We start from the raw sequence: 71,207 nt of genomic DNA, 5'->3' as shown, positions 1-71,207 counted from the left end.
CAAGTAATGTGTGGACAAGGAGAGGACTTGTACACGAGATGCGCGTAAAACAAGGCTCTAGCAGAACTTTACAACTGATTTTACTGATGCTAGCAGTCTGTGGATGGAAGAAGAATGGCCAATAAATGAACATTTTAGAGGTAAAGAAAAGTTAGAAGCACCCTTCAACCATGTTAAAAAGCGATCTAAGTATTTTTGGTTTGAAACAGCTGGAAAATTGGCAGGCTAAAGTGGTACAGTTAATCTAACTGACCATCATGTTTTTGCTGTCCAGGGTGCTGCACAGGTCATGTGACTGAAAACTATTAATAGACAGGAAAAAAACTGGAAGACTAAAGACAGAGCTTCTGTTAAAATGGATAGGGACCCATCTGGTGAAACATGGTCTGGAAAGAGCACAAGCAATCAAGACCTTGTTCTCAGCTGTTTTGGCAGGATGGATGCATACATGGACAAAGATCAGTCCGCCTGCCTGACGGTTGCGCATTAAGACTTGAAGTGACAAGAAGGAAACTGACACAGAAAGCAGATGCCAACACAAACGGCAAGACAAGCAGCGGGAGAAGATCAATTGTGTCATCTTGGCTTTCATCAAAGTTTGTCGGGGAAGAAAATGTGCCTCTGCTTTCTCACAGTCCCCAGAGATTTATTTGTAAATGTCACACTTGTCAAATCGTCAGCAGCTGTGTCTCCTGTGGATGCCAAATCGCACACACGAGCAGATGCAAATTACAAAATAACCCGCTGCTATGTATTTTAGCTTCATTTTGGAGGATTTTCTTGGTCATCTGCAGGCAAAAGAATCCTAAAATTAAAATATCCACTGCAATTTTTGTTGTAAATTGAGATACTAGCCTGGCAATCACCACAGATACTTCCACATGCAGACACGCACACGCACACACACACACAGAGATGTTAAAAGAGTTTGTATGGTACACATCAGCAGACAGACAGTACTCAGTCACTTCTCAACCACATCTTGGTTTGTCTCTCATTAAAAATGTTTGCCTGGATGATACCATTCTGTCTCTAACCAGCTGTGACCGTGTCATCTGTCTCAGGAATTACTTTGTTCTTAGCCGTTTTAGACATCGAGAAAAAAAACTCTAATTATTTGCTAGAATACCAGAGAAATTACATCGTTGTAATCGTTTTGCATCTATTTTGTCAGTCAAATATGGATCAGATTTGCATCGAAATGACAACAAGACACTTAAGAGTACAAAAAAGTAGATGAAATAACACTAAATTAAGATTTTTAATGTGAAATATAAATTGAGGTTTTATCAGAACAGTTGTGAAATTTAACATAGTTTCACAAATATGCTAATTTTATGTAATAGATTACGTTATGATACGTTCTAGGGCACTGCTGTCAAACTCCACTCCTCGAGGGCCGGTGTCCTGAAATGTTTTCATGTTTTCCTGCTGCAGCACACCTGAATAAGAGGTCGCAAATCAGCCCTTTTCTTGATGTTACAGCAGCTCATGACTGCATGGTGCAATAAAAGTACTTTTACAAGTACATTTTTCCAGACACTTACATTTACTTAAATTTACCTGAGTAGGGTTACCTACCACCTTCGCATGCAGTCAAGTTCTACAGAGTCTTGCTAATAACCTACAGGACACCAACTGGAATTTGGCAGCCCTGTTTATAGGGTAATACTGTAAACGCATAGCGAAAATGTGATGCAGTGATTAAAAATCACTGGGAGGAAGGAAACAGGATCATTCACAGTGGGAGTGGTGGGCAAAATGGTACGTGTTGCACCTGCAAGCCAGGTATACCAATTTCAAGCTCTCTCAACATTGATTCTTTTAATACCTCATGATGCTGAGGGGAGTGTGGGTTTGCTAAGGATTTGTTTTTAAATTTTTATCATTTTTACTCCCTAATTGTAATTTGTTTAGCAGTATCCTTAGCCAGTACAAAAAAATGGAGTCAATGATCTGGGGCTTGCGTCCTAAACTGTCAGCTAACACTAAACTGTACAGGCACAGTGCATGGAAAAATGTCAGCTAATAAACCACTAGAATTTCACTCAACGATACTGAAGAACGAACTACTTGGATTGTCTGTGTCACACAATAAGCCATAATATCTGTAAAACAATCCATTAAAAAGGCTCCAAAAGGCACTGAGTGCACATAGACAGATGGGTGAGTTTAAAAAATTGAAAATTCGCTCAGAGTGGTTACAAAAAGAAAAACTCCCCATAGAGGTCAAAACTGTATTTTGTATCATACTGTAAATCTGCCTTCCAAACGTGTAAGAACTCTTTGATGAACCCAGGGGAAAATTTGTTTGTTTGTTTGTTTTAACATCGTCTAGTAATAATCAATTATATCAATGCCATAGTTCCAGTTAAATGCACAAACGTCATATCATCAGAATCACTGACTTAATATTATGCTGTAAACTCACATCATGTTCTCCTACCAGGCTAACACAAATCCAGACAAATTCTGTTTAGTAACGCAACATAAAGTCAGCTGTAATGTCTGTAAGCATGGCACGAATGAGAGAAGCCCATTAGCCACAGATCCACACAGACAGACTGGATGGGGTCACCATATCAAAGAAGTACACTCTTACTGGCCAATCGTTTCTTATGGACCAGATACATCACACACACACATATATTACAGTATGAATGCATGTGTTCACTATATAAGTGGTATCAATGTTTCATTCTTGTATAAAAACACAAAGACAAACTGCTCGCCCAGTAGGACTTCAACTTTCAGGGCAAACACTGACAACACTGCTCTCCTCTCACCATCCTCTTTTGAGCACCACGTTTTCTGTTTTGACTTGTGAAACATAATTTACAACACCGCTGCACCAACAAATTCCTCCATACAATACTCCATCCATCCATCTTCTTCTGCTTATCCGGGGCCCGGTCGCAGATGCAGCAGCCCAAGCAGAGAAGCCCAGACCTCCCTCTTCCCAGCCACCTCCTCCAGCATGTCTGGAGGAACACCAAGGGGTTCCCAGGCCAGCCGAGAGATATAATCTCTCCAGCGTGTCCTGGCTCTGCCCTGGGGTCTCCTCCCGATGGGACACCTCCTCCTCACCCAGGAGGCGCCCAGAAGGCATCCTTGGCAGATACCCGAACCATCTCACCTGGCTCCTTTTGATGTGGAGGAGCAGCGGCTCTACTCTGAGCCCCTCCCGGATAGCTGAACTCCTCCCCTTATCTCTAAGGGAGAGGCCAGCCACCCTTTGGAGAAAGCTCATTCCTGCCGCTCTTATCTTCGATCTTGTTCTTTCAGTCACTACCCAAAGTTCGTGACCATAGGTGAGGGTGGGGATGTAGATTGACTGGTAAATCGAGAGCTTCACTTTTTTGCTCAGTTCTCTCTTTACCACAATGGACAGGTACAGTGTTCTCATCACTGCAGCCACAGCACCAATCCATCTGTCGATTTCCTCGTCCCCTCTCCCCTCACTCGTGAACAAGACCCCGAGATATTTAAACTCTTCCGCTTGGGGCAAGAACTCATCCTGAGCTGCAGTGGGCACTCCACCCTTTTCGGCTGAGGACAACTGCCTCAGATTTGGAGGTGCTGATTCTCATTCTCACCGCTATACGATACCATGTGGAAATTAAACTGTTACACATTAAACAACCCACGTGTCATCCACAAATGACAGAGAGAAAGTCCAGGACATGCCAGTAAAATATTTCCCAGCATGCTACCCCCCATGGGCATTTTTCTTAAAGGCGTCTATTTTAATTAGTGTAGTCTAAAATAATTGAGCAAATATTTGCAAAGCTACAAACAAGGTAAAACCATGAAATTAACACTTGTGCACTTTAGCAGTGTGTTTGATCTTTTAACACTATAAAAATGGACATTTTAATATGAAATTCTTTGGGCACAATATCTCTTGTACAGTCTGCCACAAGTTTTACCTGGAGCGACTGCAGTTTTGCCACTTTTGGCTTCATTTTTCAGTTCTGCCCCTTGGTAGGTCCACGATAAAGTTTTTCATTATGTCAAAATGAGGGATTCTATATGACTTCAGAGGACCTTTAAACATTTTTTGCTAAAAATTAGTGAAGCATCTGCCAAGTAAATATGCACTAGTAGCAGTGGTAATACATCCAGCAGCTGGTTGGCTGGCCTTAGTACAAATACTGGAAACTTGGAGACAGACTGTGGAGTCTGTGCAAGGTAATACAAGGTAATAACAATCCTCTGCTTACTGGCAGGTAAGAATGTGGTTTAAAATGGGGATTATGCCTGGGCTATTGCTTGCACAGAAGTGTTCAGTGGCTGCTTGGCATCTTAAAAACTTTCGCCTCACTGTTCTGGCAGAAGGGTTTTTTTATTAGCTTTGGACAAGGCCAGCCTGGCTGTTTCCTTGCTTTTCCCGTCGTTATGCTAAGAAGCAAACTGGCTTCCAGCAGAAAGATTAATATTCACTTAGTGATATCAGTCATCATCATCTGTCAAAGAGAAGGTTAATGAGCACATTTCCCAAACTGCTCAAATATTCCTTTAAAAGTGTTGACTGCATGTACTGTGAAAGAAATCGCGTATGTAAGAGTCTGCACAGAGATGGAGACATTTTTTTTAACAAAAGAGAGATGCAAATTTTCTGTCAAGCCTTCATAATGTTCAGCATTGCGCTCTCTGCACCCCGCAACTCCTAACGTATGGCGTGATCCATCAAACCATTCATTTTACATTCACAGCTTTGTGGATCTGTTCAAGCAGCGATGTCATGATATAGGTCACTTTGACATTATTCTCCCCCACAGCTTCTTTCAGACATTTTCCATGACGAGTTACTGTGATGGCATAGTACAGCAAGTGATATGTAAAGCATGTCAGCTCATATTCTTACCATAGCTGCTGTATTTTGAAAGTTACATTGATAATTAATGAAGTTGCGTTCCTGTATATAATAATCTGACCATGCACACGCTTTCGTGAACTGATCAGAGAATTATTAAACTCTAGCTTATGCTCATTTGCACTCCAGCACCACTCCAGGAGTGAAGCTTGTTTACTCTTATGATCTGATTGAGCCTGCCTGGATACATTTGTTCAGATATTAAAGTTAGTGCTGTTCATAAAGATGTGCAGATATAATTGGTATATCTTGGCAATGTCACATGTCAACCTCTGTGTCCATTACAACACTTTACTATAAGGTTAAAATTTACAGATATTTCGTTCTTTAATAGATGTGAAAATGCGAATGAGGGGAAACTCAACATTCATGAAAGGTTTTATGCACTCGGGGTGCCCCTCTGGTAACTGCCACACAAACTGTGTATTTCGCGCTCTCTCTGATCTTCACGGGGAAGGAATTTTCCGGCGCTTTAGATGTGGAAATAGTTTGAGGGTTGCACTTTGTCGTGCAGTGCAGGAATAGTTTGGCAATACAAGACTGAGACCCTTCATTCCTGAAAACACTCGTGTTTTTTTTAGTGAGTGAAATAATTCAAGATGCAGAAGACAGGGTCACAATCAGACTTGGTGCTTTGCGAAAAATGACATGTAAAGATTACTTGGTCCACAGTAGCAAAGATTGTTGTTGTGATTTTTGTGGTAAAGTGTATTCAGACATTAAGGAGAAACTTTCAGATGCCGTCAGAATATCTGAAGCAGGGCTTGTTTAAAGGGGGCTTTTGGTACGTAGCGCAGTGCCAGACGGCCAGACTCGGCACACGAAGGCGTTAAAGTTCAGCCTTCATTCCTGCTTTGACAGGCGACACTTTTAACAGGCCCATAACTTGTCTGCACTGGTACCGGCAGAACAAGTGCATAAATCATAAATCAAACGGTTCGCTGCGGCTGGGACGTTACTGCTTTTAACACAGATGACTCAGACAGAATGAAAGAAGGAGAGCCAAAAAGATTTTTTACTGCTGCGATCCATCCATCATAGGGTGTTTGTAGTGAATAATCAGCTGCACACCGGTTCAGCAGGTGTAAATGGCCTTTGATCGTTACAGAAGGCGATCCGTTAGAGCATCTTTGTCCATTCTGGCCATCTGTTCGGCATAAAACATCTGGGATGCTGCCATAATTTGCTCAAACACTGAGAAATTATGCATTTCGCAATTGCATTCTGACTTGATAAAATTACAGTGGTAGGACTAGTTTAGTTGGCAAAAACTTTCCGCGTGTCAAACCCTATATTTAAAAAACACTGCAAATGAGATTTGGAGGGAACGTTTGGAAACGATCTAGCATTATTATGTCTGTGTCATAAAACTGTCTGCATTATATTACCAATAATTTTACATTTAATTGCACGAAAAACGGTGAACTCTCACATTTAACTTTGGTTTACTAGCCAAAACCTGCTAAAGTGCAATTTTGCAGCCCGTGCTGCAGATTTCATTGCCCGAGCAACTGATGGATATCAGTGTCAAACTGTTAAATTAACACAATGAGTAATGAGAGTTCTGCCCTTCAACTTCACAGTGCATTTGTCATTTATGCGTGGCTTTACCTGCCACCATGTCAGCATGTCCACATGCTGTAACAACGTGGAGTGTCATTGAGGAAACATGGCCCGAGACCTTGTTTTTTGTCCACATCCATCCATCACAGCTCCTTCAGCGCTAATCAAGTCAGCAGTGCACCTCCTATACAGATTACTGGTTTCTCATAGAAAAAAGGCCTGCCCTTCACCTCATTTGACCAAAAGCAAGCCCTCCGTAGTAAAAATGATCCTAACACACACACACACACATTTCCCTTCGCCGTCTACAAACTGATATGCAAGTTGGATTCCAATTTCCGGTTTCTGTTTGGCAAAAAAATGGCAACACGAGGCAATTGATGAATGAAGGGTTTATATGGGCAGTGGCCTACTTGAATGTTAGTGTGTGACTGATAGCTGCATCCATCACTCGAAAGTCATTATTCAAAACACATCAACTAACTATTGAGAAAAGTGGGTCAAAAGAAGGAGAACTTGGTGAGTGGACTGATACGACATAAGGGAGGACTGCATCGGGGCATTTGAAGTTTAGCTCTGGCTCTCCACCCCGTGACAAATCACAGCAGCACCAGAGTTAATGTCAACGCAGCAACTAAATTAACATTATACGGGCGAAACCTGGGAGCAGAGACAGCAAAGGTGGAATTTACCTCAGGGTCCGGGGAAGTTAACACATAATCCTCCATCAGAGGAATACCTGATGAGGACATGTTTATATGTATGAGCGTCGCTGACACTTTTTATATTCCCATGAAGTGGTGTAGCAGATGGTAATAAAATTCACACGCCTACATGTTAATGTTTCGTGCTGGGTTATATGTGTTTGTATTCATGCATGTGAGGGAGCGACGAAGGAGGAGGAAAATTCTAGTAATGCTGTTTTCCTCGATAATACCAAAAACAGTAAATATAGTTATGACATGAGAAAATCTTTTTGTGGGCATTTACGATATATAGGCACAGTATATGGGCATATACTACAAACTTATACTACAAACTTATAATAAAAACATCTAAAATGTGCAAGCTCCCACTTGAATTTATGAGCACCTTCGCATGGAGAAATCGGGTGATGGCAAGAAATCAGAAAAGGCATTTACATGCGCAGCAATAACTCGGTCAATTCCCCAACCCCAGAACTATATTTTTAACCAAGATTTAAATATTTTGAGGGAATTAATGAAATATGAGTCTGCAACCTGAAGATATTTGGTCAGACCCTTTTCCACTGAGAACAGCAGTGTTTGTAGAGAGCAAACAGAGTTTTTTCTTTTTCCTTTTTCCAAATGTGTCTGAAAAAATCTTGTTGATTTCAACTTTATAATTGTTTGAACACAGGAATACAAAGTCTCTGCTTTTCTTTTCAGCCTCGCTGCCACTGCTGTTAACACTATGACAGAAGTCAATGTCAGTCACATGCATTCTCATAGAAGCTTTGTTACGAATCTGGAGTGGATTTTTCTGCATTTACACAAAGAGGAAAGTTCACATTTTTGTGAATCAAAAGCTTTAAGGGTTCTGTGTTTTTCAGACTGAATGCACAGATGGATGGGAATAAAATACAGAGGAGAATTTGTGCTAACAAGCAAAAGCTTGTAGATTACCCAATTAATTGAAAGTGAAAGTATATTAATTCAGAATGAAAATATTTAATTGCTTGCCTAGCCTGCCTTTCCTTGATCTGACAGCAATTACCAAACCAATCCTTCATGCCGTATCCCTCACTGAACAAAATAAAAAATGGTTTACATCCACACAGTAATATTACGGAAAAATATCCACATGCGTTTATCATTTTACCTGCATCAGTGGATGTGCTTAACACAGAAAGTGAAAAGAAAAATAACAATAAGTGTGCTCTGATGCATTTTTACATTACTGAGGGATTGAGCCACCCCTCATTTCTTTACATTTTACAGTTCAGTGACTTAAAAAAAAACCCCATGTGCAAACATGTACAGTACATAAGACAAAAACAGAGTTTACAATTCTAATGAGTTTGAAAGTCAATATTTGATATGACTACCTTTATTTTTCAACACAACCTGAACTCTGTTAGGCAGATTTGTTGAATTTCTTTAAGAAATCTTCAGGAATAGTTCTCCATGGTTCTTGAAGGATGGTAAGGTATGTTGAAAAATGAAGCCATTTGTCAAAAAACCCATGGTGGATCAAAATCTCACCTTAGCTTGCTGCATTCTTTTTTTCATAAATTTTGACAAGCACCAAATCATGACAGAGCATCCACCATAATTCACAAATAGCTGTAGACGCTCACTGTTGTACCTCTTGCATGACCTCCTCTATGTATATATATTAAAGGCAATTTGAGCCAAATATTTCAAATTCGGATTCATCACTCCATCAGACCTGTGGTCACCGATCTTTAGTCAACTTCTTGTTTAATCTGGCATACCTCAGCCTTTTCTCCCTTTTTCCACTTCCTTAAGTATGGCTTCTTGACAGCCACCCTTCCACTGAGACCATTTCTGATGAGGCTTCAGTGAACAGGCTTCAACTGATGGGTCAGATGTTTCTCTCAGGTCCTGTGTCAGGTCTTTGCTAGATTTCTAGAAGGACATGACTTTCACACATTGTTCATCTGCTTTAGATATGTTTTAGGCCTGTGATGTTTTCTTTTGTCCTCCACTTGTCTGGTTTCCTCAAATTTTTTAAGCACATACTGCACACCATACGAAGATATGCCCAGAATGTAAAGATACAATTTAAAGTTGGATCTTTGCTAAGCTGTCTGTTATGACAGCTCAGATACAACTCTGGTTCATCCCTTGAGTTAAATGCCTTTTTTATGCTTGAATGATTCATAGGTCAGTGTTAAATGGTTTAAAGGAAAACATGAAAAGGACTGGCATGAAAATGGAAAAAAAAATGTTGAAAGAACTTCAGGAAGCCTGCAGAAAACAACTATACATTTTTTGTTTTGTTTTCAGTAGTCCTAGTTGCTACAAAGTCAAATCTGTAATCATAAATTAAACAAGATATTTTTTACCTAGAATGTCAATAATTATCCTAAAGTCAATTTGCACTTGCATTAAAACTTCACAGTGATGTGCTGACTGGTTTACACTTGGAACTAAGGTAACAGCTCCTGATATGCACCTTTCCATGTGCTACTAACAAGTATCATTTGGCAAAGTGCAGTGAAGTAAAGTTAAATTCAAGGCAGGAGAAAGCCAGATATTACCACTGATGAGAAGGTAGGAAAAGCCATGCATACACGGGCAAAACATGCAACAATAAAACAGAAAGAACATTGTGGCCTTGATGTCTGTGTTGCAGAAAGAGGGCAATTTCAAAAGTTGCTGCAGTACTATCAAAAGTTTAACAGCAGTGAAAAGAAAATCATTTCAGAGGTCTCGAGCAGAGAGGGGAAGCGAGAGTGAGAGATTTCTTTATTCAGCTGAAGCATAATGATTTTACGGGGCAGTGAGGAAGGGAACAGAGTGAACGGAGTGGTCTCATAAGTGGAAAAAAAAAAGACCCTTCTAAAAATATACTGAATACACTGTGATAATACACAGTTCAGTGTGTTAGGGCTTAATGTGATGTTGGGACACACAGTAAATCTGTTTACATGCTCACGCATGGGAAGCCCATAATTTAAATCAGTGAATTTTAGGGTGAAGACTCGGTTTAAGGTTAGGCTAAGATTAGATTAGGGGTCGACTTTAGCAAATAATAAGGCGCTACAGTACTGTAGATCTCTGGGAAATGAGTGTAAGTCAGTGCGTGGGTTTGTGCATACAGTCATAGCACAGAAGACATTTCCTTTTCAGTCTGCTGCTTCAGAGGTCTCCAAGTGAACGCAGTGAATTTACTGGCTCAGTTAAAGCTTCTGTAAAGCAGGTTTGGGGCAGACTTTGGTCAAGAAAAAATTGCTGAAGGAGAGCAGCTCAGGGGATAACAGTAACACAAACCCAAGAGGGAGGGAGGAAAGGAGTGACACCATAAATCTCCCTGTACAGATTATTCTCAAATGATCCCCAACCTTTTAGGCGCTTCCACATCATGTGTGATGGACTTCACAAATACTATCTGCAGGAATAAAATATTGCTCATATAAAAAACGGGCACACTTGAGAGGATTGACGATTTTGGTTTCCGCTGACCATTGTTTATTTTCAAGGGGCAATACATGCACACAGTTTTTATTGTTTTACTGCAGTGTATTTCTAACAGATTATTATATTATCTCCCCGTGCACGGACATCACTTTTACCAATAAGCACAATTACATGTTAATGGCGTTAACAGAGACTTAATAGACTCACCTGAACACTTGCCGTGTGTCTTCTGCTGCATTTAGCTGCAACATCATCCCAGGATTTTCTTTGTTTTGCCTGCGCTGATCATTTTCTGTCCGCTCGTCTCTGTCATTCTCACTCCAAGTGCTTGTTGATCGCGTGACTAATCAAGTGTGATGGCAGGCAGAGATCATGGTGTGGCAAAGGTCTGCAGTTTTGAGTGAATGTCAGCTGCCCCGTGTCATTTTGCATTTTTAACGCCGGCTCTGAAACTCTTGGGCAACAACCCAAGAAAAGTCTTCTGACGCAGCACTTTCTGCAGCTCTGTAACAAAAATGTTTTAATACGACTGGACTGTCAATGTGCGCGGCTTGATCAAGTTGGTATTTCGACTTTCGACTATTACCTCATTTATTTTAATGTTTTCATTCACATTCGTAGCTGTTTAGCTGGTTTTCTCCCATTCTCCCAAATCAGAATTTGTGCTGATTTAGCACTATCCCCACCAACGACAAAATAATGGCACTCAAAAAACAATTGACAAATAAGCAATCAGTCTTTTTACTTCATGTTTCATTTCATTGCTTTACACACAGAGCAGGCATCTTCTGTATTTCTACATATATGCACAGGTGCAAAAGAGGGAAGCTGCACAAAAAAAGCCTTTCCAACTGTAGTACCTAGTCTCTACAGAAGTGCAGCCTTTTCTAATGGAGTACAGGTGCTGCACCTTAAATATAATACATTAAAAGAAGAAATTCTGGACTTCACTAATTTCTAAATCCTGATTGCGTCCACATTTGGTTCATTTGGCCACACTTATTCACAGCTACTAAAATCTGTGGTTTTCATTATATTTAATAAATGAGTCTGGAGAGACACAGATGCAAACTGTAACTATTTGGCAGCAATCCTGTGTATTTGTTTCTTTAATTTGTAACTTTCATAGATGTTTTTCTTTTTCACCAAAGAGGGAGCAAAGTACATTTATTTTATGATGAATAATTCCAATACTGATGGCATCTAGTTTAAAAGAAACATTTTCTTTATAGTTGCTCTTAAAGTATAGTGGAACAGCACAGAACATCATCGTGATGAATTCACTGTTTGTACCTCGATCGCATCCAAAACTTAAAAAGAGAAAGAAAAGAAAAAAGAGAGAAAGTAGCAATATACAAACAATAATGTCCTTCAGTAACGGTGAAGGATACAAAGACACCAGTGTGGTTAACTTTCAGTGCTTTCCCAATTATATATTGTGAGCTATTACTTAAAAGGACTTACTTTTACTTTTGTAAATACATAAGATTTAGTGATATCACCACAGAAATGTTTAAAAAGAACAACAATTAAGGGAACCGTGCAAAAGCTACGGGACGCATAAGCCGCTAATAATATAAAGTAGATGCAAATATGTCAGCACCTGCTGTGATATTAAAATGTATGAAGAATGATATTATTACTTTTCTTACTACAGCGTGCAACAATTATCAATTATTATAGTGCACACATCAATGGTGTGGGATGATGTACAGTCCAAAAGTGGTATTTTGTTTGACGCAATGGACGAGAGGCTTGCCTTTGTGTTTTTAAGCTAAAAGAAAATCATTCAGACCTCCAACTGTTTATCATGAATTTAACATTTAGTTACTGCATTAAATCAATACTGGACTTATTTCTGCAATGTAGAAGAGACTTGCAATGTTTTTGGCTCAACTCCAACCCCAACAAACTTGCACTTTCAAGATGTGAGGGGGAAAAAAACAAGAGTGATTTCTTTTTCAAGTTATCTCAGCAATAAAAAGTCCAGACTGTGGAGAAAAACAGCCGTCTGATCTCGGCGCATTTTTGAAGGCATCAGAGAATAGACTCTAATATGTACTGCTTTTTCTATGCAGAGGTCAGTGAAAATATTTTTCCATTGTGTGTCAGCAGGATTATGCTAAAACCAGATTTCATGCAACTTGAAAGATGGAGCATGTGATTATACAAAACTCATTTCCATTTGGGTGCAGATCACTTCTTTTGACACAGGGCACTGGCCTTATGCTACTAAACAGTGGTTTAGTGCACAACGAACAACAGTGAACTTCGTAGAGAGCAAATAGTTTTTGATAATGCAACAATTAATAATAAATCGCCAACAATTGCAAATCTGTTGCCATCTACATTCACTGAAATTCACATTAAACAGCAATTAGCTACTTACATTCAGAATCCAGCCAGACCCTCATGGTTATGAAACAGAAGTTCAGTTCTTCCACATGCAGTTGTGTGGTTGCTGCAGGACAGCAATTTCACTGCAAAATGACACAAGTACTCAACAGCCTTGCTTTTAAACAGGAATACAACCAGCTGGCAATCAGTTTGGCCTACTGAAAAGAGATAACTGTAAATAAGTTGACTCAGCATGTTGCAAATCTGTCTGTGTTGATAGAATAGACAGAATGATTCTGTCTCAGAATGATTGAACTTAGTCCGAGTTGGACCTCGATTGTTTGGAGACAGGTTGCCTCCCACCAGGTGAGCTGTGCGTTCAGGCAACTATTTGCAATCGGTCAATGAAAGCAAAAAATTTCAGTTTTGTTCTGTTTCTAACTTTAGCATTACTGAGTCATTAGCAGAGGTGTCCACTCCCGAGAGCCTTTCTGGCTTGTTATGTATATCAGAATCAGAAATCCTTTATTTATCCTAAAGACAATTATGAGTTACAGCAGGCAGCATGTTGGTAACACCATTATATTCCATAAACCTGAAACAAGCATAAACAATCTTAAGGTCTTAAACTCCCTTTGACTATCAGTTGTACACTTTGTGGATTTTCCATTCTTAAAACAGGACTGAAGCGTGGACGTCTGCATTGAAAGTGCTACAAATCCCATACTGTGGATTTACTAAAGTGTTATTCCTTTTTTTGACTCTTTGGTTGTTTTTACGTGTGATCGCCTAGCTATAGATGAAATGCACTTAATTAAGATGCAATGGTTGTTTGATTTTGACAAAGGCATAGCCAGATATTAAATGTATAGTAAAAGATCACCTCATACATCAAACATCATGTTATGGTTTGTAAAGCAGGCTACAATAAAATGTATCAACCATGTGATTTGTGGGAAATGTTTAAAAAAATGCCTTGCCCATCATTTTTCGATGCTTCTTTTTGACATAATGATCCATCTCCATAAACGCGAAGACCAAAATCGTTGCTATGAATTCATCATTCTAATACGCTGTACTGCAGGTGTGTTTGCTTTTAATCAACAACAGCCACAGTATGAACTGGAAGCCTAATCATCTCTGAAACAAATATCATCTTAGACATTTACATTTCACACATCAATTTCTTCTTCATTAAATAAAACATTTGCACAAGCCATGCATTCCACACTGATTGCCAGGAAATGCAAACAATGTAGACACTAGTAAATGAGCTATAACTCTTACAGGGAATCCATTTCACTCAGAGGAATATTTACCCAACAGCTACTGGCAACATTTAGATTAAACAGACAAATAGAAATCTTGCATTCAATATTTTCATTTTAATAATGAATCACATGACTAATTATATATGAACAGTGACCCTCAGAGACAAGCCTGCAGAGAATTATCACATGGATTCTCAGTTTATCGCAGCTGTAATAATCCTTTTACTGTTTGTCTAATTTTACAGCCTGAAACCTCACTGTTTCGCTTCACCTACATCACTGTCATGGCATTATCTGCCACAGCAGGCAGCTGTTTCCAATGAACAGGTTATAAAAACAACTGAACACTACTCACTGGCACCATTTTTGCATGTTGCTGTTATAGAGTCAGATATATTTCCCTCGAGAGGAGAGAAGAAAAAGATTAAAAAAAGAGTGAGAATTGGACTTAAATTCATCAGTTGGACACAAATGTTGCTCCAAATGAATTCTAATCTCTACTAAACCCATTAAAAAGGTCGCTGTATCATTTTAAAAGGTGATATGATGATGAGACTAAAAGCTGGCACTAGTTTTAAAATACGAGGATTCCACCGATACTGAAATTAATACTGAGACTGCTTATTGATACTTGTGAATAATCTCACTGTTAACACTCTTGTTTTTCATCTCCATTTTATATCCAGCAGGTATAAGTGTTTTTACCACTGTGTTTCTAGGATCAAGCCTCCCTAGAGTTAAAAAAACAAAACAAAGAAGCAATATAAAATAGGTTTTCTCTAGTTATCAGGAGAGTCAACACAAAGTTCATACTTTGTGTTAACTAAGGCCCCAATCACACAGACCAGTTATGCTCGGCAAAAGTCATGAGTCACCCTTCATTCCTTTATATTTTGTAGGAACATGGAATATAGGTGCAACAATTTGCTGAAATGTGCAAGCATACATGGAAACAGAGCATATAAGGGAAAAAACGGTCTGTACAATTCTAACAAGCCAATATTTAGTATGACCACATTTATTCTTCAGCACAGGCTGAACTCTCTTAAGCAGCTTTCTTTTAACTTCAGGGATAGTTCACAAGGCTTCTTAAAAGACATTTACAGCTCTTCTTTGGATGTTGCCTGCCTTTTGTTCTGTTCTCTGCAACGATGATCTCACACTGCTTCAATCACGTTGAGGTTCAGGTTATGCGAAGGCCAATCCATGACTGATAGCGTTCTAATGTGTGTTTTTCCATCCATGTATGTTTTTACTGCATTGGCAGTGTGTTTGGGATCATTGCCATGCAGGAAAAATGAAGTCATTGCCAATTAGATGCTTTTCAGAAATTACATAATGCATAAAATCTGATCATAGATTTCTGGGTTCATAGTTCCAACAATTTTTACATAATGTTTACAAGACTACCAACATTACAAATACAGCAGCAAACCATGACAGACTCACCACTAGTCACCACCTCCGTACACACTGACAACACTTTGAACAGATACTCTTGTTTTTACGGACAGACAAAACACGCTTCACAAGTTTGCAGCTAAAAGCTCTTTGGGAATCACCTTGATGGTCCAAAATATTATGTTACGCCTGTCAAACTGTGCTATCTTTGGCATGTTTCATAGATTCAGAAATTGGAATAAATTATGTGTTTTTGTGAGAGGCTGCTAGTAACAAAGAACTGAACGATACAATTTAAAGTTGGTTCTTTGTTAGGTTGTCTGTTATGTGTAGACACAACACTGGTTCATCTCTTGAGTTAGGTACCTCTTTATAGCTGAATTATCAGTAGGTCAGTGTTACATGGCTTAACAAACATTAATTATTAAAAATGTTCCTCTAAAAATGACTGGAAAAAAAAGCAAGCAGTCAATGTCGAAAGAAAAAACTGTGAAAGACCCTGAGACAGCCTGGAGAACTAAAATATAACTGGAGAGCACTTAAAAATACAAGAAAGACTGGCTCCTTTGAAGGAAATTATAAAGAAATAAGAGGTGGCTCAAGAATTTTGCACAGTAATACGAGAACCCTTGAGTAAGTCAGAGTTGTGTCAGCGGAGATTCAAAATTCAGGTTGTCACATGATACACAAAGACTTCAGATAGTTCTGGTAGTCCTTACAGGCAAATTTAAATTAAGAGACAGATCATCAATCTTTGATAATTAATGTATAGATGCACTGACTTACAATATTTACATACCATATACAATTGTCTATGTGTTTACATTAATATATATGCATTTCAACAGTAAATATGTGAGAATTTGTTTGAACAGTTACTGTTCCCTAGAGCTGTTGAATGGAATGTATCGAATTGAATGTATTTATCCAATTTTAACTTCAACTCCACTGCAAAAATACAAATGAAACTTTTATTCTCTAATGTTGTAATATTGGGTATAACAGCATTAAAATAACAGAATATACAAACAACAGACTATGACTATAGTTATGTCCCGCTAACAGTCTCTTAATCTTTTATAAATTTACAGCACCTAAATCTTCAAGCTTATTGGTAGATAATCTACCCATGCAATAGACATGCACAAATTAATTGTATCTGGCTGTACTTATTTGTATTTTTTAAATATCTTACCTTCTCCTCTGTGAATCACTACCTTTCCGTGGTGGAGGGGTTTGTGTGTCCCAGGGATCCCAGGGGCTATGTTTTTTTGGGGGATTTGCTCCCTCGTAGGGTCTCCCATGGCAAATTGGTCCTGGGGGAGGGACCAGACAAAGCACGATTCAAAAGCCCCCTATGAGATGAAGATGCAGAGAACAGTTCACCCTCCCCATCCTGGAGCCAGGCCCGGGGAGGGTGCCTGAGGGCAAGTGCCTAGTAGCCAGGCCCTCACCTATGGTCATGAGCTTTAGGTAGTGACTGAAAGAGCAAGATCGAGGATAAGAGCGGTGGGAATGAGCTTTCTCCAAAGGGTGGCTGGCCTCTCCCTTGGAGATAAGGGGAGGAGTTCAGCCATCTAGGAGGGTCTCAGAGTAGAGCTGCTACTCCTCCACATCAAAAGGAGCCAGTCGAGATGGTTCAGGTATCTGCCAAGGATGCCTCCTGGGCGCCTCCTGGGTGAGGTGTTCCGGGGATGTCCGATCGGGAGGAGGCCCCTGGGGCAGACCTGGGAACGTGCTGTTGTTCCCCTGGACAAGCTGTAGGAGGTAGCCAGGGAGAGGGAGGTCTAGGCTTCTCTGAGCTTCAGCCCCAGATAAGTGGAAGAAGATGGATGGAATATGGGTATCTTACCTTTATCTGTGCTACTATGGCTACGTTCACACTGCAGTTAATGCTCAATTCCGATTTTTTGATCAAATCCGATTTTTTTGTCTGCTTGTTCACACTACAAATAAAATGCGACAGCAAACACTCTCTAGTGTGAACCCTAAAAGCGGCCCGCATGCGCAAAAGAAGACGTCACACACAACGCGCTCTGTTTAGACCCAGAGCAAACAATATTGTTTGACTGATGGCCCTTAATATAAAGACTTCGGACTTTACGTTTCCCAATTTTTGCTTTAAGTTATTTTGTTATTTACATAATAATGTAAATAACCTAATAATTATCCTTATTGCTGTTTTAGAGGAGCGGTGCTTCAAAGGATAGTTGCAGATTTCTGTCAGAATCTGCAGATTATACAGTACAAATAAAATGTTCACGTTTCTCCAACGTTGTCTTCCAAACAGTTTCACTGACATCTACACTGGATGGCCAGAAAGCGTTCGCGATGTCTTCTCCGGCGCTGATAATTAGCGTCTGTCTTGTGTCAGTGACGTAAAAGACGGATTTAATGCGACATGACCATTCAAACAGCAGTCGCTTTCTAAAACATCGGATATGTATCGGATTCAGTACCACATACGAAAGTGACCCAGATCGGATTTGAAAATATCGGATTTGTGCCGTTCACACTGTCATACCATGATCGGATATGGGTCGCATAGGGTCAAAAAAATCGGATTTGATGCGCTTTCGCCTGCAGTGTGAACGTAGCCTTAGTCTATCTGCAGCTAGCGTATGTTGCTAACTTCTGGAACTAGAGCAAGGATCAATGATACACAGTTGCTGTAAAAAAAAAAAAAAAGAAGAAGAAGAAGCTGGCCCATTGGAATGAATAGAAATGAAACGGCCCTTCCATTCAATGGATCAGAGACCAGCTGGCAACTGTCTAGCAAACCACTGGTTGCTAGGGGGGGAAAGTGATTGCAGGAGGTTATTTGCTGTCGCTAGGTGAAATTGGTTGCAGTGAGGTACAGTACACAGTGCTGTGCTGAAAATTTCCCTGTGGCTGTATTGGTTAGTAGCCAACTGCTGCGGTTGCTTATACAGTAGTTTGTATGGAACTTCTCACTAGGAGGTTGTGAAACTGTGCTGTTCTTCAAAGTAAAAGATGCACCTTTCGAAACTTGTTAGTTTCAGCGTTTTTTGGTTCACCCTTTTTATAACAGCAGTTTCTAGCAACCACTTAACAACTGATTAGGGAATTTTCCCCTCGCAACCTGAGGTTGCAATTAGTGGTTATTGCTATGCTAGCTATTACCTTTTCAGCATACAGTACATACATCAGCTTCACATCACTGTACACAATGCACAACACAATCAATACACTGTGTTTTTGTCAGGGTCCTGGGTCTCTTGACCCAGCGTGTTTAGTTCTTTGAGGTTTTTTGTATTATTCTACTTGTGAGTTATTCTATGGTTTCTAGTTTTGATCCCTCGCCCTTCATGTTTCTGCGTCCCCTCAGTTCTGTGTAAGTCTGTGTCTTTGCATGTTTGAGTTTCTTGTTTTCTGTCACTCTGTATTGTGAATTATGTTCTCATGGTTGGTCTTTTGTTACTCCCTCGAGTCTAGTTTCTGGTGTTCCAAGTTTAGTATTTCCCTCTGTGTATTTTGGTTCTTAGACCTCGGCCTTATGGTTTATGTCTCTGTGTTTCTTAGTTGCTGTCTCCACTGTGCCAAGTTCGCGTCTCTGTGTCATACTTCCTGTTTTACTTTGAAGGTCCGTGTCTTATGTGAATGTGTCCTGCTTTGCTTCCTTGTCTCGTCAGCCCTGATTTCTCCCAGCTGTGCCCTCCTTCTGTGTCTCATTCCCCTCGTTACTTCCCAGTGTATTTATACCCTGTGTTTCTCTGAGTCAGTGTTGCGTCGTCCCTCTTGCTGTGTGGATCTCCCTGTGAGTTTTAGTTCATTGTTTCCCAGTTTAGCTTAGTTTACTTTGTATGCTCGTTTTTCTGTGACCAGCGAATAAAGCTGTGGTTTTGAGTTCATCCCCTGAGTCTGTGAGTCTGCACTTTGAGTCCTCATCTCCTGCCTGCCACACAGCGTTTCATGACAGTTTTTGAAGTATTTAAACTGATACTGTGTCTTTAGTGAAAAAGTACAAACTGTATTTTAAAAAATAATCACTGGTGCTTTGGCTTGAGGTCAAGAGGCTCACATTATTAGCACTGGTGGCTACACTGGTTAGGTTTGCTACACTCTTTCAATTTTTCAAGACTAACATAAGTGTTTCCTGAAGTTGCTAATGTCGCCCCGTTTAAGCAGCCACATTATCAAACTGCATTTAGCTGCATTTTAAATTCAATGTAGTGAAACAATCCCACACTTTTAAACATTTTGCCCAGTAGCCATGACTGGAGCGCTGAAAATGTAAACACACAGTTACTCAAACATAATAACGCCGCTTTGTCATCATTAGCAGCCTGTTAAAATGTTGAAATGAATTAATGTTGCATAAATACTGATAGCAGCACTGTTTGTCTAGTTATTTATCAGGAACTAATATGAATGCTTTCATTAGCCGTCCCTATAGACATTGGATTGACTAGTCTCACCACATAGCAGTGACCTTTAAAACTTTGACGCGGTCGTGGATTTTTGAGATTCATCTTCAGTGACTTTGTGACCTCCGAGTGATCATTCAAAAAGAACACCACATCATTAAGATACATTTTCTAGTGATGGTCTGACTCTGACAAACCCACGAAGCAAACCGGTGACACAGGGGGGCTGTACTATATATTTCCAAAGCACTTCAGCCATTACCACCATAATAATCATTCCGCGTTATTGCGCACTCAGAGGCATAAAGTCATCGTGAGATTTCAGTGCTGAACATATGGTGCTACCAACCAAGCAACTGAAGCTATAAAATCACAATACATTAATTATAGGGAAATTTTGACATCAATCACAGTAAAAGCGGGCTCTTCCCTTCCCACAGAGCACAAGTCACATAAAGAGCTGACTTCTGCAGTCATTATAATTGTACGGTAGCTGCATTTATGATTTGTTTATACATAACAAATGCAAATTGCAAGACTCAAACATAATTGTATGCTTTAGTATTCTTTATCCTAACAGTCACTTTTAAATAAAATGCACTTTGCATCCTATTGATAAGACAACAAAAGGGTATATTAAAAAGCATGGTGCACTATTCTGTGAAGGGTTCTAATGGTCAAGTTTATTTTATTCATAAAAATGTCATAAAAATTGTTTGACATTGATCTGAGGAGAAGATTCGGCATTATTTTTCTGGTCTGTGCTAACACTGAGCCTTTGTCTTGTCTTTTACTGCACATGGTTTATAATCACTGCCATCAGGTTGTTATCTCCGCCTTTGCTGCCAGCAGTGAACCAGAACAGAGAGGGGATTTTCTTTTAGTTTAAATGAATTATTTGGAGCTATTTATTTCTTATCCCCGCAGGCTATTGTTTCATAATGAATTGTAAAGGACAGGCTAGATGTCTATTTGCCTGGCAAATAAACATTCATTCAAGGCACAAAAAAGAAAAAAAAACTTGTTCAAAGTAAAAAGAGCTTTTTAGCCTTCAGGCAAGCCATGAATAATTTTTTTACACTGAGAATTCATTCTGTATACCTTTCTATTCAATTTTCAAAAGACATAATTAATGTGTGAGTAACATTTGTTGCTGTTTAATTAGTTAAAAGGCTCGTGGACAAGGCCAGAATTATATTTCTTTGATGGGCCAAAGGGCACGTTTTTCAGTCATCACCCATTTCGTTCGTACTACATTTTCTTCTCTTAATTTGAATTACTGTATGCAAGAAACCGGGCAAATCTGAACCTCACTGAATCAGTGAGACGTGATAATCTTTCCGACTCTTTGTTTTTGCTCTGACAACTACCTGCAATCACAAAATTCGAAGAAACAGGAATGTACGCAGTGTCCTTGCATCGAGTGCTTACTAGTGAAAGGATTTATTTGTCTGCTGCATTTATTAAGACACTTAAAACCTTTATGCTCTCTGTGCGTAATGTGAATGTTTGTCAATCTGTGATAATGTCACATAAACTCAAAAGAAAATGGGGCCCAGTGATGGCAAGTGATGACACGTGTCTCTATGCAGATGCAGGCAAGTCACCTCCTTCCACCAGAAGTTACACATTTATCACAGAGCATTGGTGGTAGAACAGTCAGAGCATTTATTGAAGTAAAGGTACCAATACAACAACTAAACGAGTTATTAAATTGTAATTATTATAAAATTTATGTCGATGACATATTTACGGTGTCCCCTAGAGACAAAGCACGTACAAACTACAAAGCCCGTACAAACTCCAAAAAGCACGTACAAACTCCAAAACACAACGGAAGTGCTCCAGGACGCTAGGGGCAGTGTTGAGCAGTGTTGCCAACTCCTCAGTAAGGAAAATCACTATTGGCTGTCCTAAAAGTCGCTAGAAGTCGCTAAATGACATCATCACCTAATTTGCATAATTGGTCATGCTAATATAATTGTAACCTGCGTTGTTGGAGAGAGAAATAACATCGTGGAAGAGACAAAGTGAGTAAAAAACGTCCTACATGCATTTAGAGTTTATTTAGAACTACAAATTAAATTTCTTTTAGCAATTATTGTTTTTTTAATGTCACAATTCCAACCCTGCTCCTTTACCCGGGCTTGGACCGGAAAAAGTGACCCGAAATAGGCACTCTGGTGGAGTTACTTTGTGTGTGTGTGTTTATAAGTAGTTTTGAACCTTGTGATCCACAAAACAGCATAAGAGTAAAAGAACTGACTGCGTTACAGTCAGTGCGGGAACAGTGGCTTCGCTCATGCGTGATTCATTTGCAGTTTGGACGCATAGGTGTGAACATCTCCTGCCCTGATAGCAGCTGGGGGAGGACTATCCTCCACCCGTGAGCGCTTTGGAACGGGCGAGGTGCCCATGGCAGCACCCGCTGCTTGTTGAGAGTAAGAGCGATACGCGCTTTCACGTCAAATAGTCGTCATAAATAAGTCTCCAATAACACCAGAAAAAGTCGCCAGATTTGTCGCTAGTCGCTTTTTAGAAAAAAAGTCGCTAAGGGGGTCTGAAAACTCGCTAAATATAGCGACAAAGTCGCTAAGTTGGCAACACTGGTGTTGAGCTTCTCTCTGAGCAAAGCACACTGACTGTTAGCTAACGTCAGATTTGACTCCACCATAAACCAAGCGTTCATAGTAATTAAAGACAAATCAAACAAACAACAGTTTGCACATTACCTTTCTTATAAAGCGTGGTTGTTCTATCCTTGCAGGTGTTTTCCGCCGGTATCCAACTCCATGTGTTTGGAACAAACTTGCCGTATATTTTGCAAATCGAGCTCAACACTGCCCCTAGCGTCCTGGAGCACTTCCGTTGTGTTTTGGAGTTTGTACGTGTTTTGGAGTTTGCATGTGCTTTGTCTCTAGGGGCCACCGTACATATTGTCCTAAAAGCTAAAAAAAAATGAAACCACTGTCATTTACTAATTATTGTTTTTCCACAAATTTAACTTCAAATTTCTACATTTATCTGCCAGCAGTTACTAAACTGAAGGAAATGAAGGCTTGATTGTTAAGCAGAGCATGTTTGTTTTATCGCAGCTGCTATACTTAAGTTGAAATGGTGGCAGTGGAAAAACCTAAGTAGCTGTAAAAGATTTATCCAGAGAGAGGAAAGGGTCCCCGATATCACAACACCCAAAGACAGCCAAGAGGGGGATAGAAAAGGTAAGTAAAGTTTGAAAGGTACATTCTGCCTACTTCATAGCCTTATGTAAGTGGATGTTTTAGAAAAGACACTTTACATAGTCATGAAGTACTATGACAGTACATAGTACATTAGTGCATTATGAGGACAAGGTGCTTAAAGTAGCAAAATTAAATACACTTGTTATACGGATGTATCACAAAGTAAAGTATAAATGCCATTATAAAAACAACGTTATGTCTCCAAAGGATCGTCAGATGATTGTTGAGGTAGGAAATCACTCTTACTAACCTCTTTCAGATTAGCTAAACACAAAGCAGCAACATCAGAATGAGGAAGAAAAGTTATTTATGTAACTTTGATTGTGGCATGGCTGTTGGTGCCAGACGAACCAGCCTGGCTATTTCAGAAACACAACCATCTCTGGGGCTTACAGGGAATGCTCAAAAAAAGTTCTGTGGGTGAAAATACCTTGTTGATGTCAGAGGTCAGACAACTACTTTCAGTTGATAGGATGTCAACAGCAACTCAAAAACAACTTGTAATAACCAGAAGAGCATCTGTGAATGTATAATAATTTAAACCGCAAAGCAGAAGGGTATGGCAACAGATGACCACTCTGGGTACTGCTCCTATCGCTGAGGAACAGGAAACTAATATTCACACAAGATAACGTGGCACATCACGAAGCTCAAGTGATCTCCAACTGGTTTCTTGAACTTGACAGTTAGTTCAATGTACTTAAACGGCCTTCACAATTGTCAGGGTTGACTGAACTGGACTCAAGCGCAGACTCCGAACTTGAAGCAAACATTCTTTATTTACAACATCGGTGAACTATATACAGATGTGAGGGGAATGGACAGGGGCTTCAGGGATCCACGGGGCAGGAAAGGGAAACACTCCACACTTGCTCGTAGATCCACACTTCGTTCATTCCGTGCACTCAATCACTCCGGTCTCCAACTCGTTCCATGCCAACACGCCACACATCTCAGCCAAACACTCGTGCTCAGGTATCCAAAGGAGGTTCAAGGGACGGGTCCAGGAAAACTATTTACACACAGATGAGAGATAATCACAAATAGGCTACACTAACGTACATTGTACAATGGTCCAGCAACGAGAAGCACCATCCGAAGAAGCAGCCAGAGAAAGCAGGATGATGAGCCACAGGTGTGTGATTACAGACAGGTGCGTGGGCCGAAGGCGGGAGGCTGCGAGGAGCTCCGCCCAGGCTGAGCGAACACAGGAGAGAGAGAGCAAGAGAGCATATGTAGCCTTACTGGGTCGGCCGGGCAGACACAGGGACCATGACAACAATAACCAGATCTCCATCCAATAGCGGGCTTTTGGGATGTGCAGCCAACAAATCAGCAGCAACTGCATGATGCTATCATGTCAACATGAACCAAAATCTCTAAAATATGTTTCCACCGCCTTGTTGAATCTCTGCCATGAAGAATTAAGGCTGTTCTAAAGACAAAGGGGGTCCAGAATAAAAGGGAAAAAGTGACTGGTAAAACTCAAGCACAGTACCAGAACCAGAAATCTGTACCTGAAGTAGCAGAGAAAATCTACTTCTATTAAACTTTTTTTTTTTAATATATTCTTGATAGTTAACATCACATCTCTCAAATCCATTGCTCCCATTACCTTTTGGCCAGCGGACTAAATAATGAAAAACATGAGAACTCGCAAGATATGAAATCTTAACAATAGCAGCTGTCAGTATTGCGATGTGAGATGCAGATACAGTACCTTCCGCACAAAGCCTGTAGCTGTCAATAGAGCTGAAGAAGAAGAAGAAAATCCCCTTTGAATTGTATCCACCTTTATTTCTCAAACCTTTACACTCCACCACTTTTGGTATTGATTGTGAGTATTCAAGGCTGTAAAAAAGTATTCCTGTGTTTTTTTTAATCTGCAGGAAAAATTCAAATGTGTATGCAGGCCTTGCTATCTGTACATGTGTGTTTACACAAAACACTTCGTTAATTTAGCTTAGTCAAGCATGGGGACTAATTCCTTGCGCCGGTGTTCATTTCATACTCCCATTTGTTTTGCACATTTGGAATGCAGATGAGTTTCACTGTTTTAGCACTAGCTGTTTGGGTTTGTCCTAATGAGCTAGCATTAAATGGGTTTCTACTGTGCCAGATATGGTGCTAAAAGACCAGGATCATAACCTTAATGAGTTCAAGCTTGGGATTTCCCAATTTAGATATGCACATAAAAAATTGTGTCACTTGGTGTGAAAACCTGCAAAGTCCTGTGATAAGTGGGCTGTTTATTTTTCCTTCAGCATTGTTATGATGTTAAAATAAAGCCTTTACTTACATGAAAATCAGTGCTGGGCTACTGAGGGTTTGAGTGTCACATTCCTCCAAATAAATATTTGTTCTAAAGGCCCAGCAGGAATTTCACTCTATTTTGAGACTCTGCAAGTGAGGCTGCACCCACATACTCCCCATGCTACCGACACTCAGACACGGGCACACGTGCTTTAGGTTCACACACACATACATGCACAAACGCACTCTCCTCTCAGATGTCCCATTCAAGAGCTCCCGGAGATGCAGTTGGGAAGGATCGATGATGGTGTCTGCACCTTCTGACCTGCTCTCCGTGTCTGTGCCACATCTCCTCCAGCCTCCAACAGCCAGGAGGCAAAGAGACGCACCACAAACTGGCTGTGAAATGAGATAGTCACTCTGAAAAATGTCTGCGGCTTCATGCACTGCTTGCCCCGGAAGGTCCTTGAAATGTACTTATATTTGCAAGAGTGCCATCTTAAACAAAAGGCTGAAAGTGAGGTGGAAATTTGCCTTAAAGTGCTGCTGAACTTTGTCAGGTTTCATCCGGGTGGATTTTTATCACATCTGCTGAAGAGGATCTCTGTTAAGGTTAACAAGTTTGGTTCACTTTATTGCATACAGTTGGAAGAATAACACAATTAAGAATTACAGTGGCAAAAATACACTGAGGGCAAACATAAAATGTGTGCAGGTGACATTAAAAACCCAAAGGGCTTACTTCAAAACAAAGAAAATCCCTTTGATCCCCTTCTATCCATACCCTTGCCTAAATCCAACATTTTAATGTGAGGTTTGTTCATCTTAATCATTAAAGCTATGAAAATTCGAATTCTTTTGATCAGTGAGCTAGTATAAACAGGCCGTCGTATCCTGTTATGATTTAACAAAAGAAAAAAGAAATCTTTTCTTAGTCTCCCAAAAATCTCAAGTGCTTCACTTAGTTGGCCTTTCAGTATTCAGCTCAAATATAGAAATCTAATGTGTATCCCTCCAATCCCTCTAATGTGTAACTCTATGTTTTCAAATGAGAGCTTTAACCCCGAAGATAGATGATCATGGGCTCTCATTTCCGCAAGTGCCACATCGGCATTTCCACACCTGCAGAGAGACTGCCACTGGACCAGGACTCTGATTGATATGCTGGTCACTATTAAATACATATTAGGAGCAATAATTGACAACTAGTAGTCAGAGAGCACTTTGGTGAGGCTGCTATTATGCCTATATGCTGTGATTTAATGGTGAAATCAGACTTTTAGAAGAATAAGAGAAATGTTTGTGTTTTCTCTTGGAAAATCAGTGACCTCAGGTCAGTCATTAACAACATGGAGGCAGAAGATTTTTTTTCCTTTTTGATGAGAAGTGACTAATAACCTGTGGGTAATGCTGATATGTCACTATCGATGTGCACTGGACTCTTAAGCCTCTGTAACATTTGTATTTAAATTATGATGGATGCTAAATGCTGTCACATGCTGAACGTGTGTATTCGAATGCAGCCGGTGCAGAGCAAACACAGTCTGCTGCTTGGACTATCATGAGTCATTGATATAAACAGAGTACAGGCTTGTTGGCTGTGCCACAAAACAACAAAACACTTGTTTTAAATTCTTGTGTTTTTTATTAAACTGTCAAAATCAGGCAATTAGATTTTGACTACTGAGCATCCTGATCTGGACAGAGTCAAGCATTTGTGTAACAGACTGTCTCAGCTGAACAGATTGGTTTTTGTTTTTGTTTCAGCATGATGTTTGGCAGGCTAGGCTTGACCTGTTAGAGCTCAGTCCATTTATCACTGAGATCTAACAGGATTACAGCAACCTTGGAATTAAAGGAAGTGTGCTGCAGTGGTTTGAACTGCATCTATCTGATAGATTCCAATTTATTCATGTAACTGGGGAGTCTTCTTCACGAATGAAATTTCAGGTGTGTCTACACTGGAAACAATTTGCCGCATAGCACGTTGAAGCTGACGGCTGGTCGCTTGTGAACAGTGCAGGTTCTGGTTGCCTATGTTCATTTGCCACTGATATATTTACTGCCAGGTCAAATGTTAGTCAACTGTATTTTCCACTCTTGGTAGTCGGTTCAGTACTTTGCCTTGAAACTGAGAAAAGTTCATGTTGCCAGCAGCTGTGTCATTAAATATTTCTTTCTATGGCCTCAAGTCGCCAAATCTTTGAATCGCTTCCAGTATGTTTGTAGCTTTAACAATAGAGTTCCACAGGGTCCGGTGGTGGGACAAGTTCTATTTACATTATGCATGCTGGTAGTATTATATTTATCTATATTGTTATTATTAGAAAACACTGCATATATTTTATTGCTTTGTAGATGATAACCTGCTATATTTATCCATTAAGCCAGATGACAAATCAATTAGTTGAACTACAGGCATGTCTTAAACACGCCTGTAGTTCATCTTAAAGGACATTCAGACCTTTATGTAAACATACATAAAGGTCTGAATGTCCCATAATTTTCTTCTCTTAAATTCAGACAAAGCTGAGGTTACTTACTACTACTTACTCTGGATTGCATTACCTTGGCCCCCGGTAACACTGAGAAATCCTGGAGTATTTTTTCAACAGGATTTGCCCTTCAATGAACCCATTCAACAAAAATTTAGGACTGCTTTCATTCATCTGCACAATATCTCTCAATTAAAAGTATCCTCTCTCAGAGTGATGCTGAAAACTAGTATATGCATTCATTACTACTGGGCTGAACTTGAAATTCATTATTATCAGGTTGTTCTCTAAATTCTCCAAAACGCTTCCAATTAATCCAAAACACTGCAGCGTGAGCACTGACAGAGATGAGAAAGTAACTCTATATTTCTCCCTTATTAACTTCTTATTGTTGGCTCCCTGTTAAATCTAGAGCTGAATTTAAAATCCTTTTCTTCACATGCAAAATCTTTAATAATCCGTCCCCATCTGATCTTAAAGAGCTCTTAGTACCATGTTGTCCTAACAGATCACTTCATTCTCAGACTGCAGACTGACTTGTCTTTCCAAAACTTACTAAAAGTAGAATGGGAGGCAGATCTTTAAGGTTTCAGACTGTACTCTCTGTGAAACCAGATCCCAGTTTGGATTTGGGAGACTTCTATACTTTTATACTTCGACATAAAGCTTTCCCTTTGATAAAGCTTATATTTAAGGCTGGATCAGGTGACCCTGAAGCATCCATTAGTTATGGTGCTGTAGGGCGATACACTGAGCACTTCTTCTCCACTCACCTCTTTTCACTCCCCACATGTTTATATACCAGTGCAGTATGACATTAAATTTTTTGTCTTCTTTCGCTGTTAGCCTGTGTTTTGTCATGTCCTTGTTTTGTCCTTGTCCCTATCCCCTCTTTTTATTTTTTCCCTTTCCTTTCTTCTTTTCTCTCTCCCCACACCCCCCAGCTGGTGCAGCAGATGAATGCACATCCCTGGGTCTAGTTCTGCCAGAGGTTTTTCCACCACTGCAAATATCTAATCAGGACTCATATGGCAGAAACTCAATGCATTTAGACATGTGGACATGGTCAAGAGAACCTGTGGAGGTTCAAACTGAGAATCTGAATATGGATGAAAGTGATATGTGTAACTTTGAAGGTTACATGGTTGGAATTATGTCACCTCTGATCTGTTGGGATTTATAGAAAAAGGTCAAAACATGAGAAAAAAAAATCTAGCGAGCGATAGCTCTCTTGGTTAAAAATGCCTTGTTTGTGTCAGACATCAAAGGATAATGGCCAGACTGCTTTGAGCTGATAGGAAGTTAACAGTAAGTCAAATAGCAACTTGTTACAACCAAAGTATGCAGAAGAGCATCTATGAATACAAAACATATTGAATTTTGATGCAGATGGGCTACCACAGCAGAAGACCACACCGGATGCCATGCTTGACAGCTCAGAACAGAAAACTGAGGTGACAGTTCACACAGGCTACCAAAATTGTCAACAGAAGACTGAAAGAATCTGGCCTGGTCTGATGCAACATTCAGCTGTTAGGGTCAGAATTTGGTGGAAACAACACAAAAGCATGGCTCTAACCTTCTTTGCATCAGTGGTTCAAACTCGTGGTGGTGGTGGTGGTGTAATAGTATGGGGGATATTTTTTGTGGCAAACTTTGGCCTCTTCAGAGTTCGTCTGTTTGGCTCTGTGGTTCCTCCAGTGCTTTTAAAGTCATTCAGCCTTCCCTGATCAGGAGAAGTTTGTGTGGACTGGTGTAAGCTGAACCATCTGCAATTTATCAGCAAAACAAAGTGGATTCCAAGTTATCTTACTACATCTCTTTCCATTACAGAGCCTCCCATCCTCCAATGTATGTGACACCATATTGATCCTGTGGTGGACAATTTTTTATGTTGTAGTCTTTTGGGCAAAAATATGATTGATAGCAACAAAAGACTACGAATTGGCTGACTCAGTCCCCTGAGGACAGAATTGGACCCCACCTCAGGTAGTGTCTTACATAGTGCTGCAAGAGCATGTTAAACAAGTGAACAAATACTATGAAAGGACATAAGAGGAGGGCACCCCTTTTGTTAAAATACATGTTTTACTAATATATTTTATTCCAGCGGTATGCATTTTCTACCATAAAGCTGTCCATATCTGCCACAGTCTTTGCAACTATAGCAACATTGTTTCAGGGATTATTCAAGTCCTTCTTATTTTTAATTATCTTCATGAGCAGGTGTTGTTAAATGTGACATTTCTTTGAGTTTGTTCTTTCTTTGCCTTGCCTACCCTCTCCCTGCACAAAACCTCATTTTAAAATTAATCCCAAATCCTAATCCTCAACTACCAACTCAGCCGGGTGAAGCGAGGACCAGCAAAAAAGACTCCACTTCCTCAAAAAGTCCAGAGCTCAAAATGACACTCGCAAGCAAAACAAAACTAGACCACAAACACACACATCCACACACTCGCTCTTTCCTGATCTTTTTTCCAAGCGGGGGATTGGACACACTTCATCCACTGGACAGCATAATCTCACACCCGCTGTCTGCAATGCACTAAGAACTGAAAAGTCGGTGTCATGTGTTTGTGGTGTAAGAACTGTCATGACAAACGCACAAGTTGCACAAGGTTAATGAGAAACTCCAACTCCAACACAAGTACCTGTGACAGAGAGGGTGTGAATTCCATATAATGAGTGATGTGTTCCAGACCAGAGGAGCTTGGAGTGGAAGCAAAACATTGTTTCTGTACACAGATGGTTGCAGACATTTAACTAACCTCTGGAAAGTGAAGCATTTACAACACATTTGCTACCTCCTTCAAGAGGCTTCAGACAGGTTTGAGTGTGAGAGGCTGGGGCTCAGATTAACAGATAAGTAGACAGACAGAGACACTGAGCACAGAGACAGGGAAAAGGAGAAGAAGGGCACATAAAAAAAGAGCACAGACTTAAAATTCAAGTAAGAGGCTTAGTTTCAGTCAAAGGACTCCTTTTAGTGTCCTTTGGTTCTTTATGAAAGCTGACAGGGCAGATTATCCTGACAGCAAGGGGGTCAGAGTGAATGTCATGTTATGTCTGTCTTTGAGCACAAACCAAACAATTCCTCACATCAATAACACACTTCACTGTAGCATAACTCACTGCCAATATAAAATGTTCCACCTTGTCCTGCTTTTTGTTCTCAGATATAGTAGAGGCAAAACAGGTGCTTTTCTAGATAATACAAATACAAGCTGGGAGACTAAGAGACTATATATCCTCGCACGGCTCTGCAAGGTTGTACAAACCCAATTCCAAAAAAGTTGGGATGCTGTGTAAAATGTAAAGAATACAGAATTTAATGATTCGTAAATCTCATAAACCCACATTTTATTTACAGTTGAAAGACATATCAAATGTTTAAGGTGAGAAAATAATTCTAAGAAATATATCGCATTTTGAAGTTGATGTCTCAAAAAAGTTGGGAGAGGGGCAAGAAAACGCCGAAAAGGTCATTAGTGCTAAAAAGAAAACTTATCAAAGATTCAAAGAATCTGGGGAAATCTCTGTATGTAAGAGACAAGGCCAAAAATGAATATTGGACATCTCTTATCTCCGGACCCTCAGGTGGCACAGCACTAAAACAGGTCATGAAAATGGAAATCCCTGCATGGGCTCAGTAATCAGTGTCTGTGACCATGGCTCACCATGCCATCCACACATCCAGGTTAAAGCTTTATCGTGTAAAGATGAAGCTGCATGTGAAAATGATGCAGACATCCAACTATCATCTCTGGGCCAAAGCGCACTTAAAATGAACTGAGACAGTTTTGAAACACAACAGCTAAAAATGATGCCAACAGTTCACTACAGTACATTCTACATACAGGACATAGAAAACAATGTGCTCTGATAAAAGACTTTCTGTTTTTGCAACACCCCTCTTTTACTCACATGTGCAAATTTCTGTACAGGGAAGGAGGTATATTTATTTAGGTCAGCAGCAGACAAACATGTGAAAATAACTCGGCTCTGTAACGAGCATCAACGGAATTTTGGATCACAAGTTTTAACTTGTGAAAGCTGCAGTGAATGGTGGTCAAGTAAGAGACGATCTTTTCACCCAGGTGGCTGCTCTTCTCTATCACCAATCACAGCAGTTACACCAACATTTGCAAAACCAAAAAGCGGTCTGTAGACACCACAGAATATCACAGACAGCGGCCTCGATGAACAACTGCAATTTAACAAACTGAAAGGCGCAGCAGTTAACTCCCTTTTATAGGGAATTCTGATGTCAATAATCAGGAAAGATTATTTTTTTAATGATTCCACAGTTCATTTCTCTTTTATTTCGTTAATGGTAGTTTTCACTCTGAAACCAAGGTGTTTAATAAAAAGTTGGAACAGAACGGACCTGGATCATCTTCGTATACAGTGACATCGTTAAGGGATCAAGTGGTGAGAGTAAAGTGAATTTCAAAATGTAGCACCAAATATCTTAGAAGGGCTAAATCTATAAACCAAAAATACTGTATGTTACTTAGAGAGAGAAAAAATCTGTGCAGTCAGTAGGATTCCTGCCATGCTGTCCTCAGGGGAAAGTCTTGAATCCCTTCTGTTTCACATTGTACACCTCAGATTTTAAGCCAGAGTTACGTCATCTGTAAAAGCTTTCTGATTACTCAGCAATTATGGTGTATATGGCTCAGAGTGCAGGAGCTGATGAGTTTCTACTATTCTTCATGAAGTGGAATTAAGTAGCCAGTGATCAGCGAGGCCAAGACAAAGAAGCTGTTGTGAAATTTGTCATAAGGCACTTTTTCCAGTCAGCATGCACGAGTCTGAGGTTGAAAAAGTGGCATCCTACAAGTATCTGGCAGTACATCTGAGTAATCATCTGAAGAGGACAACCTCCTGTCTGCAGGAGGGGCCAGAGTAATCTTCCCAAGGAGGTCCTTTAACATCAGCAGCAAAATCCCTGAAATTTTCTATTAGTTCACAGAAGCAAGAGCAGTGTTTTACTCTGCAGTGTGGGAGATGCTGGGAAACTCAATAAAGTCCTGGTGGGCTGGAGGGAGGCTGGCTCTGTACTGGGCTCTGATGTGGATATTCTGCATGTGGAGTAAGGCTGAGAGGGGGAATCCTCAGAACCATTACGGACAACCACGCTCACCCCCTCCGTGGCTTGTGTCTCAACAGGAAAAGTGTGTTCAGCAGGAGGTTCTTCCAGCTGAAATGCAAAACAGAGCACAGCTGGAAGTTGCTCCTCCCTGCTGCTCTACAGTGCATCCAATTCTTCAGTTGAAACTGTCTGTAAGATCATGAATGGGAAGGATGTAGTTCCTACGCACATATATGATGCATGCTTTTATACATATATTGTTTATTCAGTTTTTTATGGTCCTAGGCAATATGTAGTCATGCATAGTAGTACACAACAATTAGCTTTTGGAGATTTAAACTTTGACTTTCTTTTGAGTCCAAAGAAGTCTACAGTCTGAAGAAGAATAAGACTGACTTTGAAGCTGCAACAGTCACCTCAAGGTGCTTTGTATTGTAAGGTAAAGACCCTACAAACCTCCAAAAATTAGACAAGCCCTTATGCTCAAGTACTTGGAGACAGTAGGAAAGAAAAACTCCTTTTTACCAGGAATAAAGCTCTAGCAGAGCCGGACTTGCAGAGTAGCAGCCATGTACGACAACCAGTAGGGGGTGAGGGGAGGGAGACGAGAGCAGAGATGGGACAAAAGGGAATGTATGGCAAAGAGAGCCAGCCTTATTTGTCCATCTAAAAAAAATTTACCCTTATAATGAGAGCTGAAGGTCACAGTTTCTTTCAGAAATGTGCCAGCTGTACAGTTTGATAAAGTCTGGAGGTGCTGTGGAGAGCCAGCAACCAGGCTTATTTAGAAACACTGCAACAGGTTTCAGAGTGTGTACACAGCTTTGCACACAGTGGCGTTGGATATATTAGCAATTGTTTGGATCAGACACGATGGGATGTATTTAAATCGCACCACCCAGGCAAAATGCTCATAATGTTTTCCTTTCACGTGTTAATGCGTCGGTGGCCCGAAATCATTACATATTCAATATAGCGTTGCAAGTGATGCCTGTGCTAACACTCACAAAAAAAGATTAGGAGCAATTATGATGCATGAGAAGCAGCAGGAGGCTGTCAGAAAAAAGAACCTGTAACATTTATCTAAAAAAATAATATTCAAATGAAACGGCCCCTTTGTTCATCTATATGAAGAAGGTGACTTGAACTGTTGGCTGTAACACACGATGAGCTGCGTGGATCAATAGAGCAGCCCAGCATGGGAAGCACAACTTGATTAGTGTTTCACAATTGCAGTTGTGAAACGTAATTATTCGAAACGATTCAAAGTACAAAAAAAAGATCAGCAGAATTTTATTAACTGTGACAAGGAGCTGGTTAAACTCTTCCATATAGCACATTTTACTGAATGTATTAAATGGCTGTGCATTCGTTTTTGTTATGTTTAGATTATTCAGAGAGCCCTGCACACTATTTTTTTAAAGAGTTGGAGTAGATGTATTCGTGCCTCTTGCCTCCACTGAGGCAGCCACTTGATTCCATTCTTCTCACTTGGGTGTACAAATCAACTTGCAGAGACTTGTGACTTGAATGAGATCGATAATCCATCACAGAGAACACATACTATATGTGCTTTTGTTTTTGCTCAGGTTAAGTCAGTGCTGAGCAACGATACAGCACAGACTGCTTTATGGCACGACAAAAAAAACTAAAACCACATGATGTTCACTGTCAAGAAATAACCATTTTCATCATGCTTCAAGTGAAACTTTTAACTAAAAAATAATGTTGCATTCATGCAAAATTTAGGTGAACTTTCTCCCAGTACGACAATAATAGCAGCCACACAAGACTGTGATAACAGAGTAATAAGACAGCTTTCTGTGGGATAGATTTCTGCTTCAATATGAGATCAGCATTAGCTGGGTAATTGCTTTTATGCCTGTGGCTGTACTCTTTTGCTTCTGATACACTTCTCAATGCTGCAAAAAGCTCTTACAAACAGACTATAGACTACCTGCCTAGCACTAAATGGGGAAAAAAGCAACACAGCTAGTAAATATAATGGAGCTTGGTAAAGAAAGAACTTCCTTCAGGTCCAGAGAATCACACAAACGTGTTATAGTGGCCAGAATTTCAACTTCAAATTAATGCAAATCTTTCCAAGTATTATACATGTAAAAACTCTAGTTTCAAACAAGTTGATCAAAAAGGCAGTCATACATATCTCAACGTTTATAACTAGTTTCAGCTGATTTACAAATGGGCATAATTAGCAGTTAAACAGATGCATTACCTTTCAGTCTATTTTACAATGGCAAAAGTAAAATAACAAAGAAAACTACAAAGTATTTGATCGAGTAACAAGAAAAACAAAAAAATATGATGACCATATAGACCAAGTTTGAAAGTCAATTTTATTCATATAGCAACAGTGTTGTTTTCACCCTTTCATTCTTAATTTGACCTTGAACTTTTTGAAATTTAACTCTAATATCAACATGATGAAAAATTTAAGTTAAGTCATTGATTGAATAACTTCAGGCAGGACAATAATTACTGATAACAAAAATTTGAAATTGTTATAATCAAATTTTGGTCATGCAAAGCTCATCACTGTTTTCCCTTTATCATTGTTGGTACTTATATTTGACCATGTCAGGGGGAGGGGTCAGTGACCCAGCATTTTTGAGGTTGTGGTTTTTTTGTAAGTAAGTAAGTAAAACTTTTTTTATATAGCACCTTTCTAGATAAAAGATCACAAAGTGCTTCACACAGTTGTAGTTCCCTGTGTTTGGAATTTTTAGTTTCTATTAGTTAGTATTAGTTATTCTTTGCTTTGATTTTATGTTTAGTTATATTTGTTTCCATGTTGTTTCAGCTAGGTGTCTCATCTCCCCTGTTTGTCATGTGTATCCATGTATGCCCATTGTATCTCATTCCCCCTCTCTCATGCTTCCTCCCTCTCGTTCTCCTCACTCTTTCTGTCTTTCTGTCTTCGTACCAAGCTTGTGTGTCCCGGTTTACATTTCTCCATGTTTCCTGTTTTATTTTGAAAGTCTTGTGTTTCCATGTTCAGTGTGTTTAGTTTTGTTTCCCCTATGGCTTCGCGTTCATTTGTGTTAGCTGTGTTTCCCCTGGTGTTTCCATTTCCCTCACTACCCTTCCATGTATTTAAGTCCTCTGTCTTCCTTTGTTCAGGGTCAGGTCGTCTGTCTACCTCGCTTCATGTTTTCTGGAATTCATGTCATGTTTTCAAGTTTCGTTTTTTCCAGTTTGATGCTCATGTTCACGTTTTTTTCACATCTAGCTTTAGCTTCACCAGTTTAGGTCATGGTTTAGTTTTCCTAGATCAACAAACAGAAGATAAAAATGATGGATGTAGCTTACCCTGGTCCTTTCTAATGTACAACAGCGGACAACTCTGTTGATTTGCCAAGAAGTCTGATTGTATAGAAGCCTAAGATCCTACTGCTGACTTAATGACCTAAACTCATAAACCCCTCAGTAAATTCTGGTGAGTATAAGTAAGGAGGGGATAAACCTAACCAAGAAACCTCGGCAAAGCCAAATGAGCATAAATGAGGGGTTAAAAGTGTTTTGTGGTGCATGGAAATTAAATCAGAGTGGAATGGAAGAAAAAAATTTCAAGAATATAAAAATCTAACATTTCTACATTCACACTTGCTCTAACGTTCACATGTCAGCCAAAGCCGGTAAAAACAGTCCTTTAACATTTGTGCCTACAATGAAATGTGTCACAGTGAAGGACAGACCCTTACACCTGATTGTAACAGTGGACAATTATTACTGTTATTAGGCACTTTTCTACTCTTTTATAACGTCTGAGTCAAGAGCTCAAGAAGGAAAGAGTGAAAGGAGCAGAAATTGTGTTAACTGATTAACATCAATTGCTGCTTCCGTTCAGTGCACTGATGTCAAAAAGGAATGATCTCACTTGAGGAGAAACAGATGAATAGTAAAATTTTGTGCTTCATCATCCAATGACTTTCTATTGTAAAGCAAACAATAAAAAATCAACTTAAACATTAAGCCCTAGTTCAAGGTGACTGCTCTACTTTTTATGAGAAAATGGTTTGTGTTTTTTGTCCCTTCAATTTGGTGCCGTTTCAATGCATTGTACAGGGAAAAAAAATATAATATGCACTTTTTGTGTGCAGTGATAACAAAATGTGACCATTTATTGAAAGATTCTTTGCCAGTACAGGAACACGATGAAAATCTAGCTACCTTGTAAATTACTTTATATTCACTCTGTGTACAATAAAATACAATTCTGCAACATCTAAAGAATTGTAATTCTTTAGATGTTGTTAAATTTTCAGTCAACCTCTGAAAGATGATCACATTAAGAGTAGCTGAAAGTTACTAAAAATTTCGTCTCGAATATATATTGCACTGAGATACCTTTACTTATATTATCTATACACTGTACAGTTGAGATATTTTTAGTTTTTCTATCAGACTTGTGCATGCTTTCCAGCATGAAATAATTTCCTTAAGTGTCCCAGTAACTCTTTCAATAACATACTTACTTAATTGGAATATGCATGTTTATCAATAGGCTGACCAATAATGTTCTCACAATTCTACAGAAAATATGTATTTTTCACCAAATAAAACTATAAACAAGCACAGCTGCAGTGCTGAGGTACAACTTTTTCTTTGAAGTTTCCCAGTTTGTGTAACACGGTGTTTGCAGACAAGTCGTAATCGTCCATGCAAACATGGCAATCTGCTAGCAACCAAAGTGATCATGAGAACGTTTCTGATGCAGTGCTCTCTTTGGTACCATTTTCCACCAGCAACCTCCAGGAACAACTCACATACTGGTCAGGAAATACTCATTCTCCCACTGTTAGTTTTATCATGTCCAATTTAGTGGACAGCTATTGAGCTATATGTGTATGATGTCATGTATGAAACCTCTCTTATTAGCTTTATGGTTCAATACATAACACAGTGTTCCACAGTGACAGTGTTTGACCAAGAATTAAGTGTAGTTTGACACATAATTGAACTAAAACCAGGAATGGATCGTTTTACACTGTTATGATACAGGCTAGCTTTGTTCTAAGCCAACAGGTGGTTTGCTTAGCTTAGCGTGAACATGCTATAGCTTCATATTTGATGAAGGATGGGAATTTGATGGGAAGAGGCAACAATTTTTTCAATCTTCTCTTCAAACAACTGTCTAGAGAGCAAGAATTTGCCAAACTGTGTGTTTCACAGAAAAGTTTACCTCTTCATATTTATCCTGACAAAAAGTGTGAGCATTCCTGTAAAAATACAGAATATGCTAAAAGCAAAATAAGCTAACTTTTTATTTTTTCAAAAAGTAGCAGGAATTCAGTGCAGCCTGATTCATAAGGATGTTTCCTCAGAAATAAATTGAATTACATATGCAACTTTTTGGAGTTGTGTGTGTGTGTGTGTGTGTGTGTGTGTGTGTGTGTGTGTGTGTGTGTGTGTGTGTGTGTGTTTAAACCAGAAAAACATATACTGAAAAGGGTTTATGAAAAGTGCCACCACTTTATTAGAATCCTCATAAGCAATAGATTAAATTGGAGCACTCAATAATTACCCAGCAAGGCTATGAAGTGCATTTTTGCATATATGTGCAATGTTCAAAGGCACCAATCATCATCAAGTGCATTCATTAGTGCTGCTATCATGACGCCATTTAATGGATGGTGAAGCACTTTTACTTCCTGAGTGGTGTTACTGTTTAGTTACTTTTCTCTACACAGCTGCTCGTGTCCTGTTGTGTGACAGGCTTTCAGTATTCTAGGTCAGCCATCCAATGCTCCAGTGTGACTCAAGAATGATAGGGCATGTACAGGGAAGAAGCAAAAATAGCAGCTGGGCCACAGAAGCCAAGGCTTTGACAAAGCCTCGGACATGTATGTTTCCTGACCTGAATAACCAAGAGAGCTGCCAAGCGCTCAACCAAACCTGGGATAGGACCAATTTTCTTCCACATCTATCTGCACTTACCACTTCTTGTTTAGCCCACCGCTTCAGCTTCCAGTAAGGGAAATGGCAACTGACAAAATGCTTAAAAAATCAAACCGCTGTAACAGGCAAGCTAATCAAAGCTGAATTCATTTATATTAATAAATCTCGGCGTTAATGTGCTGAAACAATTGCTAATGTGCCTCAGACCCCGCGCCCTCCCACGAAAGCGTGGGGGCATTTGCTGTTTCGTTTCCAAACATCTTTCCTGTAATGCCTGTCCAATTACTCACACTAGAGAGGTTTCGGTCCAATCGCTGTCTTCGCTCCAGAGTTAAATAGCAAAGGCGAGACCTCATCATCATCCATTCCATTTTGTTTGCACTTTCACATTCAGCACCTGCCAAGTTACTTTGCCATTCCATTTTGGAGAGAATTTCAAAGAACAATGAGCGCACAGCACCAGGTGTATCCATGATCTGCTTTACACCGTGCTCATCAACTACAATTCATTCTTTCGGAATAAAAGGTGCAGCAGAAGTAATTATTCAGTAAAACACTTTTCTAGTCAGGCGGGAGTCTACGGCGTGTTATCTGTTCAAAGACAGACAAGTGTGCACAACTCATTGCTGAACGCCGGAGCTCTTGAGTAAAATTAATCATTTTTTATGTTATTTCAACAGAGATGATTTTGCATGCACACAGACACACACATGCTTTATGCCAACGCCTTCATCTGCTGCATTTGAGCTCTTTTCCCTCACTTCCCAATGTGGGAGGAAATCACAATGTCATTCTTGACTTGTACTTACTTTGGCACATCAGATGTCAGCCGGCTATAGAAGCGTTTGTTTTCAGGCACTGCCTATTAACACCACCACTGCCATGTCAAGGCCTTTCACATCATCTTCCTGGACAATTGTGATGTTCTCCGCCCTCTTCTCATCCGCTGGAGGAGCCTGATTCAGCGGATGGTTGAGGCGCGAATGATCAAAATCATCCACATTTGTCCTAAAACTCAGCAGGCGGCCGAGGAGGGAGGGGGGCAGAATGAGTCAAACGAGACATGACAGACAGTTCAAATGGAGAGGCGAAAAGCGAAGACGCTGGAAGAGAAAAAGAAAGACCGCTGGTTTGGGGTGGTGGAAGGGAAGTGGGCATAGAGAGGGGAAAGAATAAGAGTAAGACAGAGGAAGAAACAGGGGCTGGAACTTTTCAATTACACCACACACAGACAACAAAGACCCAGATTTCAACAGACTATAACAGTCTGTAGCCCTGAGGGGAAAAGCTCATTTAGTCTTTTTCAATTCTCATATTCCCTCTCCACACAAATTCCTTGTTGGAATATTTAATGTATTTCTTTTGTTGCACCATCAAACACCGTCTTCACTATCATTACAGATGTCCCGAATGCAACAGTCGGCTACCTGGGGAGGCAAATCCCCCTGTTGGCAGATTACAAGAAAACTATCTGCTGCTTTAAATTTCAAAGCATTTCAGTTGATTGAGACGGTCCAGATGTCTGTCAGCGGCACTTACAGTGAGTAAAACCATTTAGGCTTTAAAGATGTGACCCCTTGTTACTGAATTGAAAAACTGTCTTCCTTTGAGTTTGAAAAAGGGAGTAAAAAAAGAAAAAAGAGCATCCCCTGACATCCTATGGGTGCTTGCCTAACAACATTAAAGAAAAAGGGAAATCAATTGAAGCAGACTATTGATTCAACCCCATCATTGTTAACAGACTCTCCTTGCAGCCCATTTAACAGAGGAGGCCTTTGTCAATCAGGCTTTTTTTAGTGAGGATGACAAACAGGGTGACAAGATGAGACAAAGGTATCTAGTGGCAAGCATGATGTAGGCTCGCTCTGGAATTTATCTGTTTTTTTTATTGTTGTGGCCCTGAAGAGGAGACATGAGAGTCTAATTAGAGATAATTTCCTGCACCTGTCGACATCAATACTCAAACAGAAAGAACTGATATCCCGCTTTTTCCTCTTAATTTGATTTAATAATTGGTTTACAGCAACGGCTCCTCTCAGTTCATTAAGCTTTGTGAAAATCTTGTGCGGGAGGTAGTTGTGATGATGCTGCAAGCATGACTAGAAGGGCTACCAGATGTCTCCCTTTATGTGGGACCATCCTCCTGTCCTTGAGACACTGTCCCACATTTTCACTGATTCTGGACGACTTAATTCGATTCGAACCAATCAAATTCAATTTAGTTTTATTCATACAGAGCCAAATAACAACAGCAGTCACCTCAAAGCCCTTCATATTGTAAGGTAACGACCCTACAAAACCCCAACAATCAGACGACCCCCTATGAGCAAGCGCTTGGAGACGGTCATGGCGGGGCGGCCATCTGCTCTAACCAGTTGGGTCGCTCTGTGGAAAAGAGCCAGAAATTAATAATAACTAATGACTCAAAGGGATGGTTAAACACATATAGAGTGAGAAGAGAGAAGAGAAGAAGAAACACGCATCATGGGAAGCCCTCAGCAGCCTGAGCCTATTAGAGCATAACTAAGGAAGAGTTTAGAGTCAGCTGGTCCAACCCTAACTATAAGCTTAATCGAAAAGGGAAGTTTTAAGCCTAATCTTAAAAGTAGAGAGGGTGTCTGTCCCAAATCCAAACTGGGAGCAGGTTCCACAGAAGAGGGGCCTGAAAACCGAAAACTACCTCCCATTCTACTTTTAAATATCCCTGGAACCACCAGTAAACCAGCAGTATGAGAGAGAAGTGCTCTGTTGGGGTTATATGGTGCTACTAGGTTAAGATAGGATGAGGGCTATTAGTCAAGACGTTGTGAGAAGGATTTTAATCCCAATTCTGAAGCTAACAGGAGCCAATGAAGGGAACCCAGTCTCTTTCTAGTCCCTGTCAGTACTTCTGCTGCAGCATTCTGGATCAACTGATATGCACTTTTCTAAAGTCTGGCTTTTACCCAATGTATATGAAGGGAAGGCTTTTTATTGTAGTTAGAAGAAGGTTACCCTGTCTAACAGCATACTCATGAGGGAAAGGTACAAGTCACAGAAAGTTGCAAGCTTTGCAGATTTTGGTGAATTTGATGGAAACTACAACAAAGAAAATGAAGCAGCAGTATGAGTCTGAGAAATTGAGTTTTTGTATTTTTCATTTTGCACAGGGGCATGAGGTGAAACTGTATATGTGTTAGAACTGGATAAAAATCGCTAAAACTGTTATATGTGGCTTTAAAAAAATCATGCTATTCTATGAATGCATCCAAACTGAAAGCCAAAAGTGGAAACCAGAAAGAAGAGCAGAAGAAATAACAGAGAAATCAAAAAGAATGAGGCAGTATATATAGACTATCACATGATATCACAGGAGACCATTAGAGCAAACTTAAGCTTCATTTTATCTTTATTGTATTTGCTTAGCAAAGAAAGTTGGAAATATGATATATATCTGGTCTGTACATAGTAAATAGCAATTCAGAAACATGCACGCTTTATTGTATTTTTATTTTTAAGGTAGAAATGAAAATGTCAGACTGCTTCTCAGCACTGTAGATGAGCACCACTTTGTGCTACACACGCACAGTGATTGCCCCACCCTAAAGGTGACCGGATCCCCCGAAAAAGGGGGAGGATCCAAAGCTCCATATGTCCCATAAAAGAAAAACCATCATTAAAAAAAAATCTCACGTTCATTCGCAAATGGTTTGAACATTCAAAATATAATTATTTTGCAAGCCACAGGTCGAACATTTCCTTTGCTTCTTCTGGAAATGAAACATCCATTTTTGTTGGAGAAGCTGTATTTTTTTTTTCCAAATTATGATGCTTGGTGTGGAATAGCGAGTGTACCCCTGAACCTGAATCACACAACCCAAGAAACCTGCTCCTCGATAATAGCCTGTAATTATTCTCCCCGGCAAATCCAGCAACGTGCAAGTGTGTGTGCCATTTAGTCATGCAAGCTGCAGGCCCTGAAGCTGTGGCACAGGACTAGTAAGGGGGGGGAGAAAAAAGAAACACCGCGAGATAATTAGCCTATTATCAGACTCCGTTAAAGACCTTTAATGGGCAATATTCACCCAGGGAGAGACAAGCTGTGATGGGAAATAATAATGAATAAAGTGAAGATAATGGTGAGTGATGGATGCAGTCCTGATGCATCATCACTCCACTCATCTCCAAACTTGAGTACACTCAGTGATCATACTGTATATATTACCCTGCCAGCCTCATCATGATGCACTTGCTCGCCCTCTTGCTATCTCTCTTGAAAAAAAAATAGGGAAGAAAAGGTCTCTTTGTTGAAGCAGGCACTCATTCATCCACCAGCTCACACACAGCAAAGAGGAGATATAAGCGCCAGCGTCTGTCAAGATTTGTTTTTTCTTTTAAATCTTTTTAAACAGACAATTTAGGGATCAAACAGAGCTACAGGGTGTCCCACTCTCTCTGTTTAAATCTGCCCTCCCCCCCTGTTCAACCTCTGGAAATATCTGTGACCGCACGGACGTCCTCGCAATGAACTCCGCCGTCTCACCGCCTCTGCCGCTTCAACTTCTCACCGAGGAGCGGACGGATGCGCGGATGCTGGAGCAACATCATCCGAAGTAAAATTTAAAAAAAAGAAAAGAGAGAAAAAGTTGGGCGGGAGCAGAAAAATGCCCAAGTTGGAGTAGCTCTCTGTGAAGAGAGGACACATTACGAATTCATTCATTGTGTCGGATCGCTGATTCGGAGAGCTTTTATTCTTGGCTGTGGCGAGATCGCAGGAGTTCATCTTCGGGCGCATCCTTTTGGTTCTTATTGCAAATCAGGTGAGTGTGTCTCCGGCAGAAGGAGGGAGAGAAGGAAAAAACGTTTAATTGCTATTATTTCTTGTTCATTAACTCTGAGATATCACTGCTTTGAAATACATTTTCCGACAAACCTCCAGATCAGCGTGACGCGCTACTTTTCAGCCCTGATTATCTGTCCTCTCCTCTCAGTCTGGAGAGAATGAGGTGTCGCTGGGTGAAGCATGAGCTGTCAGAGAATCAGTCATAAGCGGCTGTCTCTGCTATGGGAGGGGGCAGCTCTCAGCCTCTGGCTCTGCTGGTGCTGCTGCTGGACCTCCAGGGCCGCCACCGCCACTGGAGCCGCAGCCGCCGGACGAGGCGACGGCTCCCCCGGCTCCCTGGGCTGGCTGCTGTCGGATAAGGGCCCCTTCCAGCAGTCCCTGGAGTACACAGAGGCTGCGGAGAGGTACCAGCAGGGCTTCAGCACCAGATACAAGATCTATAGGTGAGAAGTGTGTGTGTTTAACGCGTGTGTAATGTTTTGTGTGTGAGAGAGTTTCAGGTGTGGATTATAAGTAGGCTACTTGCCATTTTTTTCATTCCAGACGTGCTACTGGATAATTTTACTGATGAGCAATTTCAGCAAGAGAGCAACTTATCAGTGACAGCAGCTGCTGTAGTGTGTGTGGAATGTAATCCTGCACACTCTCAGGATTGCTCTCACAGGTACCGCACCTGCACCAAATTAGTTGCAAGCTGATGAGCAAATCAGAAGAACTGCTGTAAGCATGCAGAGGGCCCTTTCCTGCTGAAAGCTCATCTGTCATCTGAATAACAGCAGGCATTTATTCCTTTCTTGTGCTTTGTTTCTTTATTATCTTCTCCTTTTTAACCTGGTGCTTTTTGCTGTTGCTGGTGTTTCTAAATGACCCCTGCAGCAAGAGTTAATGCCATGGATTGTGCGTGGACAGTCAAGCTTCATCCCTTCAGTGACTTCCCGCAGTATCTGCCAGCTGCACTTTGCTGCCTTTCCAGAAACTTTTCCTAAAGCAATATATTTCTGCTCTGATTTAACTTTTAGGTATTTATCGATCATTCCCTTTATGGCTCGGGGGTTTGAGTTGCAGACGTGCAGTAAAAAGGTCTGAATTATATTTTGTGTTTATAATTCGTGTGGGGGGCCCATGTGTGTTGATATTTTGTCACTGTCCCTGCAGTCCTGCGGGGTCAGTTTGAGGAGAAAGTTTCATTTTTGTGTCAAAAAGAAGAAGAAAATCGCCAAGGGTTTAGCAAAGTGAAAGAAAGACTTTGTGTGCATCTTTAGCTGTGCTATAAATCAATCGCTCCATTATCTTTTCCCAGAAATCTTTAAGACTCTGGTGTTTATCTCGTCGTGACACCTGTGTTTTTTCAATGGACCCGGCGTGACAATGTCCCAAGAGTCCTCTGACTTGAGCCTCCTTGTTTCCAGTAATTAGTGGAAATCATTAAAAAGTATCCAAGAAAGAGACAGCTTGGACTGGAAAGGCACTCATCACTGGTAATGGCTGGCTGACATCTCACCTCTTAAGGGTCTTTCACCCTACAGCAGTCAGCCCTGTATCCTCTCAGATGCCTTGCTCACATTTTTTAAGCCAAAGGCTGGTTTTAGGATTAGGGATTAAGGATTTTAAGGATGACTCTAACTGAGATAAAAACCTGCTGTAACAAGATGATAACTGACAGGAGAGTCTTTTTAAAGCAGTTTTCATCCTCTCTGCCTAATGTGACTTATTTAATGGTTTAGAGATAAGGGAGGGTATATAATAAACTGTGGGAACACTGAAGGCATTTTTTTTTTCAGAAAAATGTATAATAACTGTATTTTATGCACTTCCTACAATGCTGTAGACACTCCATATTTTCTATAGGTGTGCTGTGTTAAAGTGCCAGGGGATTTAAATTGCAGTTCTGCTCTGACCTCTGTAATAGCTGCACACCATACTAAAGCTCACGTGGCTGTCAGTCATGTGGAAGCAAAGCATGCGATTAAGCTGTCAGCTAGCTCCCCCCCATACAGCTGCTCCTGTATAGTTTCAACCCCCCCACCCCCCCAATAAAGTGTTTTCATCACTTTCTGATTGCTTTCTATACGTACAGTAAGCCTCCACGTTTACATAAGCCAGCCCATTCCTACAGTGCTTCTGTTTTTCCACCTGTGCATGCTGATGGAGTAGCTGTAGGCTAACCCTGGGCTAGATCTGCAATATCCATCTGTCCACCAGAGACAGACACTCATCCTGTCCCCTCGTTACGATGATTGGCCGTAATGACACACTCCACACAGTCCCGGTTCCCCCAATTATTTCTTTGCCGATCATTTTTCTCATGGCAGTGATTTGATGACCTCCCAGAAGGAGAGGGAGGTACACAGAGCAGCAGGCAAGCACCGTGGGAGAGGTGGATGTTAACTGACGCTGCAGAGGGAGGGGCTGTGGGGAATGGAGAGCGAGGGTTTGTGAGTATCTAGAGTTCAGTGAGGCTCATGTCTAAAGGGCACGGGGAGACAAATCATGGCAGCTGATGTCGTGGGGCTTTATTTTCTTTTTTTCTTTCTTTTTTTTGCACCTTTCCTGATGCTGTGGGGGTTGCCACTTTGGAACCCAACGAGTTTTGTTGTACCCAGGCTCAGGTTACTCAAGGCTGACATCAGTCAACCGTAACAGTGATTCTCAACCTGGTGCACTTATACACGGGGAGGGGGGGTATCCACACGTTTGATTTTCAGAGGAACATGAGGATAAATCTGTGCTGCATTACTATTACATTTGAACCAGAGTGATCTACAAGCTTTTAAGATTTAACAAATAGGCAGGTTGAAAAGCTATCTATTCATATTTTTATTTTTTTTGTCAGCCTGGTCTATTATTTTAAACTTTATAATGGTTCTGAGAATGAGTGCTGGTAATCTGTTGAGATCAGTGATATATTTGCACTCCAAATATATTTGCTGTACCGCCAGCAACTTATGTCCAAAGATTAAGACAAATGTGCACACTATGACTTGTTTTTTAAATCCGCTAACAGTCTGCTGTCCACAGCCTAAGGCCTCGGGTTGCCATTAAAAAAAAACAAAACAGAAAAATAAACCTTCTTGCTTGGATTAAAAGTGCATGAAAACTAGTTAGCAAGTTGGCAGAGCTCTAATAGAGCGGTGCTCTATTAAAGTGCTGACTGAATGGTTAAATCATAGCTGCTAAACCCAGTGCTAGTAGCAGAACAGATTGTTGCAGTATTGCAACAATCTATATAATGTATCCACTCTTATATAATAAATACTGTTACATGAGTATCAAATGAGAGCATTTAAGGCCAAAAAAAGAAGAAAGAAACAGCTGTCTTATATAACATCCTTTTTTTACAATTCCCAGGTAAAAATCTGACAGTCGATAAACATTCAGTCACTACTTGCCGTATAATCCCTTAAGTAAAAAAAATACAAAAAAGGTTTTTCAGGGTAGTTTCTTGTACATCAGAGGCATATTGTTAAGCTCCGCTGAGGATTACAGCTTCATCGCTTGGCGTGACTGCTTCCTCTGTGTCCACCATGTATGTGAGCCATAAGTATACAGCAGCGTGTGCCTCAGTGAGGGCAACACACGTTCAAATATTGCTTTCCTCTCAACGCAGCTTGTTAAATAGCAGCCCGGGGCCTTACACACAATTAAAGGCCTTAACAGAGTGAGCAAACCTGTCTGTGTGTGTGGTGTTTCTAGGGAATTTGGTCGATGGAAGGTGAACAGCCTGGCTGTGGAGAAGCTGGACAATTTTGGTGGCGGCAGCGGTTTGGCTTTGCCCCTCGACCCCGACTTTGTGCACGCCATCCGACAGCTGGGGAGGAGACCGACCCTTCAGATGATTACAGAGAGTCTAATCAAGAAATACGGCACCCACTTTCTCCTGTCCGCCACTCTGGGAGGTACAGTACGGTAGTCAGAGCTTCAAAGCGAGCCTGATCCACATAGCCTCTAATGTGATTTTTGTTCATTTTTTTTTCTAGCATATGGGGCACTGATTTTTTACTGTCTGCTGCTTTTGAAGCAACAAAGCATGTAATGATTTTTCTGGATCAGTGTTTTTTGGCGTACAAAAAGGAATCAAATCGCCCCAGATTAGCGTACAACAAGTGATTTGTGGTAGGCGGGAGAACAACAGATATGATATTTTTGTTTAGCTGTCAAAACGGCACGGCTCCATGAACAGAGGTTTGTCACTGCTGTGAAATGCTGTCATTTATAAGCAATTAGTTTTTCTCTTCTTTTCTTAAGCTAACTCCTATCACAGAGTGCGCTGTAAATGAACGGCACTGATTTGAAGGAAGTATTTGGCTAAAAAACAGTAGCTGGCAGTTTCCTCTTACGCCCCAAAATACAGCAACTGGTCGAAAACCAACACTGGCCATGCACTCTGTCTGTCAGTATCCCCAAAATTATTAGAAATTCGTCATGAAACCCACCCACAAAGATGCAATAGTCGCAAAGTGTTGTTGATGTATAACAACGTCACACAAATCACAATTCCCAGTGCTTCGAGAAGTTCTTGTCAGATAGACTGAAACCCAGTTTATACTGAGCAAATGGTCCTCCTAAAAGGCAATATAGAAGCTTCCTGATAAAATAAACACTATCAACACTTCATATACCAGACGTCTGTTTCACCCAGAGTCACCGTTACCACCTACAAACATCAGCTACATCGCTCAAAAACTGAATGAGTTCAAGTTCAGGTGAACTGTGTTATTAGATTTTTTTTTTTGGCAGCACTGTGGTCTGCAGGATGCATTGTCTCAGAGGTCAGAGCGGATAGATGCATCAACAAAATGTGGATCTTCAAAGCATAAGACTGTTTGCTTGTTATTTTTGCAATCATCACATGTAAGAGTTTTGATAACCACCTGCCACAAGGGATGCTGGATCAGTGTGACTCGTTTCATGTAACTGTTGCTGTAATACTCGGCTATAGCAGTAGCCGATGTAGAGTTAAGACGATGTCAGCAGACCAAACTGAACGAAAACGATTATTAGCGTTCACCAAAGCAGGGCCAGATCAGAAAACATAAACATGTGATTTAACAGCGCAACAGTTTTGTGTCATTTTGGAAAAAGAAAAATGCTCATCATCTTTCTAGATGATTTTTAAGAGCACAAGATGAGATAAGATGCCACATTTTCACAGGGCTTTTTAGCCACATCTTTTAACATCTTTTTAACATCTTCATAGGTGAGGACAGCTGCCTGGTTGGAAACCAGACATGAGCAGAAACAGAATCAGATGAATGATTGAATATTTTATATGGGGGAGGTGAGGGCAGGTTAAACTGGCGTGGCTCTTCTGAGGCACATATAATGCCATCTGTAGGGAAATAAGAAAGACTAACAGTCTGGCTTATTATAAGGAAAATTTGTATTGATCCTTGTTTGACTGGAACACGTCAGGAGGTGGGCATATTCATATACACTGACAGCGTACTCTCCTTACAGAGGTTCAGCTGCACTGACAGTTTAATTAAATTTAATTCGAAGAGCTTTATTTCCCTGCAAGTTTAAATACGAATTATCGCAGAAGCTTTCGAATTTACAAAGGTCACGCCGCACAGAGTGATGCTTTTCGAGCGCTAGTGGTGAGGAAACAGTTGGAGAACAGTGCCAATAAAGTAAGTACTGATAAAGTGACTCAGACCTGCTGTGACAGTTAAGGGATGTTGTTAAGGTTTGCTGAAGAGCACCTGCAGCTCCCTTCAAAAGGCACTCATTCCTCATCCGGCTCAAACCTGAGACGCTTTTGAGGGAAAGTAAAAGAATTTATTAATGTCCTCTTGACTCAGTAGTGAATGCAGCTATTTTCAAATCTGTTCTCTGGTGAACGTTGTGCAGATAGTATAGGAGAGAAAGACCTGGGAAAATATAACAAGAGGAAGATGAGGTGAGTTGCAGAAAGAAATTAACTACTAGGGTAGGAAGTTCAACGGCATCACAAAAAGACTGCAGTTTTCATTATCAGGGCTGACTTTCCAAAGTGCACGTGAATCTATAAATCTTATACTTAATCAAACGCGTCTTTTTTTCTTCTCACTGCTGGTGATTTGACCGTTATATAGAATTCATCTTTAAGAACAGCCCGGCGCTGACCTGGGATCTGATTTGTTTTCCAAGTCATTTTTGTCCGTCGTAATTAAAATAATTGAAATAATTAAGGAAATTTGATTAACGATGGTGAGTAAGCTCTCTTTATTCACGAGGAGTTTAATAGATGCAGAGACCTTGCCTGTGCCTTTTCCTCTAATCATCCAAACCATCAGTTCCCCCACAGTACTTAATGACTACTGTGCTTTTCTATCTAGTCTGAAAAGATACTAATGAAAGGTGATTAGTGGCGTTCTGCTGGAGCTAATGAACCTCTCATCCCTCTGCCTAAATGTTACCAGGGGAGGAGTCTTTGACAATATTTGTGGACAAAAGGAAGCTCAGCCAGGAGTCTTCGCCCTCAGGGGGCGAGGGCAGCCGGGGCAGCAACAGGAACTCAAATACTACAGGGACCGTGACCCTGGAAACTCTCCACCAGCTGGCTGCTTCCTACTTCACAGACAGAGAGAGCACCCTGCGGAGGCTACACCACCTCCAAATCGCATCCACTGCCATACGGGTATGTTCAAGGAGGGAAATTGTAAATACAGCAGCAATCTGCTGGGAAATGAAACGCCAGACATTCACTGCCTGAAGGTAGCCGTGTTGTTCTCCTGCCTTGCGGTTTGTTAGCCTCAAGCATTTGCATGAGGGAAAGCCTGATATGAAGCTTGGAGTCAGGCTGGGTGGGTTTTTGGTTTCTGTTAAACTGAACGTGGCTTCGGGGAATGACTTTGGGGAGAAAGAAAATCACTTCTGTCTTCGTCGCCTGGCTTAAATTGACCCAGCGTGGGTCAATATGGACCAGTGAAATACTGTGGTTTTTTTAAGGCAGTGTTTTTTTTCTTTAGTTTCCTTTTAAGTTACAGTATCCATGTAACCCCGTGTTGTAGTATTTCCACTTTGACCTCGTCATTTGTAGCATATGCTTACATGCCTACATGATCTTAGATATGCTGAATGCAAACAAACACACTGAAAAAGTTTGGAGTCTCTTTAAAATGGAAAGAAAAACCAGAATGCTATGATATGCAAATCTCTTAAACCCACATTTTATTCATGATAGAACATAGAAAACATGTCAGATGTTTAAATTGAGAAAAATGTATCATTTTAAGAAAAATATTAGCTCATTATGAATGCCAGATGTTTTCAGCTGGTGAGAGGTCTGGACTGCAGGTCGGCCAGTTCAGGACCTGGACTCTTCTACTGTGAAGCCATGCTGTTGTAACAAATGCAGTATGTGGTTTAGCATTGTCTTGCTGAAATATGTAAGGCCTTCCCTGAAAAATACATCATCTGGGTGGGAGCATATGTTGTTCTAAAACTTGCGTATACCTTTTAAACACTGATGGCATCTTTCCGGATGTGCAAGCCCTCTCGTCTTCAGTGATGATGTGGCATCCATGTTTTTTTCCAAATAGAATTTCCTGTGTTGAGTTGTCTGACCACACAGGTCATGGCAGACGGCCGCCCCTCCCTGAGCCAGGTTCTAATGGAGATTTCTTCCTGTTAAAAGGGAGTTCTTCCTTTCCGCTGTCGCCAAAGCACAGCAACAATCATAAGGGGTCATATGACTGTTGGCGTTTTCTCTGTTTCCTGTGTGTAATTGTAGGGTTTTTACCTTACAATATAAAGCACCTTGAGGCAACTGTTATTGTGTTTTGGCGCTATATAAATAAAATTTAATTTAATTTAATACATGATGGCTAAATTTCTGGATTGTGTTCTCATGTGGTGTCTTTGCCTGATGGAGCTTTAGCCTGCATTTGTGGATGGCACAGTGAACTGTGTTCACAGACAATGTTTCCTTGAATCGTTCCTGAGCCCATGCAGTGATTTCCATGGCAAAATCAGGCCTGTTGTTAGTGCAGTGCAGCCTGCAGGCCTAAAGATTACAGGTATCTAATACTGATTTCGGGCCTTGTTTCTTGCACACAGAGATTTCTCCAGATTCTCTAAATCATTTGATTTCATTATGTACTGTGTTCCTAAAATCGTAGAAAACAAGTTACAATTTGTTATACATGTACAATGACAATAAAGGGCTATTCTATTCTATTCTATTCTATTCTCAACAACAGAATAACTTACTTAGTTTTTGATCAGTTTCCTTGCTGCTGTATTTTAATATATGATCACGATTAAAGGTAAAAATTAAATGGTTAAAATAAATATAATGGAGTTAAATTCTCCACAGTTCTATGAAGAATTGTTATGAAAGTATGAAATAATATAAAATTAAATATCAACTTGCAGATGTTTCTTAGGATTACTGACACAGTTGCAGAAGAAAGTTTTAATTCAGGACATTTGGCTAACTCAACTTGAAGACAACTTACACTAATAAATCCTTTAATACCAGCTCAGGGACTTTTCTCCCATAACTTATTTAATCAGGTAGGATTAAGAGTGAATGCTTATTTACAGAATTGGCCTGACACTTAGGAGATTCACCTGTTGTGACTGCAGGGTAGCACTAAGTCTTTCAAATTTGTTTTTCCTGTTTTTTTTCCCCTCACCAGTGGTTTATTATCATGAAAATCTCTCAGCATGCGAGGAAAATGGGAACAGCAGATTTTGAAAAATGAAGCGTCTGACTGTTTATAGCTGACCACCTATAACACCCTAATTAAGTGACTCTTCAAGCAGTATTGCACGAAGCAGGCTTTCTAAGTTACCCCGCACTCTGTGGCAAGCTTTAAAGAGGGGAGCGAAGCGAGGGGCGGTTGTGCGTCCTGTTGTATGAAACACCAATCATCCATTTTATCGTCTGAAGTGGCTATTAGGGTGTGCGCATTAATCAGCCCGAGGGGCAAATGTAGATGCTAAAGTGAGTAGCCACTGATGAAGACAAGTGCCCTCCCAAAATGAGAACGCGTTCCTCTGGTTATGCATCAGCTTGATGGATTAAAGATATCATTCCATTAATTTTCAGCCAGGCTGACATAAATTCATTTGCCATTTTGCAGCAGGTGTGGAGTTTGGGCAGACTGAAGATCAGCGTGAGAGAAAGAGAGGAGAGTAGAAGAAGATGAACACTAGATTTTATGAGATAAATAGCCGTGCATTAAAATCACATATGGTATCAGTGATTCGGTGAGAAATGGGAAGGATTCGAGCAAAAACGGATGCCACTACAGAGTAAGCTGTGTGTGTGTGTGTGTGTGTGTGTGTGTGTGTGTGTGTGTGTGTGTGTGTGTGTGTGTGTGTGTGTGTGTGTGTGTGTGTGTGTGTGTGTGTGAGTTTACTATACTTGTGGGGACCAACAGCCCTTATGGGGACCAATATCCTGGTCCCCATAAGTTTGAAGGCATTTTTGAGACTCAAAGTGTGGTTTTAGTCACAGGGTTACAGTTGGGTTATAGGTTTAGGGTTATGGTTAGGCATTCATTTTTCATGGTTAGGTTTGGGGTAAGGGGCTAGGGAAAGCATTATGTCAATTAGATGTCCCCACAAGATATAAATACCCGACATGCATGTATGTGTTTTTGAATTTCTAGCTTTAACATTGAGATTGTTTACTGTTAGAGATGCAGAGAAGTGAGTCAGTTTAAAGTTTTTCAGTCAGAGGGAAGTTGATTTCCTTCTCTCACATCAGAACAAATTATTCTGTTTGAGGAGCGAAAGCTTTCTAATTGAAGACCTTTTCAGTGTTACTTCACCGTGACTCATTGAATACCAAGCTCTTTTAAGACATAAAATGCATCTTTGATGAGGCTTTTTATGTTCTTTTGACCTTTCTTTAGAAAAAGAAAATATTAAAGTAATCCATGCAGAACCAAGATTATCAGTTGTTTTCTACCTATTAACGCAGATGGAGGGGTGAAAACGGGGGCGACTGCTGACGGAGCGAGCGCTCATACCACTGTTTTCTCTTCATGTGCTTCCAGGTGACCGAAACAAGAACCGGGCCGCTCGGATGCAGCAACTATGACAATCTGGACACAGTCAGCTCTGTGCTGGTTCACAGTCCTGAAAACAAGATTCAGCTGCAGGGTAAATTTTAACCTTAAGATTGATTTGGGAGCCAGTAGTTCATCTGCAGAGCACGTTCTGTTGGCTCAATAAAATTTGAGCGGGCTTTGGCTACATGTAGGTAAACTGTCTGAAGACTGAAAGAGGGTATTTGCTGAAATGCAATCACAAAACTAATTAACCTTTTATTAGCTCAGACAGAATACAAAGTATTTACCCGGTTATCTCTAATCTTGCATTCCAGTTGGAAAGAACAGAGAAAAAGTCAGCAGAATATCCAAGGGTTCCCCGACTGACTAAATCTAACCATGATAATGACCACCAAGTCCTCCAACTAAACAATCGTATTGGACATTTGTCCCTTCCATTTGATTGAATCCATGTAACGACATGCAGGAATGTTTCCACTTAAAAGGACAGACAAAGTCTAGATGAGCGGGCAGATCAAATGGGGGTAGCTTTTTTTAATTAGAAGACTGGAATTGAAGTATCATGTGGAGGTGCTTTAAATGTCACAGTTATTCAGTGTTTACTTTCATTTTTACTTGCTGTTTGGTTGGGTTTAAGCACCAAAACTAAACTAAAAAACTGAAACACGCTCACTTTCACTGCTTGTGATGGACCGAGCAGTGAAGGAAAGTCAGGCACAGGTTAAAGTCCAAAAACAAGGTATTTTTTAATTAACCCAAAAACAAACTTGGCTCAATTATACAGAAAAATCTAGATCTTGGGCCCATAAAAGAGGTCAAAGTAACAGAAGTCTACTTAAAAGCTAACAATAATACTACTAACTCAAACAAACTGACCTCCCTAAACAAGTCAAAGGGGAAACTTAAATCAGCCCATATAAACACAAAGGGGTAGAACACAAAAAACCCTGACTGAAACTAACATAAAAAACTCCATTTCCCCCCCCATGATCCAGAGTTGTGGTATGACCCAATTTGCAGGTCTCATATAGGCTTGCTCCGCCTCTTTTCCATCTTTTAGCTCATCAACCAAGCTAAGCAGCTGCTACTGAGGTAACTCCGAAAACAAAGAGTAAATCATACACATAACAGTGTAAACTAAAACGTGCGCACTTATTTTAGAATACAGTATTACGTGATTGTACAAGTAAATTAATTCTAAACCAAAACCAATTCTTTATTACCCTCTAAATTAAATCCTGTATTCAAAGACATTGAAATGAAAGTGTAGTGTTATGTGTAAGTCTCTATTGTAACACTGATGTTTGGTAGACATTACCACTGTGTGGCTGTAACTGCAGCCATTGCACTGCTAAACACACGTTAGAAAGCTTCATTGATTCATGATCATTTGAATTTAAAGATGCTGATGCACATTTTGCAGACAGTTAAGGGCTGTCCACACAGAAAGCGATTCGCTTGTCGTGAATCACTAAATTCTAGGCTTCACTCGCCTGGGTAGCCATCTGGGATTAGTCAGAGCCTTTGAGTTAGGGTGAAGTCAGAATTTGTGGTCATCACGTGATTCATCTAGACTTCAAACAGTTTGCAGAATAGTCATTTGTGATTAACCCTCATGTTGTCATCGATTTCAAAGTGTTTTTTCAGAAAAATATAGTTAATTTGATCAGACTGATAAGACTCCATGTTTTTATCCCCCCCAAAAAAGGATTTCGGCACATAAAATAAGTTGTATTAGTCTGCATACAATTTTGCATGTTTTATTCAACATTTGTACTTTTTTGGTGTGCCGGTCAAAAATGACCGATCATTAGTAATGAGACAACAATTAGGTGCCGGTAGTGGAGGTTTTTACATATAGCCAAGCTTGTTATCGCCTCCCTAAGCTAAGTTAAATAGCTACAGTGTTATTTCAATTATTATTTATTTTTTAATCTATAGCTACTAAATGTTCCTGAGAGATCCATGAAGCTTATTTCCCACACTATGAAAATTGCTTTAATACTTTAATGAAGGCTACATCAGCATATCCATCCGTTCTCTTTAGGTTATCCTAATCAGGGTAGCGGGAGTGCTAGAGCCTATCCCGTTCCAAGTATACCCTGCCTCTTGCCCCGGATACATATGATGCAAGGCTGCATCAACATAAGCATTAAAAAAAACCATTCACATATTTGTTAATTCCAACTTCCTTCCTGCAATCTACAATAATCCACTGTTTAATACTAAAGATATAAATCTTTGAAAATACAGAACTACTTTATTATTTTTTTGTTATTTTTTTCATTTTTCCTTTCCAGTAGTAAGTAAGCGTCTGAAAAGGCTGAGTCAAACAGGCGTAAATAAGCTAGTCTCTTTCTAGAGGACTGCTTTAAATGGTGGATTAATACATATTTGCTTATCTTGGAAGTACAGCACAGGATTATGTATGTAAGATTAATCATTTGTAGACAACAGTAAACTACAGCAACTAACAAGATGTGTTCAAATGTTTTCACTTTTGCTACACAGACTGCTTTTTCTATGAGGATGAATCAGCCTCTCTTTCACATGTTTAATAGTTTATTCATTTTTCCCTCGTGTGTCTCGTCTGTGGTGCTCCGCAGGGCTGCAGGTCATCCTTCCAGGCTATTTGCAGAGCCGCTTCATTCAGGCAGCTCTCAACTACGTTGGCTGCAAATCTGAGGGCCAGTTTGTTTGCAAGAACAGTGACTGCTGGTGTGACTGCAGCGTGGACTTCCCACAGTGTAACTGTCCTCGCTCTGACCTGGCCACTCTGGAAAACAACCTGCTGCGCATCAGAGACGCCTGGAGGCTGACCTACAAGGAGTTTGAGGAATCTGGTGAGTCAGAAATTAATTCACTATGACCCTTCAAAATGGGACTTGAAAATGTCAGCTTGAAAAGTGCTTTCACAAAAAAAAAAAGAAAAAGAAAACGCACGGGTGGAACAGTGGCTTTTAAAATCCTCCTCAAAAGTACGTGCTTTGGGACTAAGGTCATTTTTTTTCCTCAAGAACAAAACACTTTAAAGTTTAGTCTTAGAACTAAAACAAAAGTCTTGTTTTATGTTCAGAATGCTTTCTTAGCTGTCAAACTCTGACAGCTGCCAGACTTCAAATCAAGAGACCTGTCAGTCATTGTGTCAAATCAAATGACGGCTTTGATGCTCTCAAGTTGCTCAGGGCTGCTCTTAGTGATTTTTCTTTTAAATCCATCTGTTCTCATCAAAGTGCTGTGAACATAAAAACATGTACAGGACATATCAAACATGATTTGTATTTTTTTAGTCTAGGAATAGTCTCACAAGCGACCCCCTAAATCCACTACATGTTGTTTTAACACAAAAAACAAGATATTATTTGACTGGTGACCTGCAGAGGTCCTTAAAACAGATACTAATACTTTTAGACAGAGCCAGGCTGATTGTTTCCTATTAAATTTACTTCATTGTACAATTTTCATAAATTATACCTGTAAAATAATGCCAGTAATTCCCTATGGGGAGACACTCATCCTGCATCCATTTAACTAGACACAATGGGAAAACAGCCTATAAAACCTGAAATCACTGAACTACTTGATTCGAACAATCATTTTTCTCAGCTCTGTGCACAAAAAACCCCATAAAAAATTATCTACATAAACAAATGAACCAGCTATTGCACAAAACCTGGCCTCTGTCCAAGCACGTAATAATGTGCTATTGCTTTCTTTTTCAGACTGTAATTACCGTAAACACAAAACCATCGCAGAGGAAGTTAGCAGCTTTGACTGACATTTACCCTGCAGTTACACAGACATACATCGGCACAAAATCAGCAGCGGCTTTAAAAACAGAGCCCACTGTATTACAGCACAATAGACCGCAGTGCTGTAGGTTATTCAGATGTTTAAAGAAAGTTATAGCGCAGCTTTGTTGCCTGTGATGGCGACGCTGAGTGCTCTGGGTTTGTGTCTCTTTGTGTATTTGAGATTAGAAAGGGCGTATAAAGAGAATGGCAGAGAGGATGCACTGCTTCGTTTTTTTGTACTACTGAGAGGTGACACAGTTCATGATATAAGTTTCCTCCGGCATCAAAAAATGTCAAAGAAGTTTAATCAGGAACACCGCTCGTTTCCCGTTAAGGCGGCAAAATGTCTCCCTTTCATATTAATAATGTCAGAAACAGCAATTTCTCTAATAAGACGTGTTGCCTTAAAGGTATACAGTGACTTATTCTGACAACAGGTGTGACATAGAATATGAAAATCATTTGTTCCCTCCTGAAAAAAAGAGGCATAAAAGATCAAAACACGCCGCGCTTTGCAGCTGTTGTTTCTCCTTTTTGGGTTGTTTGATTTTCGGGGACAAACAATGAGCAATGGATGCGTTTGTGTTTTGTTTTTTTTAAATATTGTCACCCTGCAGTTTATGGCCATAGGCAAAGTTTACTTATTCATGTTCTCCTTCCTACCAGAGGAGTTCCAAAGCTTCGTTGGGAACCTGCCAACCCATTTCGCTGTAAACACATCTGTCGTGGAGCACTTGTGGAGGATGGATGCCAACCTCCTACAGCGATACAGGCAGCTGGAGACCAGTAGTAACCAGCTTCTCACCAGAGCACGCCGCACCGCTAACAAGCTCTTCAGCCTTAGCAAGAGGTGCCGAAAACAACCCAAAATGATCCAGCAGAGGCCCAGGTAAGAAGCAAGCAAGGAACATGAGGGAGGAGTATTTATGCTGCTGCCCGTTAAGCCAAGGTGCTCCCCAAAACTTATAATTATGAAAATGATTTATGCACCAGCCGGTGAAAGAAAGCAGCAGAGCGAGACGGTACTTATTAGGAGGCACTTGAGGAAAAGTAGTTGTGGAGTGAGGTGAAAAGTGCTGACAGGAGGGAAGCGGCTTCTCTGTTCCAGCCTCAGAAAGACGAACGGAATCCCAGCTGGCCAAACGGCCACGTTTCACTGTCGGCAGGTTCAGACTACATCACAATCAATCCAGCGTCTTTAAACCTCTCATGTCATCTCATTTCTTTTCTTTTTTTCTTTTTTTTATCAGAACCCGTGGACAGTAATATAGTTTGCTGATATATATAATTCCTATATTTTCTTTTTACTGTTACAGCTGCTGTATCAGCAGCACTGCCGCTTAGACGGTCTATTCGAGCAGCCCTATCAGAGACCACGTTGGTCATAACTCCAGTCAGATTTATGCCTCTCCCATGAACACTCTGTGTTGATAGCTATTTCTGGCAGGGAAATTAACTAAATGACACGATCCATCAGTGTACTACTCAAACACAGACACTGTCTCCTCAGTCCACAATCCAATTACACTCTTTATCAGACTCCTTCTGCTCGTAAAAAAGAAATTCAATAGTAGTTTAGGATAACCGGGAAGATCATTTTTCTTGGTGTGTGTGTGTGTGTGTCCTCTCATTCAGTTTAATTACACTGTTTTCAAAAAGTTAGGAGCAGGATGCTGTTAAAATTTAAATAAAAACACAAGCATTGAAAATCATTAAAAACCTACATTTATCTGAAAATGGTACAAAGGTTTTGGCAAATAAAAAAAAAATATTGTCATTGTTCAATTTGAAGCCAGGTAAACTGTGTCCCTGCTTCTGAAACAACATTTAATTGTTTCATTTCTTAATGCTCCAGAAGATCTCGCTTCAGCACGCAGACAATTTTTACTAGCAACATTAGGAATGGAGTTTGGTATTATTGTGCTAAAATCAGCAAGACAGTCCCTGGAAAAGACGGCTGCATATATCGCTCAGCAGCAATGGCAGTTTCACAGATATGCAAGTCACCTGTGCCACGATCACCAGTGAAACTCTTCAACTTTTGAACTGTGGGCTCATTAAATGCCAGGTGGTAACTCTCCTTTGTAGCTCATAAGACAGAACTTTGGTAATTTCCAAAAAGAAGGTCATATTTACTTTATAACATCACAAGATAGGAGGAAATCAACCCTTTTCTCTTTTTCACTCGTCTCTGTAGTTTTCCTAATAACTGCATTGATCCTTTGCTCATAACTAGGCTGCTAGCTTGTGGCTGGCTCAGAATTCAAGATAGCTTTAGCTTTATCCACTTTGTTTGCTTCTTTGAAATGTTCATGTTCAGCTGTGTGAAGGTGATTTAGGTCACCACCTCCTCATTGTGTCTTTACCTAATGACGCGTTAGCACGGCTACCTGCTTGCTGCTGTACATGTGTTGAGCGTGAAGGACTAGCCGGTTACTGAAATTGGCTGAAATTGTCCGACTTCTGTCCTTGGTCCCTTGACCTTGTTAATATATGACTTTTATTGCACGATAGAGTTATTACTTGCATACTCTCAACTGGTCATGGCTTCCCTGAGCCTGTTTCTCCTGGAGATGTCTTCAAGTTGAAAGGGAGTTTTTCCTTCCCACTATTGCCAGGTGCTTGCAAATAAGGAGTCATTTGATTATTGGGGTTTTCTTTCTATTATTGTAGAGTCTTTACCTTACATTGAGGTGCATTGCGGCGACTGCTGTTGTGATTTGGTGCTTTATAAATAAAATCAAATTGAATTTTGATGCAGTAATGAACTGTGTTCACTGAATCATCTTTAGAGCTTTTCCTCTTTTGATGCCGAGCCCCCCAAAGACCTGAAGATCACGGCCTTTTATTATTGGATTTGTCACTTACTTGCAAAGATTTGTTCAGTTTCACAGAATCTTTTTTTTAAGACATTATTGATTCTAGATAATAAAATCTCCAAATTCATGCTGTGAGACACATAATGGGGCTCTTTGAAAAGCGTTCCTATCTGGCTATATTTCTAAAAGTAGTCTAAACTTGAGATAGAAATAAGAGTAGTGGCATGGGTCTGCACCACAGAATGAGAATTCAGCAAATTACAATATTCATTTTGATCTGATTTTCTGTTATGACTCCAGCTGAGCCTGAGTTTGGCTCAAATTGTTTTTTGCTGCACATCAAAACAACACATTGTTTGTGCAAAGCTGGATTAATCTTCTTAGGCAAAACATTTTCTTTGTTGTATAATCACAAAAACATGAAAAAGATGCAAAGTGACAAAGACAAATGAGTTATTATATAATAACCAATACAGCAGTATCCCTGAAGCTGTACTGAAACACTTGTTGTCTCTCCTTCAGGCCTCTGCAGTTCTGGCTGAGCTACGCTCTCTCCATCTTGTACTGCAGCGAGAACAATCAGGTTGGTGTTTACAGCGATGAGAGCCGCAGCTGCTCCTGCCCCTACAACCATCCACCTTGCCAGGGTCTGATCCCCTGCTCGGTGGGTGACGGTCCCCGCTGTGCCTCATGTTCCACAGAGAACCGAACTCGATGTTCCAGCTGTAACCCCGGCTTCACGCTTACCCAGGGAGTATGCCGGTCAGCCGTGCCTGACCCCACCGACCCCTATCTGGGTTTGGAGAGTGACAGAGATCTGCAGGATTTGGAGCTGCGCTACCTGCTCCAGCGGCGTGACCCGCGCATCGCCCTGCATGCTGTGTTTGTGAGCAACGACATGCGTGTAAACACTTGGTTTGATCCCTCGTGGAGGAAAAGAATGCTGCTCACGCTCAAGAGCAACCGGGTCAAGTCCAACCGTGTTCATATGCTCCTCGGACTCACCCTACAATTTTGCCTCACCAGAAACAGCACTCTTGAGCCAGCACTGTCGCTGTTTGTGAATCCCTTTGGGGGCAGCCATTCGGAGAGCTGGACCATGCCGATAGGTCAGCACGGATACCCCGACTGGGAGCGGACCAAGCTGGATATTCCCTTGGACTGCTATAATTGGACGTTGACTCTGGGAAACAGATGGAAGAGCTTTTTTGAGACAGTTCATTTCTACCTGAGGAGTAATATCAGGGACCCTGTGGGAGTGACAGGAGGAAACAGGAACATGACACTGTACTATGAGCCTCTGGAGGAAGTGGAGCCTTCCAACAACATCGGCTACATGAAGGTGAACAGCATGCAGCTGTTCGGTTACAGCGTGCACTTTGACCCCGAGGCGATCCAGGACTTGATTCTGCAGATAGACTACCCGTACACTCAGGGATCGCAGGACTCGGCCCTGCTGCAGCTGGTGGAGCTGCGCTACAGAGTCAACCGACTCTCGCCTCCGGGGGCCCCTCACGTGGATCTGTTCGCCTGCCTGCTCCGTCACAGACTCAAACTGTCCAGTGCCGACGTGACCAGGATACTCACTGCCCTGCAAACTTTCAGTGCCAGACAACCAAACTATATGGAGTACGAGGCAAATAAACTGTGTAGTTAAGCACCTCCATTTGATGTTTTGTACTATTTCCTTGCCACAAAACAGGCCTGTATCCATTGTCATCTGGATCAGTTTACATCAAGTGTGTGGTTTGTTGTCCAAGACTGTGCTGTACATACACAATGTGCAATTAAAATCAGTGTTTTTACAAAAAATTGGTGTAGTTTTATGGATTTAAAGCACCTGAAAATTGCTTAAGAAAAGAGAAAATCAACAATACAGTCTTAATTATTTAGCGCTGATAGTTTGACAGTCAAATACTGTGCTATCACAACATTTACATTTTAGTCTCCTTTTGCACAAAATCAGAAATGTCCTCACAGTCTTCCTAGCTTGTGTTATAGTTTTCAGCTCAATCCCACTGGAGAGTGTGCGCTGTGTTGTTTTTGCCCATCTGGAGCCTCAGAACACAAGGTCTCCATTCTCCATTCAGGGAACAGCGTTAGCGCAGATTACTAAGTATATAGTGAAAGAAGGGGGAGGCTGGGAGTAGCCTTCCTCTGTTTCTCTGCTGTCCCCATACGCCATTCACAGTTACTGTGATAGATGAGCCAGGGTGCCGCAGAGACATGCCCAGCATCAAACAACAGTAAGCAAGGTGTCAGTGACAAGGATAGTACTCTCACCCTGCGCCAGAGCAAGTTGGACCCTCACAAGTGTGACTCTGGCCAAAAGGGAAATCAGCTTTAATCCCCCCGAGGGCTGTCGAGAGTGGAGCCGCAGGCTAGCAGCATGGAGCAGCTTTGATTAGACGAGCTTCTAAAGAGCTTGTAGCAAAGACGCAGCTTCATCAGGATTCACCAGACATGTTGCTCCCAAGATTAAAGCCAGACACAATTTGCTCCGATGCTGTCATTCAGAATGAATGTGAACGAGGTAGCTGATGCAGTTTTGATTGTGAGATGAGGTGCTGAGCATACTACAGCTATCACCGCCCTACTGTCATTCACATTATGATGTATCATGCTGCAATTTTGTGGGGAATAAGGTTGGGTTTTTTGGGGGGGTTTTTTGGTTGGTTGTTTTTCTTTTTCACTTTATGTGGCAAAGCTTAAAAATGTGCTCAAGGTGCTGATTTCATTATTAGTGTTTTTTTTTCCATCTTCCATAGGCTCTCTTTGAGCTTAAACATTGATTTTGCAATGTTATTGGTCAATTTTTAGTCACAGCTTTATTGTCTCCAGGCTGCCATTCTGTTACTGAGCGATCAGGCATCACAGGCTCTGGTATTGGCTACTTTGTGTTCATATTCAGCCTTTGAAAACGACCCTTTTGCAACTCAGCCTTTTTCTTTGGGCTCTTGTTTTAGAGTTTAAAAGCTGTTTATGGTCTGGAGTTTGTTGTAGCAGTAATTTAATATGCCAAAGCTGCACTGTGTGTTTTACCTGCCTGCAGGGAAAAGGTTGTGTGTGTATGTATGAAGGAGACACTTTTCTGGACCATATCCCAGCAAGAGTTAACTCCCTGGGTTAAATAGTAAGCATCTGGTGTGACTTTTAAAACCTTCTGAACGAGAAAATACTCTGCATCTGGGTGTTAAATATGTGGTGTATTGTTACTGGAGGCAGTCCAGGGTACCTTTGGGGTGAGTATGAATCAGAAAGAGGAGAGGAAGAGGGGTTTTTTTGTTTTGTTTTTTTGTTTTTTTTGTTCTTGGCTCAGATTTGCTAAGGCAGGTTTTGATTTTAGGTTCAATTTGTCCTTGAGATGAGTTTGAAAAAGTTTCTACTTAATTTTGCTTCAGTTTGATTCAAAGCTCTTCATCATCCTCAACCGATTTTCTTTCAGAGGTAAAGAAATAAAAATAGTTGCTGCATTAGTGTTTTCCAATGGCAAGCATTTAGATTAAAAAGTAAAGGTTACATTAACCAGCAAACCTAAGTGCTCAGCCCCCGAGCTTTTGAACAAACCTTTTAAAAATTTCAGAATAAAAAATATCAGGATTATTTATAAAGAAAGGGCCACAAACAAGGATTCAGAATAAGCTTTATAGTGCACCCATTAAAGGAATAATGCAGCTATTACATTAAGGGATATTTTTGGAAATATACTTTCTTGCCAAGAGTTAGAAGATTGATACGAGTCTTACTGCTGGCATAATAAATATGAAACAACACAAACTCTAAGCTAGTATATTGTTTTTGTGCTTTCATGTTTGTAGGCATTGAATTCTGGCTGTTAATGTTGTGATTCATTTGTTTTTAACTAGTGTTAACCAGTTTGGTTTTGGTCTGATGCAGATTTTTAATGCTGGTAGACTCCACTGTTTTCAAGTTGTAGCCTCATTTATAGATCCAGTATGGATGTGGTGTCAGTGCTGATGTGGAATGGATGTACAGCACATGTGGGCTGGATGTGTAAAAGTGCAAACACTGTAGTTTGATGACGTTCACTAACCGTGTTACCTGTCTGTTTTTTGATGTCCTACTATTGAGGTTTCTCACATGACTACAAGCGTACATTGCTCAAAAGCTGTGTGCCATGTTGGAAGTGGTTGAAATTACTGGCCATGAGGGAAAAAATTGTGTTTACCAACTTCCTGTCAAGTGGTTCTTGAACGTTGCCGGCTGAAATCGGTCACAAAGAGGGCACTGCACCAAAAACTTCCTTGTGATTGCTTTGGTCACTAACAGGTCCTCGCAGTTGCCTGTGGTATGCACGGAAGATGGCAGCTTGTATGCAATCACTGGTGAATACTAACTTAGCTGTAATAAAGATCTAGGTCTGTATGACTGGAGTCTACGTTACTTGCAACCTACGTTATCACCTCGATTGTCCACTTCCAAAATGACAAACAAGTTAAAGTCACGTGGTTAACGGTCATGTGACTCCAAACTGTCAATATTCTAATTTTGGCCATGAAATAAAACAGTTAAGTATTTTTTTAGCTCCAACAAAATGAATCATCTATAAATACGCTTTCTCAACATTTGCTTTAAAAAAATATGATACTTTGTTCTTTTCCCTGCATGCAATTTTTTTAAAATCCTCTTGGTTATATCAAGAATTTAAAGTTAATAAAATATAACAGGAGGGCAACTTGCAAAAATTGATTTCGCTTTTACAGCTGAATAGACCTGAAAGCATAATGATAAAATCACTATGTTAAAATACCAAAAATTGAATTAAAAGAGTCCGGGGCCTGATCACTTTATGTTCCTGCTGGTGTGTAATAGCCTGCGTCTGGTGTCCACCAGGAGCACGATGGTTCAACAGTTGAGCTAAACAGGATGCTCTGCTGCACACACTTGACCCAGATCCACTAATACAGCCTTTGAGTTAGTTTTGCAGATGTAGTTCATGGCACTGATGTTTTGATTTGCCTTTGATCAGAGTTGCTCAGCGCACCCTGAGGTAATTTCTATCTTATTATTTTTTATCTTCTATTCAAAGCTTTAGAATAGCTCTAACGTGCTTGACCCTTAAACACATTTTGCAGACGCCATTGACTTCAGTTCCACTTGCAGAGATTTAAGCATCAATAAAAAGTCAAACCACCTATCACAATACAAATTACAAGACCTGCTCTTTATCTAGATATTTCTACCTTTATTCATAATTTGCATATGTGCTCATCTGCTAATGGATTTTGGGTCAGATTCTGTGCAGTTCAAAGCAAAGCAAAGCTGGGATAAAGAAAACGTACACGCTTACACTGTGAGGTTTTATCTGTGGGAAGGGCATGAATGCAAGCGGCTCTGCACACATACAGGGGGCAGAGACTGAGTGATATGCAAGAGCTTTGTGTTGGCAGGCTAGTGGGCCTCAGAGGAAACATGAGTTAGACTAATGTGTGCGTCTGTTTAACAAGCATGCTGGTGATGGGAGGCAGGGGCTCAGAGACGGGAAGAGTTTATGGAGAGGACGACCCCATGGGAGGTATCAGGAATAATAGCTGACGATATGTCAAGAACAGCCCAGACAGCTTGCTTTAAAGGCCAATAGGGATCAGTCCTTGTAAACCGAATGTAGATTGTCGATTTTTTTTTTGTTTGTTTTTGTTTTCCACCTTTTAAAGAAAACAACACACAGAGGAAGAAAACAGGTTATTGATCACTATATTTCAATATAGGGTCACACTTTACCATTTGTTTGTGTTTTCTTAATCGCAAAGCCTTTTCTGGGCTTTATGTCTTTAATCTGGCTCCTTAGTGAATGCGATTGTTTGCTTTGTGTCTTTAACGGTATGTCCACAGGTGCTATTAGTGCTCAGTAAGAAACCCTTTTGTCTACAGGAGTTGCGGGTGGCCAGTGGGGACATTCATATAACTTTACTCCCTTTCACTTGAAATTCTGTCTGCTGAGAGCTATTAAAACCCCATTCAATTAGCATAAGGACATGTTAATTTAGAAAATTAAGAGTGGGGCTATGTTCTGCCAGCAGTAATAAGGAGCCTAATGCAGACTGGAATAATGATAAGACATCAAATAACGTGACGCCAATCCTAGCAATGTAATATGGCTCTTGAAAAACCAAATGAGATCAGACACGCTAATGTTTGAACGCGGTGCCAGGGCTTATAAAGATATGAAATACAGCTTCTCGAAACTGTACCCCAAACATCAGCTTTGTTTTTAGAGTTTGACTGATGGCTGTTTAACGCCACGCTGACGTTCTCAGCCTGAAGTGACGCTGCCACCAGTGCATCATTAAAATGTGCCTATTTTCACGTCAAAAGTGGTGAATATTAAGTGTTTTTCCTTAGCGTCTTACTAGTGACAGGGTGGAACATCCTCTCAATCAGCATGAACTGTGGACCGTCGTTTGACACTAAAAATAACACAGAAAGCAGCCGAGGCTGATGGACTGATGAAATGCTGTCAGTCTGGCAGGGTCACAAATACTCTGCTAAAGTGTTGGGAGAACTCAGAGATACGTGAAGCACTTAAATGAGGAGGTGAATAAAAAAGATGTCTTTGCAACAAAATAACTCCTTTCAGAATTGAGCAACCTGGACATTTAAAAAGGCAGGAAACATAAAATATTTAAAAGACGCAATAATAATGTCGGCCAGGAAACAAGTTGTCTGCAGAACAACAAAAAATTGTTTTGTTTTTGCTACTTGGAACATTGTCCGTCGTGTGATAAAACAAAATGAAGTTACTGATTAGAAGCTTCAGAATATTTCAGACCTGGCTATTGGTTTCCCCACTATCAGCCACAATCAGCTTCATCATCTTATTTCATTTTGAGAGCCGTGTGCTGCACAATGAAATGTTGAGGATCGCTTCCTTACCGAGATTAACAACAACAGAGGCTTTCGGATTTACATAGTCTGTTTATAATGAGTAGTGCTGGCGAGCCTCCTCTCTCCACACACACACACACACACACACACACACACACACACACACACACACACCACACAAAGCAACCAGAAGGTTGCAATTCTTCACCCGAATCTCTCATTATTGCCGCAGCACTAATGACGCAGTGAGGATCAAGGTGCTGTATGGAGATGAAAGAGGAGATGCAAAGGATTTACAATGCTTCCAAGATCACTGATAAAGCACAGCGTAAACAAAACTTTGCCTGGGGTTCGCACCACCAGGGAGTTGGGATTTAGTCTCCTGATTCAGCGTCATCCTCTTTAAACTCGCGGCATTAGCGAGGCAGAGAGCAGAAATCCTGATGAGGCCCACCAGAGCTCCAAGCTGCAACATTTGAAGACAACCGCTCACTTTGGATTCCTTTTTTTTTTCCAAGGCTCATTCACAAGCACTGTATGTTCTCTGTACTCATTATCCTGCTGCTTGTAGAAACCCTAATGTTTCCTCTAAGTGGCTCCAGAGAAGAACATACTGTATAATCGTCCATTAATCAGCGGCTCGGGACGACGTGTCAGCTCGGAACTCGAGCATCCTTGAAGCGCAATCATATTTAATGATAATCCTCAAGGCCATTTTCACTTGCTTCCAACGCCTCTATCGGCATCTAACTATGTAAGTGCGGAAGCATCCCCCCCTTTGTTTTTCTGTGTGAATGACATAAAGTCGAGTGAGGCAGATGTGCAATGTGCTGTAAGCTGCTGGATAATGTTTCATCATCTCAGAAGTCTCTATCTTCACCGAGATCTCGAGCAGTTTTCAAATGTTTACCCCCCACAACTTCCCAAAAGCATTATGTAAGCTACTTTAATTATAAATAGACACACTTTCTCTTTCTTAAGGGAATAATATAATTACATCAAAGTCCACTTAACGTAGCCCCAACGTTTGTGAAAGTTGTGTCCTGATGCCAGCGCGGCTGGTATTCTTTCTGTTACGTGAAGCTGCTCCTGCCACGGCGCATATTTGTCCCAAACGGTGACTTGAATTGACTGCCTCATATATTCAATGCCATTAATATTTCAAATCATAAACAAACAATTAGTTGTGTTCATTTATTCAGCAGTGTCGGGTGACACCTCCGAGGCTGGCAGCACATGCAGGCAGCACTCCTACATCACATTAATCAAACGGAGGCTGACTCGTGCAAAAACAGGCGTCTGGAGACCGTTTTTTGCGATTAACAGCGAATAAGTTCTCGTATAAAAGCACTCAGAATCAGCACTTCCAGCCCTGTTGGGACTGCTGGAAAGCAGAAGCTGCCATAACTGGATGAACAGCAATCTCGCAGCCAGGGAATCCTGCGGCCAATTATTGAGAGGAAACTGCCATTTTCACGGTCAGCTCCCAAAAAAAACTCCACTGGATGTAGTAATTATGTCCCTAAATCACAAGCCATTAATCTCTCCAAATGCAATTCACCAGCAGAATAAATAAGCAGATCAAGATGTGGACTGTTGATTCCTGAGAGTAGATTTATGTGGCTGCCACTGTAATAATGATTGTTGTGGTAAATCCAGGCCAGTCTTGGAGCAGAGGTGAACGGGGCGAAGTCACATCACTGATGACTAAGCCAATGACTAAGCTCACCTCAAGTGAAAATAAACCACCTACCTAAATGCCCTTTGAAAGTTGTGGTGTCTTCCCTCACTAAGCTGTCTCTTCAATTAAGGACTTTGGTAGGTTGTCTGTGCAGAAGCAGCAGCAGCAGTCAGCTTAAGTGGGTCACAGTAAATCCAGTCAGGTGGTCCGAGCACTTCGTGTCTTTTTGCTTGTATACCAAGTAAGGCCACTGAGCTTTAGTTCCAGCAGCACACACTGACTCACAAAAAGAGTACTTGCACACACACACACACACAGATACACAGACTCTGATGGAAGCAGGCTTTTATTCTCTTTTTACATCGCAGCTTCATAGTGGAAAAATACAAAAACAAGGCTAAGGTTGAGCAGCTATCTGCTGCTGTGTGAAGCTGGAATCTCACCTGCTACAAGCTGAATGGTAAAGTCTGTGTCTATTAGATAAGAGGCAGTTACATTGAAAATGTTTTTCAACTTGACTTAGAGCAAGATTTTATCTAGGCATCCATCCGTTCATCCATGTTCTTCCACTTATCCAATTCAGGGCCATGGGGCCCATCAAAGCTGTTACTGTGCAATAGGCTGGGTACACCCCGGACAGGTCACAGTCTATCGAACAGCTAACACAGAGAGCCACACGACTACTCGTGCTCACATTCACACCTACGGCCAGTTTAGAATCACCAGTTAACCTGTGCACAGAAAGATCTAAGCCAGGTGGCGGATTCAAACCCAAGACCTTCTTACTGTGAGGGGACGGTATGTAGTCTCTTTTTTTTTCTTTGCACAGTCAAGGAGCGTATCAGGTCACATTTCACTGCATGTTATACCTGTATAACCATGCACGTGACAAATAAAGAATCTTGAATTGAATCTATTATAAATCTATCTGTATTATATAGAGGTAGCCTATATCTCTTCATTATCAATATATAGAGTCAAAAACAGGACTGAGTGAGACTGAAGGACAATGGGTTTCTGGTGAGTTCATTTGCTGCACTAACATTTTGCTGGTTGGGAAAATTAAAGACAAATGGAACTGTAAATTTTAAAAAAATCCCTTTGAATTGTGTGTGAATACGCTGTTAGTACAAACTGTTCTCATGCAGAGCATTAAATACTGCTGTTTTTTCAAAGGTGCTGGGTGTCTTTCGGCATTCTCATTCTGATGCACCAACCACTGCACCACTGGACATCAAGAGCAAACACTGAAAATCAAAAATCAACAAAAGTGTAAGCATAAGGCAGGAGGAGGGTGGAGGATTAAACCACAAAACTGTCAACCACCCTGACAGCTTTGTCAGTTTTTTTGTTTTGCACTGAGGCTTTGTGTTAAGTCAATCTTAAAGTTTCCTGCTTGCTTTATTTGGTTAGTTTTAGGAAAAGATGGTTTGAGTTAAAATATGCCCCTTCAGTATATTAACCTGCATGCTGAAGACTTTGGTTAAGGGCATCCAATGTATTTAAAGGGGATGCTAAGGGCTGTGGACCAGGAGTCTGTATGTGACGCCAGATCAGTGAAGGTCACAGCACAAATCTCTGGGAGGCCAGCGGCTTTGCTGCAACCTCAGTATGTAATGCCTTGGGAAAGAGGGCAGTCTTGTTAACATTTCTTAATTAGCTGTAAACTCAAAGTACACCCGGGGCTGATGGGAATGTTATTATATACAAAGCAATAGAGTACACCTTTATTCACAAGATGTCACCACAGCAGGTAGTTCCACGTTTGATTTGATTTACACCAGGTTGCCTTTCTAATGCAACCATCAAATGATCTGTGGATTGAACCAGGTATCTTTTTGCTTCTTAGGCCAATGTCTAAACCACTAAATACAACAGAATAGATTTCTAAAAAGGTGTAGGAAAAATGTTTATTAATGACTGAGCTAGAGCCACAAACAAGGCTATCACAATTCAGTCTAATATCTCATCTCATGGCAAATCAAAGGTGCAAATGTTCATCTCAAAAGAGGAATCCATCGTTGGGAAGATCCATAGATGCTTCAGTGGTGACTTTTTATTTTATTTTTTTTACTCGCCCATAGCACTACAGGAAAAGTTGGGGGATCACCAAAGTTAGAACGATTCTGCCTTGGGAAACGATGAATATTCATAGTCCTCCATGGCAGTCCAGCCAATAGTTGAAAAGATATTTCACTTAGAAATGCAAATATCCTCACAGTAGGGCTGAGGCGATCACCGAAATAACTTCGATTCCTCCTGCAGGGG

General features: G+C 40.6%; 1 protein-coding gene across 2 annotated transcripts; it reads left to right on the top strand.

Moving 5' to 3' along the window:
- The first annotated feature begins 43,239 nt into the window (after positions 1–43,239).
- On the top strand, positions 43,240–62,205 carry LOC134617386 (BMP/retinoic acid-inducible neural-specific protein 3-like). 2 transcript variants are annotated; one of them, XM_063462612.1, is made up of 8 exons: positions 43,240–43,769; positions 43,889–44,235; positions 47,486–47,688; positions 50,194–50,411; positions 53,785–53,890; positions 56,406–56,642; positions 58,260–58,482; positions 60,935–62,205. In XM_063462612.1, exons 2-8 carry the CDS (start codon positions 43,973–43,975, stop codon positions 62,067–62,069), a joined length of 2,385 nt encoding a protein of 794 aa, XP_063318682.1. In that variant the 5' UTR covers positions 43,240–43,769; positions 43,889–43,972; the 3' UTR covers positions 62,070–62,205. The 2 variants fall into 2 exon arrangements, with proteins under 2 accessions (XP_063318682.1, XP_063318681.1); XM_063462611.1 differs by having other exon boundaries at positions 43,241–43,769; positions 43,941–44,235.
- Positions 62,206–71,207: the final 9,002 nt, after the last annotated feature.

Source organism: Pelmatolapia mariae, linkage group LG18 (genome assembly GCF_036321145.2).
Source record: "Pelmatolapia mariae isolate MD_Pm_ZW linkage group LG18, Pm_UMD_F_2, whole genome shotgun sequence".
Classification (NCBI taxonomy): Eukaryota; Metazoa; Chordata; class Actinopteri; order Cichliformes; family Cichlidae; genus Pelmatolapia; species Pelmatolapia mariae.
Note: the sequence above shows the minus strand (reverse complement) of the source record. Positions and strands in the feature narration are given on the sequence as shown.

Excerpts from the sequence above, each read along its gene's own strand:
- LOC134617386 (XM_063462612.1), top strand. The coding sequence starts at position 43,973 with ATGAGCTGTCAGAGAATCAGTCATAAGCGGCTGTCTCTGCTATGGGAG. Across the intron at positions 53,891-56,405 it reads AAACAAGATTCAGCTGCAGG|GGCTGCAGGTCATCCTTCCA; the intron begins GTAAATTTTAAC and ends GGTGCTCCGCAG. Across the intron at positions 58,483-60,934 it reads ATGATCCAGCAGAGGCCCAG|GCCTCTGCAGTTCTGGCTGA; the intron begins GTAAGAAGCAAG and ends TCTCTCCTTCAG.